This window comes from Sinohyriopsis cumingii, chromosome 10, assembly GCF_028554795.1.
Source record: "Sinohyriopsis cumingii isolate HCF-2022 chromosome 10, ASM2855479v2, whole genome shotgun sequence".
NCBI lineage: Eukaryota > Metazoa > Mollusca > Bivalvia > Unionida > Unionidae > Sinohyriopsis > Sinohyriopsis cumingii.
The window spans coordinates 47,942,094-48,014,182 of record NC_142970.1 but is presented as its reverse complement, the minus strand read 5'-3'; the positions used below and the strand labels follow the sequence as shown (position 1 = coordinate 48,014,182).

The window sequence follows — 72,089 nt, the reverse complement described above, 5'->3', positions numbered from 1 at the left end:
AGGAGTGGTCGAAGGTACATTGTCGCAGAGCGGTACATAACGTTTTATCTAGTTATGAATGATAAATATTGACTAAGGAGACCCTTAACTTAGCATTTACTGTTTGAATTATGCTATTGATTATGCATTTCCTTAAAAGTAAGTTATTTATATGGAAACCTAAATATTGAATACATTTTTCAGAATTAATTATGTGACCACTTCGTTTTTTCTTGAATTTTCAGGTCTATTTTATGTTTGCTTCGAGACAAATAGGGTACATTCTGTATTACCTGAATTGAATGCTAGTGTGTTTGGCAGTAAACTAATTGTTGCATGATTTTATATTTTTTCCTTTGATTTTTCGAAATTTACCAAAGATAATGATATGCAAACATGAAATCACTCTCACGTGCATATCATAAAGCTTTACAATCAGCGTCTTTGCTCGTTACAATATCATTCACAAAACCTATAACGAATAGGTCCTAAAATACTGCATTGATGTTCACCTCATAGTACTGTGGAAGGTCTGGATACTGTATTGTTAACACTGAGGAAATTTGTATTTTATCTTAGATACCGAGTATACGGAAAGCATGTAACTGTTTACATCAACCGCACTACCTTGTTTGTAAAGAGGTCTAACTCAAGCTAATTAGATTTCATTAGACACAAAATCACTTGATATAGACAAGTCAACAACAATGAAAGCGACTGGAATCGAGACAATACTAACACTATCTTTCATAAACACCCTTCAGTCAAATATTGGGTGAACTGTTTTCACTGGACAACAAATTTTTACAAAAGTCATGTTACTGAAATAAAATTAGTCAATTCTTATCAATTTTTATGTGCTGAACACGAATATGACAGTCAAATTGCAAAATTGGCTCTAGTTTTTTTGTAATCTGCAAGAAATTAATGTTTACATAACGAAATGCATTCCAATAGTAAAAGGTCAACTGTAATAGCCTACCTATAAAAAATCAAGTCATTGACTACATCTTAGATTTCTTCGCCTGTCTCTTGTACAGCTGTTCGGGAGCATCTCTGAGGAGTGTCCAGCAGTAGTCAGCCAGCATTGTAGTGGACCATTTTCCCTGGTATCTTTGTTCCATTGTTGCGATATCTTGATGAAAACGTTCGCCGTGTTCATCACTAACAATACCACAGTTGCTAGGAAAGAAATCCAAATGGGAATGAAGGAAGTGAATCTTTAGAGACATATTGCAGCCAAGTTTCTTATACTTCATCAACATGTCTTCTACTAGTTCCTTATAGTTTTCTGCCCTAACATTTCCGAGGAAGTTTGTAGAAACTAGGCGAAAAGCATTCCATGCTTGTTTCGCGTCACCTTCCAGCAAGTTGTTGAACCGGTCATCTTTGAAAAGCTCTCGAATCTGAGGACCCACAAAAACTCCCTCTTTAATCTTTGCTTCGCTGAGTCGAGGGAATTTTTCATGCAGGTATCGGAATGCTGGCAAAGTCCGGTCAATGGCTTTCACGAAGTTCTTCATCAAACCTAGTTTGATGTGAAGGGGTGGTAGCAAGATTTTCTGAGCCTCAACCAGAGCTGGGTGTTGGATATTCTTCTCTCCAATGGCTACATTCTGCCTGTGAGTACATTCCTTCCTCATGTAGTGCATTTCCCTTGCTCGGCTATCCCACTCGCATAAGATACACATGTATTTTGTATATCCTTGCTGCAGTCCTATTAAAAGGGCAACTACCTTCAAATCACCACAGAGGTGCCAGCTGTACTTGTTATACTCAATGGAATTCAGTAGCTGCCTTAAGTTATCGTATGTCTCTTTCATGTGGACAGCATACGCTACTGGAATAGATGGAAGAATGTTTCCATTGTGCAAAAGCACAGCCTTGAGACTCAGTTTCGAAGAGTCCACAAATAGTCTCCATTCTTGTGGGTCATGAGTGATTTTTAAAGCATTCATGAGGCCCTCAATATCGGAACAGAATATCAGATTACTTTCCTTTCTGAAGAAAGGCTCCAATTGCTGGTGGCGCTTTCGATATGCAGTAATTGTGACATCTTCTTCTAGAAGATTCCATTGTTGGAGTCTTGATCCTAGCAATTCTGCCTTGTTCTTTGATAAGTCCAAATCACGAATCAGGTCATTTAGTTCTTCCTGTGTTATTCTGTGTGGGGTTGATGATGCACCACAGTGAAAATCTGGATCACTGCATGCTGATGGACCAGGAGAAGAACAGGTCGACTCACCTTTGTCTTCGTCAGATGAATCAAGAGAATATTCTGCTGGAGGTTCTGGAATAGGAAGTCCCTCACCATGTGGAACTGGTCTAAATGCAGACGGAATGTTTGGGTAGACTATTCTAGACTTCTTTCGCTTCGTTATTCCGCCGGAAAGAGGAGGAACCAAGCAGAAGTAACAGTCATTTAGGTGGTTGCTTGGCTCTCTCCACACCATTGGGACTGCAAACGGCATTGATGACCTTTTGCAATTCAACCACTGTGAAAGCTGTGTTGTACATGTAGCACAGCATATATGCGGAGCCCAAGGCTTGTCTTGGTCACCAACCTTGCATCCGAAGTAAAGATGATATGCCTTCTTCACTTGAGAATTGATACTTTTCTTCTGGTTGGCAAATGTCACTTCCCCACAAATATAGCAAAAATTGTCCGCGGTATTAACACACTTTCGAGGCATTACTGTTCTTTATTGTACGTAAATGGATAAAATAATAAGTTTTATGTAACAGTAGCTTGAACTGTCTCGCACAACGTCTAAAATATTTTAAATGCTGAACCTATCTGATTGGGCTTTATATAGTACACTGCTTACGTCAGCTTCAGCAGCCGCCTGGCATTAGTATAATAGGCCTACACATGTATAGTACACTGCTGACGTCAACTTACTTCAGCAGCCGCATGGCATTAGTATTGCATTGCATCAGAAAATGATGCAATCAACTGTGGATGATGTGAGCATGATGGTATTATGCAATGTTACATCATTATTCCGGATGTTGCTGCAGTCCTACTGGAGAAATTTACACAGTGAAACATAGAAAATGAGGTATATGAATATCTTCAAAACGAGAGCCAATACAAATTTTTCACGGTTATATTCGTGTTCGGCACACCAAAATACTACAGATTAGGGCCTTTTCAAGTCAGTAATGATTTCACTGTTGACCAGTGTTATCTTTATTCCTGTACAGTAATACCGTCTATGGAGTATACAACCATTTGATCTCTGTTAATCAAATGTATCGTCGACCCATGTAGCATAGAACCACAGTCAAATCAAGGGCGAAACAGGAAACGGCACGTAGCTTTTAGAGTGAATAATAACATCAAAGTCACACAAAACAAGTTTGACTTGTACGAGAGATAATTAAAGCACAACATGATTCATGTTGCATGATGAATTGTCTGAGTCTCATAAAGACAAATATTTAGGAAATATATGCAAATTAGTAACTTTAAACAAAACCTTAAAAGTGTGGACTCGAGAAAAATAGGTCACATAATTATTTTAAATGCAGCAGCAGCAAGTTTTTGTTTCAGATGCTCATACTATTCTCTCTCTCTCTCTCTCTCTCTCTCAAATTGTGATTTGCCCATGGCATAGAAATATAAAAATGTGGCTTCAGTTGCTGAAAAATTGCTTCTGTACTCTCAAGATCAAAGATACATTTCCGCTTATTAATTCTTAATAAAATAAAAACATACAGAGAACAAATGCAATAGTCCCCATTTTCAATGAATTAAACATGCTACACAAATGCACTGAAATCCCCTCTCTTTTCTTTTTTTCAAATTACGTGAAACGAGAACGAAGAAAGAAACTGAGCTGAATAAAAACCTGCAGCATGAGCTTACACCAACTACATCTGAAGAATCCCAGATATTATATTTGTACCTGTACACATTGCATGTGTTATTATTTACAGTGTTACACGATATCAAAAATAAAAGTTGCAGTAGCCTGTTCAAGCGAGTTTACCAAACGGGAACTTCATTGGCAAACACATAATGTAATCGATTTGATGCTTTACTCTTTTTAATTTGTTTTTCAACCAATAAGGTTCATGTTTAAAGGTTATAATCTCGGAAGGTTTATCTATCTCTATTTCAGTATGTGTTTGTTGCTTAGACAGCATGTCAGTTTTACCTCAAATGATCAAAATTACTCTCTCTCTCTCTCTCTCTCTCTCACACACACACACACACACGCACACACATTTATATTGCATTAAAACTAAACAAAAACATGTTAAGTACATGACGTAATATCTCATTGTTTTCTCATCAATGTTTGGCATAGCAATATGAACATAGTGTATGAATTATGAATGAAATGACAAGTATATAAGTAAGAAAAGTTCTTATATCAGGCATACAAGTCATATATAACTTTTCGCCTTTTATTAATACGGCTGCAACATAAGCAATGCTGCCATATTGGTTCCGACAATCACACATGTAGAACGTGGTAATCAGACTAAGTTAAACTACTGTGCAAACCGTTGTTTGGCTAAAAAAGAACCATATATATATATGCAGTTTTTAGAAACTAGCATTATTAAACTCGTAGTTTTAACTCTAGACAGAGACAGTTACATTGTCCTAGCAGGACCTTCTTATCTTCAGTTATCGGTGCAAACAGATGGTCATGTCTTACCATCACGATCAAGCTGCAATATACTCAGTTAGCTGCTCAAAAGGTTTAGTGTCACGTAAGTCTTCTCATTTAGGCGCCGCCTATTGGTTACCTCGAATTTTGCACCTGCATGATACACTCTTTCTCTTTCACTACACATTGCATACTTTTCAATATCTCTTGGTTGATACATTGACCCGGCTGTGTTGTCGATAGTAAAGGTTATGCTGCATTCACCTGTTACACCGGCGCATGTAGGGAAAGGCATGGCCTTTTTAGCCTCCACTGAGGACGAAACGAAGGATAGCCATGTAAATTTGACCCCTACCTGGTATTTTCCATATATTTTGCAGTCAGCAACATTTTTCGGTAGGTCTTGGCATTTTCTCGCTTCAGCTGTCCCCAGAAAACGAGAAGTGTCTGGTACATAGCCACATATGGACCCATTGCAAGATCAGCTGCTGATGGTTTGTAGTCAGACTCATGTTTTTTTCGTAGGGCTCTGTTCACATATGTATAAAGGTATGTTGATTTCTCCGTGTAAACTTTAATGATTGTCTCGTAAAAGTTCTGCCTGGTCGTACATTGCTTGAGTGGTGCGACCGATGCTTCAATGACAACGTAGAGTAAGTCGCACATTTTTTCGCGAACCTCTTTCCATCTATTTTCTGAGGTGTTCAAGTCGTTGAAAATATCTCCAAGTACCGATAAAATAGACTTCTGTGGGTCAATTTTTTGAGGATGAAATGTGTTTTCGTACGCAGCAAGAGTGATAGCTATCAGACCACGTCCCTTCTGTTCAATGCCTGTATGCCATGGTTCGAAAGTGTCAATTTCTTCGTTCACTTCTTTAAAATTAGAAATATACTCTGAGAGTACATCCTGCACTTGAGTATAGCCATATGCAACACCTATTTGATGCGCGGCCATACCACTCGTGGGATCTATTTCCGATGTACACTCTTTCGCCTTCAAGACAGGATCACGTGCATGAAACTGGAGAAGTTTCCGTACATTATGTGGATCTTTCCAGTAGACAGCCTTGTGCAAAACGGCCCATCTACGATTCTCTGGCATACAATTTATCAAGTATGCTTTATTAGGCTTCTCTGGAGTACCGATTATGCGCCAGACCTTATTCCACTTGCCGTATTTTGCTGATAGTAACAGGGTACTAATTTCCCCCATCTCTTCCTCGATTCTGTTTCCGAATGAACTCGCAGAATGGCACAAAAGTGTAGTAGATATTTAATGGGAAACACTTTCAAACTATATTAGCGGAAAACATATTGTTAAGCAAACAAGAGAATCACATCATATACTGTGTGCTGAATTGTAGGTTTTTATATTTGTGAATTCTGAAATCTGAGTGGTTGAATTCATTTAGATTGCTTTTGTCAACGTTAAAGTCGTAAAGACCAATCTGGAGTCAAAGAAGCAAATTAAGAAGAGAAAGAAGAAGAAAAAGAAGATGAAGAAATAATAATAATAATAATAATAATAATAATAATAACACTATAATTTGATCTGACTTCCTTGAATAATGTCTTGGGAAATGGTTCGAGTCCTGTGTGCTCATTTTGCAGTGTTATATTTTCAAGTTTTTAAGACTCTAAGGGTACCATAAACTATGCTCACAAAAGAAATACAACTGTAAAGCACTTTAAGGAATCTTATGAAACATTTGCAGGACAAAATCAACGCAAACTGCGCCACCTCGTGTGTGTGTGTGTGTGTTTCTAAAAGAATTAGTTGTGGCCTTTGTCCGGTAAATTTGCTATGGACATTCATTACGTCAAACATTTATTTTAAATGTAAAAACAAACATCAACATCAGTTTACATATTATTATACCTCCCGTACGTCCTTATTCATCCACAAATGGCATTTTTATATTATTCAGAAGTGAGCACCTTTTCCCAACAAACAAAAATAACTTAAAGAAGTCCATGTTTACCAAATTCTGTTTTTACATTTTAGCGTCCAAAAACCAAACAACAAGCAAAAACAAAACTCACCTTAAACAAGCAAGCAATACAAATAACCTTCTTGGTTGTGTTTGTCCCAAGCCAGGTTACCTCATTAAATTTTAAAACATAATCATTTATACAAGAGATTTTAATCCTTGCAGCACAAAATGAATGTGACTCTCGCATCATGAACGAAGCGAGAAAAGCATAACCACCACCTATTTTCCTTTTACTCAGATACTCTGAGGATTTTAATTGATAAGTTAATTAAGTAAAATACAATTTTCAGGTCTCAAGACCTGAAGCTATAGGCTATTTCATAAAAATGTTATGACATGTGGTTTTACCCTAAATACGGTTAGCAAAGTGAACCAAGTCTTCACCAGTCATTATTTCATTTACCACCCATTACGTTCTATTTTCAGATTTATATCATTTACAAAATAAAAATAAAAATATATAAAACTTTAGACAGATTAACAATGGATGCAAGATTTTAAAATTTTAATGATGATAATAAGCACTACATCTTACCTATGTCCAGCAACTCGGGGAAACGCATTACATTTTGCTAATACAGTTGTACCAAACGTTACTAAAACACAAATTCGACGAGATGGAGATACACTCCTTAGAAAATATCTATTTTAGACACAGAGACACAGACCATTTAACAGTTTGATCTTTACATAGTGTAATTTTGTAATCATCAACAATAAATCGCTGTGTCTAGCAAATATTAGTACAATGGTCTTTCGCTGATGCGTACATGAGGTTTAATGAATTTGTATTAATTTTGATCAATTTATTAACCATGATATGTGTAAATGGCATCACTAGAGTTGGTGACACCCAGTACGATAAATCATGGTCTCACCCCAGGGACCTCCTTCCTGCACAACATTCGAAACCTTTATAGACAGTCATGTGCGGTGACTCATGGTGTCACCCCCATGGACCTCATTCCTGAACACAAATTCCAAAATTTATAGACAGTCATTTTCGTCATTTCGCTCGAATGCACAGAAAATATTCCTGGATGCCAATCGTCAACGAGAAACTAACCAATAATAATACCTCAATATTGTTCTTCACGAAGAATGATCTCTCTATGCAAAGTCGCACTAATCATGATCATGGGTCGAGATCATTTATATCAGAAAGCATATGTGGCACGCATTCAACCGTAACCAGGACAATACCTAATGACACTTCACATAGAAATAACCAAAAGTCACTACAGGACAAAAGAGGAAAAGACAAATGAAACACAGACTATGGTTGAACATGTGGAAATGAATCTAGAGTGCTTGAAAGGGGAATCACCGAGAATTAGGAATGGTGCGGGAAAGAGACTTTACACTTTCTCTATTAAATATTCGTGGAACTTATGAATACCAGAATGCTCGAATTTTTCAGACTTTGGCCGCATAAAGTTTTTAATCACAGAAATACCGTTGTATATTTAGATAATTTGTAACTATTTTGACTGACATATACTTCAATATGAACATGCATTACTTGACCTATGAGTTTGTCTACATATTATTACTTTTGATATTGTCGATATTTCTTTCCCCTACGGGGTTCTTCCTCCACCAGTTATGTTAGCTGTCATGTACAGCCTACTTTGCGCTGAAAATGGGGTCAAACCACACAAAAACAGCAACAACAACCTTCCCCTACGGCGATATTATGTAAAATAACCTACTTTTGTCTGTTTCATTGATTTGCATCCGCGTCCGTATGTAATTTACTTTCTTACTAAATTTCTTTATATACTGTATGTTAAAGATAATGATATCTTGAGGTGTATTGCACTATCCGCCAATCAGTTCAATCAATTTATCAATTTGTCCTCAAAGTTCGTTTTTGGCTACTGGAATGAATAAAGACTCTCTCTCTCACATGAATGTATTTAGTTTATAGGAGATTGTTAACTGAATAGGTAATTTTTTCAATCATAAATTAATATAATATAATTACACTTGATACAATAAACAAACTAGTTTTGCATTTAAGCATATATTATTGTAAAATTCCTACCTATTCAAGGCTATCTGTACAGAAATCTGTGTATATACTGCATTGATCTTCGTTCATTACTTTCACTTCCATGTTTACCTGTGTGGTGTGCATACATTGTGGATTAGGTCATAGCGCCGTGCCGTATTTGTTTCCATATCCGTCTTAAAAATCTTTTATTTTGTAATTCTGTTAAATTTGAAAATATAAAATATTGTCGGTAGACATTGGGTCATCTTTGTATCTTGTCGTTTAATAGGGGCCCCGTGTGGCCGAGTTGTCTATGCCGCTTGCCTTTACAGATCAGTCATATCACACCTCTATCGACTTGAGTTCGAGTCTCGGGTTCGGCTAACGTGGGTATGTCAAAAAGTTTGCCGGTCGCTTCCCGTGGGTTGGTTGTTTCTCCAAAGTTTCTACCGGGTTTTTACAATACCAAACATACTGGCCACTATGTATAGCCTACCGTGTGTTGACAAACTGTCGTTTACATACTGCGCTGGACACTTTGGAAAGGCACGCCGTACGAGTTGAATTTTTTGTATTGGTTGTATAAAAATAAATAAATAAATTAGAGAGAGGAATGTGACTTGGCACGCAGCACTCTACAAGTGAGTGGTCCTGGCACAGCAGTTCTGACAGGTTGCCGATGCCGGCATGTCTAAATTGTACTAACGTTTAAATTGAAGAAAACGTGTGTAAGCCCGGCCATAATTATATATATTTGATACAAAATGAGTTGTAACCTCGCATCTCAACCATCTTCCTAAATAATTGCATAACTACTACTACAACTACTACTACTACTAATAATAATAATAATAATAATAGTATCCACATGACTTCTAAACAAGCATCGGGTATCATAATAATCTACACTTTGTACGACAACCTGCTCCTTAACGAATCTCTACCTATACCACACTAAGCAATTTCACGAAACGTATTAGTAATGTGGCCACAGTATTATCTACGAGTGAGAAGGTGTTACCCGAGCTCCCGCATGTACAGATTCTGAGGCATGTTTGTAGAAAAGGAAGGGACCGACGGGAAGTTTCTGGGATTTCCAGAAACACTCCAAGGCTAAACAAATACCGTACACACAAAAGTACAGTCACTTGATATTTGACCATTGTTGTATTCCTGTGGACGTTTTTGTGGTAATATGCACATTCTGAGTAAATAGACACCCAACCTTTTGCCTTGGTGACCTTTCGAGAAAAGTTTAGTCCCTTTTGAAATTTTATAACACCCCCTCCCTCCCCAACACCTGGCATGATCCGACCCTGAGCGGTTCAAGTTTATTTCGAGACCCCGAATATCCGAGTGGTCTAAAGCGCTCTCCGTTACTGATCACTCCCATCTCACCTCTGTCTGCGCCGGTTCGAGTCTCAGATGCAGCCAACGTGGGTATGTGAGAAAGCTTGCCAGTAGCTTCTCGTGGGTTGGTGGTTCTTTCTAGGGTTTTCCCGGGTTCTTCCTCCACCATTAATACTGGCCGCCATGTATAGCCTATCGTGTGCTGAAAAATGGCGTTAAACCCCACAACAACAACAACAAAAATCAAATTCATTTCTTGAAATATTATATTTGGAAAGGAATATTTTTTTGCATTAATATATCTTGGTAGCTGTCAGCACTGGGAGTGTGGTATCCCCTTGAGTATGAGGGTTATATATATATATATATATATATATATATATATATATATATATATATATATATATATATATATATATATATATATATTGTAATGCGTGGGTATTTGTGATATCATACCCTTGTATATAGTTATCATTGGCATTACAATTAGTACATGGAATACAGCCAGCACAAAGACTATATTTATGCAGCGTAAAATAATTTTTTATATTTAACAACAATTAACTTACCAGGAACCCAACTGTAAGGACTGCATTCCTTCTAAGACCGTCATTTCCAACAAAATGGGTTTTCTCGTGACAGAAGGTTATAGATTTACACGTGTACAGCTGCCTCGCAATTCTATTTAACGACATGGGATTTCCAGAAATATGTCAGAATTAGAGTTCACCGGATTGCCCGAATAAAGTTATTCAGAATACAATGATCATGCTATTCAATTCGTAATTCCGTGCCTCGCCACCATTAGGAACAGCCTCTGATATTTCTGTTTGCGGACATATCACTGCAACAAAAGACATCCTAATCTATTCAAACCATCTCATCCATTTCTAAGACTTGACTGACTATAGGGCTGAGTTAGAAGTCATTCGTAAATAACTAGTCCTATGCATTCATAACCTCATGGCCAATCTTTATTTCGGAAATAGCCGAGGTGGTTGGCATGCCAGCTATAGACAACCATTCGAGGTGTGATCCGTAGGATTGACTTTGAAGTTTCGAACGCCTGATAACATTCTAATTATACAACTGGATCCACAGGTTCGTTAGCTAAAATACTAAATTAACTGTGTCTTAACTGAAGTCCGAAAAGTATCGAATTATATATTTTAATCATCTCATCGGTTACTTTCACTTTCGTTATGTCAGTGCCTCAAACGTTAATGGCTGCCGGCTGTTTCAAAGAAAAACATGAGTACTTTCATTTTACATTAAAATATAAAAACACTTTAAAGTTATACACAGGATTAACCTACTGGTCTAACTTATCATATTAAAATTTTCAGTTATGCCACATATGTATATTCATAGCAACCGAACATAGGAGAATGACATGAACAAATCAAGTGAAAAATGTACTCGGATTGGTTTTGAAACCTGAAAGATGTGAAAGTCCTAAATCTGTATGAATGTATTATGCATACTGCAGCAGTGGTGGATCATGCAAAGGGGTAAAATGTCCAGTAGTGTGAAATTAATATGCTCCCTCTCCCAAACTGTAGCAGCAAAATTATTGAATGCCATAATTAGTTAAAATTAGGGACAGATATTTGCAAACATAACGAATAAAAAATATTTTCAGTTGATTCAATTTGTAAATATGCCCATTTTCTTAGCAGATTTACGATGTTTTGTCGCTATTTATACATTTTGAACAAAATATAAAATACACGAACTTGATGCAAAAATCAAATTCATGAAACGTTTCAACCGCCCAATCTCTAACTTATTTCCTTATTACTCCATGTACCTTTTTAGACGATGAGCGTAGTAGTTTGCATATTGTTGCTCTCTTGCACTCTGATATCCTGATAAAATATAGTGTAGGGAATTGAAACTTGTCAACGTACGTATATACGATTTCTTTTCGCTAAATATAAACAATAATGAAATTCTATATTCTATCGAGTTCCACCATACACAGCTATAAGGCGATCCTGAAAGTCCAGTACTGGTGCAGTGGCAGAGGTAAAATGGAGGTGTGATTGATCATTAACCCAGCCAGTCCAATAGGAGGTTGATTCCCCCATCTCCCCCAATCAAAGGAGACTGAGCCGCCAAGCTATGGTGGAAACATTAAAATACTGTCTTTCTTCAGCCACCAACACTCAAATTGCTGGTGATGTTCAGATTTCCAAATAAGAAAATTTAATTTGAAAAATTGGGTTTTGTTTAATTATTCTCTCTAATTCATTATTTGTAGGTCACCTCTCTTGACTATTACCACTCTTTCCCGCACGCTCGGCATGTACTTAACTGGGTCAAGAAAAGAAACGAGGAAGTTGAATATTTACTGACGATAATTAATTTATATAAATAAATTATTGAATTTCGGTTAATATTTAGAGAAGGAATAATACGGGGCAAAGGCAGGCATAGATACATTTTTTTTGTAAAATGCATACGAATTAAAAATGTTTGCTTTGTCTCGGTGCTTATCTTTCGTTTTAGAAAAATGTTTATTCACCTCAATTGCGGCCGTACAAGGACAGAAACGTTTTAACCCTAGAATACTGGAACATATTTAATGTTCATATAAAATGTACGATATACGGATGAGAAGTGTGAATGTCAGCACATGTTAACAACCTCAATTTCTGGTTTAGACACGTGCTACCTTCAACTTAGTTAACAATTAACATAGCGGTAGGACAATAATAGTTTCAGAATGTTGATTATACAGTATATAAATTAATTAATCTGGAATAACGATTATTTCCCTGTATTTCTATTGTAAAATATATGACCATTTGAAAGAAATGTACAAATATTTAAACAATGAAATAACCGTTGAAAAGAAAAAGATTTCATTCACATTAATAGTATTATCATCGTGGGCTGAGTATGTAATGGGTCGAGTTTGGATAGGCCTAGTATACAATGGGACGAGTCAGCAATAGGTATATTTGGGTAGGCCAACTATGTAATGGGCCGAGTTGGGTAGGCAGAGTAAGTAATGTGTCGAGTGCGTTATGGGCCGATTTAGGTAGGCCGAGTTCATTATGGGCCGAGAACGTTAACGGGCCTACTCTGATATGGGCCGTGTACTCCGGGAACCAATAGTGATCTTCTTGGCAATAAAGAATGTTTAAATTAGCTATTGCCCGTACTAAGAGATAAAGAAAGTTTGAAGATTTAAGAAAAAAAAAATTTTGAAGAAAATTTAAAAATGAAATAAAATGGAATCAGCGAGTTTAAAAGAAGGTTTGAACATACAAATGCAAAGAAAAAATAGTTTAAAACCCATGCTGCCGTGAGTTTCAAACTAGCGATCTCTTGTTTGGTAGCCATGACAAGCAGGAAGATAAATGTGGGTGTTTATTAATGAGATTAAAGTAAACTCTGTCCTGCAAATATAAAGGATAAATGTAGTTTGGTATGACGCGATAACAATTTACAATAATTACATATGTACATATATACCTTTCATGTTACTGACTGAATTAAGTTGCAATATTTGGCTGCATTATTTCAAATGAGACACGGCAGTTTCTGAGAAAGCAAGTGCCTTCCAAGTTAAGAGGGACTCTTCCATCTTTAATGTCATAACGTTCTCTGATAGCCTGATTATTACTTAGAAATAAGCGTTTTCCTAAGTTGTCGTAATCTATTATCAAAGACTGTGGCATGTTATAATCTCATACTTCATAAACTGTCTTTTAATGCAATTAGGAAACTAAAAATAATTGGGACACGTTGACATTCAAATTAGGTACTTCTCACAAAGAGAACTGTGAACTATGTAAACAGGAAAAAATATTTTCTCTTATGTAGGAGAGATAGGAGTTGATTTCTGACCATTCAACTAATATTCTTTAATTGATTCACTGATTAACTAATCAATTCTTTTCCGCCTTTTCGTCATTACATTCTGCGACATTGCTCAGTTGAGAACTTTTGAGATTTGTGCTTCAGTTAGAGTCAAATTATAAAGGCATCCAACTTTCCGTTTTCCACACATTCCCTCCCTTCTAGACTATACTGTCTTTTTTATTAAACATACTTATCTTAGCTGATTTATCCAATATATTTGTCATAAAGGTATACTTGTTTGTAGAGTGAGTTTGAATACAACTTTGATTTACCTGTCATAATTGTATATTATTTCCTACTCTTTGTCTGCTTGATTTGAACATACAATGGCATTCCTTTATAATGCACTGTAAGGTGGAACGAAATCTGATACTTTATTTATTTAATTATGTGTAATTTCTGAATCCTGCCAAAGAATGCTGATCTATTAATGTTTATTCTTGCTTATTACAGATCCCTTCTTGTTACTTAATCTCACTCTTACGTATAATATCTTATGACCTCATACAAATAATGCTATTATATATTATAATCTTATGCAAATAATGCACATTCCGGATTCATACGAAGGAAGTCAAGATATATAGGATTATTTAAAGAAAATCACAAATATGCACCAAAACAGAATATAAAATGCAGGCTAGGTGATAGGTGCCTTTTTACCCGCAGATGCGGCTTCGAATCTCCGTGAAGCACTTACTAAAATTTTCTAACTTGAATGATAGTGTTACTTGTGTTAAACATTAATTCTGACAACTATTAGCAGTCATTCTCCTGCAGAATGAAGGGATAGCACTTAGCAATTTCCATTCTATTAGGTGTATACTTGTAATTCTCTCTCTTTCTCCATCCACCTCTCTCTCTCGCTCTGTGTGTGTGTGTGTGTGTGTGTGTGACATGTAGTTCTGCTAGTCTAGATAATGTACTAAAATTTGGTGAGATATTTCGAACACAAACTGACTTACAAATTAGCTGAAGCTGTGATATGTATGATTTGGTTTTTAACGTAGCTTTAACAAATGTTCGGTCATGTCGATACTATGTATGAAGCGTGACAGTTTATAGTGGTTTTTTTTAAAGAACTTGCGCATCATGCCGCATACATGTAGCGTCATGTCCCACCCAGTCACATTATCCTGACACTAGGCCGACCAGTCCTAACACTAACCTCTTAATGCTGAGCGCCAAGCGAGGCAGATGCTAGTTATTGGGAAGTGCGACACAGCGGTTACGTCTTCTGAGGCCTATGAGATGTTGTCGGCAACAGTTTCTTTAAATTGTGGTTCTTTCTTCAATGAAATATATATCCTCAACCCACTGATAAATTTGAATAGTTCTTAGCGTACATCACTACAGAGATAATACAATACATTTTGAGCCACGATCCTGTAATCCTGCTTTCATAGATGCAATCCTTTTAATCATCCCGCTAAGATTTGTGTTCATGTTAGTTTGTGTTGGTTTGTTTTCTTTGTTCCGTTTTTTTTTTTTTTTTTTTGTTTTTTCTTGGCTTTTTTGGTTGGGGATGATTTGTTTCTGTTTTGTTTTGTTGTTTTTTTTTTGTTAATGTTGTTTGTTTTATTCTGTTTTTGGGGGTGTTGTTTTGTTTTATTTGCATATATTTCCTAAACCCCTATATGGAAGTTCTTCATATCTTTACATTTTAAATTAAATTCATTCCAGTGCTGCCCAATGGAGTAACAGTAGAAAAAATATAAGGAAATACTTTTCAAATATAAAATAACCATAACTTTTTCTTTTTCATTGCATATATTTTTCTGGAATGATTTTAAAATATTAATCATCATAATTTCGTATGTTGTTTATATGTTCAGAATATACAAAATCGTTTCGCTTACCCATACCATAGACTTTTCCTTGCTTGGAAGCCGTTATGTCGAGCACATTCAACAGTACATGTTCGAGCTTAAATACCTGTAGGATGATTTACAAATACCTGGACTCGGTGAATTATTTAATGTAGGGGTCACAGTTACTTTCATTTTTAACAAGAAAAATGATTTCTTAGTCACCACTCATACCTCAAGTTGTATTCGAAAATAATGCCATCTGTTCTAATATCGTTTGTTGACTGAATCACTTTACGCGACAGTGTGGAATACTTGGAATGTGTTTTGTATCGTCGGAGATGAAAGCATCTTCATATACATACCATAGACTATTCCTTTACAAACAAACCGATATCACTACTAAAGTTAGGCACCCTAGCCTCATTGCGAAAATTTATTACGGCACTCTATCCTCAAGACTTTTCAGATGTCCCTGGGCAACTCTAGACTCAAGGAGAATTGAACATGGGGAATATTTGGCCTATATAACGTCACAGGAAAGTAGGGTTATTGTATAGGGACAATAGGAATGGAACAAGTTAGGTGATATCACGGTACTGAACACTGATAACAATACAGCAAGGTGCTGACCTGAATACGCGCTATTCAAGGGAGAGACATATATAATATATCTTGGGGTTCGGACTGAGACAAGGAAATCCCAGTCAAGGGGCTACATTATTTGTCTCCCCGCGAGGCATATATAATATAATATATAATATATGTTAGGGTTTGGACTGAGACAAGGAAATCCCAGTCAAGGGGCTACATTATTTGTCTCCCCGCAAGGCTTGACTGGTGGGGAAACATATAATGTAACCCTGCTACTGGGATTTCCTTGTCTCGGTCCAAACCCCAACGTAGATTATTTTTCTCACCCAATAGTTTCCTTTAAAGTAAAAGGATTTCTTCGCTAGTGTAATATAGTTCACGTACAAATGTTTACATGCAGCTCATTAATACAAATATGTTAATGACGGCTGTGTGTGACCGTCGCATCCGAAGTACACAGTATATACGCTTGAGCGAAGAAAAATGTCATCATGTAATGATGTATTATCACATTTAATATATGGATGTTATATGAAATTGACAATAAATAATATTTAATACAAGGAACTGTTTCATTTTCTTCAGTTACAATTTAACAAAATTATATTGTAAATAATGAAACGATACTGAGTACTAAGCTCTAATGTAGCTATAAATTACTTAGTACAAGCTGTAACGAAGAGCAACATGTTGCATTTGATTATTCATGGGTAATTAGTTATCTGTGTCACTATCGTATATAGCTGTCCATTTCTTTGGAGAAGGTGAAACAATATGTGACGTACTCGTGTTGTCCTTAATATTAATTGTAGCATTACACCCGTGTATAAAAGAATCTCCAAATACGGACACTAGAGGATAACCATGGGTTAAACTTTCAAGTTCAAGGATTCTTTGAAAATTTGTTTTTCTGTTTCGAAATATGACAAGTGCTACAATGAAATTTGCGTATGGATTAATTCATTGACGGAAACATGATTCCTTCTGGCTGGAAAATGCATTATGTGTCATTAAATATTATATATATATATATATATATATATATATATATATATATATATATATATATATATATATATATTCAGCTGGGGCACAATGGCGATGCTTAACAAAATTAGAATAAAGCACGTTTAACATAATACCTTTCTGGTTGTTTCTAAGTTTTCCGTAGTTGTTAGAGAGTTTGGAGCTATGAAATGTAGGAGATCTATAGTCTATGTGTATGGATCAGTGTTTTCTGTCATAGCTCATTTCACACAGCATTGAGCATTTTATCCTATCTGTATCACAATCAATGTTCAGGTCAGCGTCATTCAATGTAGCTAACAGTATATAATTTGTTTCACATGAAGTGTTTAAGACTAGTTAGGTAGCTTTTGCTACATTTAATGACACTGACCTGAAATTGTAATGAGCTAGGCCTCAATATAGGGTACTTTGGAGTATCCGTCCATGAATCAAGGGGTGGGGGTTCCAACCAGTAACAATATTGTTACGGATACTCCAAATGATTTTTTTAGCGAACCCCTGTGGAACAAACTAGCATAATACCAAAACGCTCAACATAGCATGCGTGTGTGTCTTTGTCTCTCTCGAAATATTTTTGTATGGTGTGTTCTCAAAAATGGATTGACATTAAGTTAGAATGTTGTGGCTATATTTTTGTTATTGTTGCTGTTGTTGTCTGATTTTAGAACAACGTCAGGCACATCAGAGGACAACAAGGGTTTCTTTTTGTAAAAGTAGTTCTGAGTGCGTGGACATCTCGACTGAGGCTACGGGTCTGATATGACTAGACTGAGATAAGAAAAGTAAGGTTGGCAAAACAGCTATATTATCTGTTGCATGGGTACGAAAAGCACTGTAGAGATAAAGACATATAAATAGGTTGATGAAATTCAAGGAGCAATGGACTTTGAACATGGATGGGTCTGTTAAGGTACAATGGGGAAATTGTATAGAGCATGACTAGGGACAAGGATTGTAGAGGGCAAAACGCAACACAGAGAGAAACTGATATAGAGCAGCTCGAGAATTTTATATAAATCATTACCTCGACCTGAAATTGTTATTGGCGGTGTTCATAAATTTGCATAATTATAATGATGTTATAAATAGCTACAACCAAGGAAAAGACCAACGCCATAATGGGTGTGACTAGACGTAAGGCTAAAATGACGAAATTGTCCAACAATTCAAGAGAGACTAAACATATCCCCATATTCTATGAGGATAGTAGAGTCTGTGTTTGTATGCGTGTACGTACGTTTTTGTGAATAGTAGCGTGTGTGTGAATATTTGATATTGTTTTTTTATAGTAAATAGTAGAGTATTTCTTATTGTAGATATTGGTGTTTTTGTCCTTCTCTGTGTGATGTGTGTATTTGTTGTTTGTATGCGTTGGTGTACGTTTGTGTAGATAGTTGATATTAGTTTTTCCCTTCTTCACTTCTGTGTGGATAGTATAATTGATGTTTTTAATTCTTCTTCCGGTGTGTGGATAATAAGTTTGGAGTCTGTATGCGCGCGCATACGATTGTGTGGATAGTAGATATTAGGGTTTTTGATAGAACTATTATGGATTTTTGGATAGTAGATATTGGGATTTTACTCCTTCCCTGTGTGTGTGTGTGTGTGTGTGTGTGTGTGTGTGTGTGTGTGTTTATTTGTTGTTTGTATGCGCTCGCATACCTTAGTGTGGATAGTTGATATTGGGATTTTTATAGTAAATGTTGGGTTTTTCTTATTCCCTCTGTGGTGTATTTGTAGTTTGTATGCGTTCGAGTACGTTTGTGCGGATAGTTGATATTGGGTTTAACTCACTTCCCTTCTGTGCGGATAGTATTTTTGAGGTAGTGCGTCCGCTTATATGAAGAAAACTTTCGCAAAGCTCTGTTCAGAAGTTTGATCTGTGCGGGCTCTTCCATCGTTCTGGTCAGTTTGAGAGTGAAATGAATACTGGGAGGGAAGACGCTGACCATTTATAAAGGTAAGACACTAGTGTGACATGGGTTATAGACCCATAGCGTTTCAAATGTATTCATTTGACCTTTTGCAATCAAGATGAAACGATCGCATCATTTCGTGGAGAAAAAAAAAAGTAAGAGGCAAAAATTTGATATTTTGCCTCACGCACTAGCTGGCTCCTTGGCTCAAATTCATGCCAGCAATTTTGAAGTTGACATGAATGAGCCCGTATCCAGACCTAGAGAGTCTACACCCAACCAAACAAACCAAACAATCACGAGAAACGTACTACCATATTATAGAGACGGAAAAGCGTTCCTCTACAAAATTTAAAACTACGGATTACAGGTACACGGTGAAGTTTAAAGATTTCAAGTCCGAAGTACCATTGGAGAAAGAAGAAGTGTTTATCAACGATGTTTGAGATTCTTTGTTAACCAGACTGAAACGGCAATGTGAAGCCAAAGAAGACGATCGCTTGAGACTTTCCATTCATCACGACAGTTTGCAGTCGCCCGTTTGGATCGAGATTAGCAGCCCGGCAGAATTTACACGTTCCAAAATCATCGACAAGTTTCAAGACGTGTGACAATAAGTTTCACTCCACCAATGGAAAAAACGACACTGTTCATTACCCATGAGTTCTCTTTTCCAAGGGATCGATGGCAAAAAAGGTGTTACTGATGGACGACCTTCGCAGCACCAAAACAAACCCTCTCCGAATTAACAACCCTCAAGACCAAATGTGTTCTTCCCGTGCGATCATGGTGGAACGAACGAATGCCGACAAGAACGACACGGCAGAATGGAAAAGAGGCAGGAAAACATTTCGACAATCGGACCGAGCCAAACAACGAAGTGAGGCAGATCGTCTGTTCCAGCAAACGGAGATATCTAAAGACACACTCTGTGGCATTCCAGAAATGCACAGATTGCAACATGTATTGGCTCCACGCTACACGATGAATGTGCACCCTCAAGAAGTGCGTGAACCTTTGTTGTTTCGAGGCAAAGATTTCAAAGACGGAAAATACATTGAAGTATATCATCACGATGAACACTTCGATGCCATCACCAGTATCGCCTCATTCCTGGGATATATATATATATATATATATATATATATATATATATATATATATATATATATATATATATATATATATATATATATATATATATATTATTGTGAGAAATGTGCCTATGCCTATAACAATCGAGAGCAACACAAGCATTGTGGATTGAAATGCTCAGGATGTTTATCCCCTCAATCCTGTCTTGACGAATGACAACCACGAGTGCATAGATCTGGTTGTCAGCACACTTTTGTTACCAGCAACATCTAAAGACGCAAGGTTAAAAGCAGAAAAGTGATTGTCAGCTCCTAAGAGTGTGCCCTACTTGTGGACAAGGCATATGTATCAACAATGCCAAGGCACACGTGAGTCGAGGAAAGGAACAATGTCACGTTTGTGACCAAATCGTTTACCAGGAACACGAATACAACATTCATAAATACCATACCAAACATTAAAAGGAGGATGATGACCACCAGAAGAAAGGAAATTTCATCTTTTGTATTTCAAATGCATGCAAGAGACTGGTATTCTCATTCATAATTTCTGCGTGGCTCAGCAAGTGCGCGAGAAGTACATCCAAGAGCATACACTGAGTCATTGCCATAACTTCAGCAAGATTCCTGAAGGACATGAAAAATATTTCGGGGACTTAACACGCTGTCCGATTTCGCCCGATGGATCTTAGACCCCAATCGAAGAGACGTGAAGCCCAGAGGACATCGAGATTATCATCGCCATGCCAAGGTGATGGCTCACAATTTCTCGGGATCCAATGGACAGTTTCGTCTCCAATACCTTAAGGAACAAAGAAATGAACGTCCGAAAGTGACTTGGATCGGAGTCGAAATTATTTATATGCTTACTGGGACAAGAGCATTTTAAAGATTCGATGAGTTACCTGCCATAGCCTTGAGTCGAATGCCTTAAAGTTTGGAATGACAGAAATGGCAAAATGCTATTTTCAATACCGAAGCCAATCAATACACCGTTCTGGTCCATTTGCCTGAGACTCACTACTACGACAACGACAGCATGCGCACCGAACAACGAGACGCTTTATACGCTTGGTACCAGACTCACGCCTTTGGACATTCATGAAGAAATGTTAAGGTATTGTCGTTCCCACGTGGACCTTTTACGGCGTTGCTATTGAAAATTTCGAGATCTGTTCATGGAGAAAAAGGACAAAAAATAAGAGCTGGTCTACACCAAGACATATTCAACATTGGAAGGAAAATATACAAAAGAAAAGAAATAAGAAAGGCTTCAGAAAACATAATTAAAAAAATAAACACTATTGAAGGTGAAACAGAGGACAAAAACAAAATTCTAAAACACATTAAAAACGTTTATACGGAATTATACAAATCACAAAAAATAGACAATAATACGATAAAAAATATACTGATGAAATTAAATTCCCCAACATTGACAGAATTGAAAGAGAAATATGTGAAAAAGAAATTAAGGATTATGAAATAGAAAAGGCCATAAAAAACATGGGAAATGATAAATCGCCCAGACTGGACGGAATAAGGCCGAATTAAATCAAACATTCAGCGAACTTCTAAACCACTTTTAAAATCATTAGAAAATGGCTGCTATGATGGAAAACAGATGACAAACACCATGAAAATAGGTCTAATAACATTAATATATAAAAAATAAAGGAGATCAAACAGATCTAAAAAAACTGGAGACCTATTTCGTTACTAAACTTAGATTACAAAATACTAAGTACCATACTAGCAAACAGACTAAAACTAACCCTGGGAAATATAATAAATAAAAATCAAACTTGCGGAGAAAAAGGAAGGAACATCAAAAACAACATACTATCAATAAAGACATAATAGAATATATGGAAACTAAAACTTGAATGGCCCATTATTCCAACTCGACCAGGAAAAGGCTTTTGACAGAGAATTGAACATAATTTCATATTAAACATTGTTAATAAATTTGGTTTTGGACCAATATTCACCAACTGGATTAAATTATTATATAAAGATATGAAATCTAAAGTACAAGTAAACGGTGCAAAAACCGAAGAATTCTCAATAGAAAGATCGGTAAGGCAAGTATGCCCGATCGCAACGCTACTGTTCATACTGGGTATCGAAACACTAAATCTAGCAATCCAACAAGATAATAAAATATCTAGTATCAAAATCCCCAATATTAAAACTGAGTACAAAACGTTCCAACACGCTGATGATTGCTCGAATTTTATTACTACATAGCAAGCATACCAATATTTACTAAACCAATACAAAGCCTTTTGGTCTGGCCTCAAGCTCCTAAATAAACGAAGAAAAACCGAAGTACTTTAATTGAAAATTGGGTTACAAAAAGCCCGGGTCTCCTGCTGGAATAAAACAAAAAAACAAGTAAAATTACTAGGAGTATTCCTAGGTCTAAATAGTAAAATGCTTAACTACAAACACATAGAGAAAAAAATACTTAAACATACACATAGTAGGAACGAAAGATATTTAAATCTAATGGAAAAAGCCCAGTTAGCAAAAACCTATCTATGCAACTCTATATGGCACGAGTTTGACATTATAGACTTTGAAATATACTACATAAAAAAATTAGAATAACTAATATTCAAAAATTTCATGTGGAACCAAGATACAAGAAAAATTTCCAATTTTACTTTACAAAAAGAAAAAGAAAAAGGAAGTCTAAACCTCCCTAATCTACTAAGTAAACAAAAAACTAACTATATAGAGAATAAATAGTCTTACAACAGAGCCAGATTATTTTTTGCAAGTCTTTGCATTTACTGGTTTGGGTTCTTAATCCCACAAAAAAGATATCTATAACAATAACAAATTATTATCAAAAATCATTAAACCTGCAGCTACTGTATACAGAATAACTGACACTCTAAAAATGTACAAAGACAAAAAAGAATTATGGAACCCTACAGAGAAAACAAAAATATATGAAATAATTAGAGACCTCAGACTACCAAAAACTAAATTAGGAATTCAAAAGCCCCTACTAAAAAAGGATGAACTTGGTGCAAATGGACAAAGATTAAGGACTTAAAGAAAAAATCCAGAATATACACCTATCTACATGATGCATGGAGGACAGTGGAAAAAGCTTTCCAGAAGAAAAGAATAAGAGAAAATCCAAAATGCTTTTAATGTAAACAAATGAATGATAGTAAAGAAAACATTATCTTATCATGTGAAAAACTAACAACAAAATGAGAAGAAATTATTAATGAAATCTCGCAAATAATATGGAATTTTAAAGAAGAAAACTTACTATATACAGATATGATTGCAGAAAAAAATCTCTACAATAAAATCATAAACTTCATCATAGACGCAATCGAATTAAACAGCATGGATAGCAGAATCATAACTTTGTTTTGGGAGAGCCGTCTGTTAGATGAGCTAGCTATAAAAGCCCCAAAACGAACATGTTTTCAATCCGCGTGATTGGAAATTTCGATCCCTTTTGTGTAAAGCATCTTATATGGTAGCTAAAAAGCAACAACCTAAGACAAACACACTGGTAAAGCTACAAAGTGAGCTATCCTGAAGGAAACCAAGGGAGAATGTATTATATTTATAACAAATATACACTTTGACCGCCTTTATGCAAAAAAACCATAGTTATGGAACTAATACAAAATGAAAAACAACATAAATACAGGAAGGGTTTTAAGCCTTCAAGGAACGCAAAGGAGAAAAACCCAGACCCCCTCCCCTGTAAATAATAACACAGAATAAGATAAGACACTACAAAACAAAATACACTCTAATAAAATGTACATGTACCATGATACTGTACAATACAAAACTAAAAGACAATTAAGGTCAATATGGAATACATAGTATAATTTCACAAATTTGGCATAATAACATGTACAAGAAATTACAAACTTTTTCCTCTCCTTTATAGCAACCCTCCGACGAGCAGATGAAACTATTCTAGTGAACAACCAACGATTTCCCTCCTGGGTCAAATGGACACCATCTTCACCAAGATATTAACGCCGAAATCCTTGAATACGGCAAAAAGCCACACAATCTGATGTCTCAGAAACTCGGACTAACTCCTGGTTGACTCAACGCGCCAGTCGGGAGTACTGGCTCACACTGAGCCCACGAGGTCTCAAACGGGGTAGCATAGATCCGACACAAACACGCTGAACCCCAGCATGTAGAAATAAATCACAAAGCATAATAATACGATTCACAATTTGATATGGAGTTACAAATCCAATGTCGTTTTCCCCAATCTTCAAAAACACGATATCTGGAACAGCTCCAAAAATAAGGAAATTCTGCAAAAGCGTATTCACAGTAGCTCCAGACTGTCCCTCAAACTGTATTTTCATATCCTCTGGTACACATAAGTGATGCAACCAATGCATCCTCCCAAGACGGGCAATCAAACTATGTCCAACAATCAATAACTGCATTATTCTCTTGATCTGGCTACAACTCAACTATTCAATCTAATAAAACATATTTCGCCAAAATTAACACACATATTTTCAGTCACATCCTCATGGTTGGAAATTTCAATACCTGTTTTTAAATGAAGTGTTAAGATGCTTCAAAAAGAAAATCTAAATTGTACATGAGGTGCCAAGGTACCTACTCACACAACCAACACACAAATGAATAATACATATTCATCTCAAATGCAAATATAAAATAAATACTCATTCCAAATGGAAATTAAAGAAAAAAAAACACTAAGAATATCCCAATTAGACCACACAAGAAGTGCTATGGCATCAAATGTAACAAAACTATATACGAAACATAATAAACAAACAACTTATGCTAAGGCATAAAATAGAAATAAGCAACACGCACTCACAAACAAAAAAAGAACACTGCAGTATAGACACTTTATTATTTTTATCTTTCGGCTTTAAAGGCATAGCCTCACTTTGAAAACGATAAGCTTTGAATAAGAAAGAAACCTGATATGAATTTGATCTAGATAATGCCGTCCATACCAAAAGAACGGGACAAATACAACATTAACACCACGAACAACACACACTGGACTTGACCGACTCTGGCAGAGTCACTAATATAATAAACAAATAAGCATAATAAAGGGAAGAAAACTACCTCAGAGTTTATATAACTCTAGAGGGAGCTAGTACTTCCCTAAGTTCATGTGAGGCAAAGGGAAGATAGTATAAATTCTCCAAACTTTAAAGGGATAATCAAGCCAATAATATTTGACGAACAAAACAAAGAGTAACCTGCAAAATTATCTTATCATTTATTATTATTGATGATGCAAACACTTAAAACACATTGGTGGGTGGACAGGGAAACCCATAACACATAACACAATCTGGAACAAACCAGGATACCATGTCGATGTCCTAACCAACCATATGTTGGGATGGGGCTAAGAGGTGTTAAAACTCTAAGGACTTGAACATCTTCAACTGTAGAGTTATGTGAGTTATTGATTTATTGTGTATAAGTTAGAACTATTGTACTACTACGTTTATTTGTGTATATTTTATATGTAGCTTTGGTTTTCGTAGTAGTATGCAGTTATATTCTATTCTTGTTTGTGACTTAGCAAGAGATTTATATTAGCAATATATAAAGTTGTATTTTTAAGAAACATTTAGTACCGTAGGATTCTTGTCGGGCAGGTTTAGGTTCACTTTTGAACTTGTGTATTGTTTTGTAATTATTGTGCCGATAATGTAAGTTGTTTAGCTTACCGTATATAACGTAATTATGTTTTATCGTATATGCGAGTGTCATGCAATGTACACGGTGTTAGATGTATTTTCAGCTGACCATAGTGATCGGAGTCGCAGCTAACCACATAATGTTTACCATAGCAGCTGTGAAGCTGAACCATAGAAGCCGTAGAGCTGAGTAAACAGTGTTGCTGGTCGAGTAGCAGATGATCGGGTGTTGCTGACCGAGATTGGTGGGCGCTGATTGCTTGATTGACCAACCTGAAATACTGAATGCTTGATGACCAGTATGACTAGTAGCCAATTGTGCTGTTGAGGGAGTGTGTAACTCCTCACATGTAATCTTTGAGCCGTGGGCAATTCTTTGGGGTTTGTAATACCCAGTGTGTTTTGGGGACTATAAAGATATTTTGTACATATGTCCCTTTGTTGTCATCATTTTCACTTTTGGTACATATGTCCCTTTGTTGTCATCATTTTCACTATTTGATTGAATACAATTTTACTATATGAATAAAATACCAGTTTTACTATTTGAGTAAAATACATCATTCTTTCGATGTGAAATCGCTGTGAATCATTCACTCTTTGTCAGTGTACTGTGGAAGGCCATTTATTTGTATTTTTATTATTTAGTTCGTGCGGATTATGTTAATTGATCTAATATTTGGATAGTATGCGCACGTATTAATCATAATTATTTTCTCATTTAAGTCATTCGTCATTAAAGATAGTATATGTCTGATCATCAAAAGTGTTCTGTTGTAAATCCGAAATCCCACCCGGTTATCTTGTTACAATTATATCCTAGTGCTCTTCGACATGATTTCAAATAACACTCACAAACGTTTCGGAGGTGACAGTAGAGGGATATGCAAAACTACGTACTTAAAACATTTTACTGTATGACACAAGTACCTCTGAATGGAATTGCGTTTCTTTGCGACTGCATTACAAGAGAGATAATTAACGGAACAACAGCCAATACAACTTCACGCTTGATTCTTCCCGACGTGGCTCTAACGTACTCTCATACTGTGTATAATCAAAGACACTGCACCAGACAAGTTAAACGTTGAGCAATTGCAACTAAATCTTTGTGACTGTCGAACCTGCCAATAAATGATTATTTTAGGAGTTGTCAACTGATAGTGTTCCACATAAGCATAAAATATCACCTGATGCGTAAAAAATGTAAATTAGTGACGTAGGTGTCAACGCTAGTTAAATTGATAAGCACTGCGTGTAACTTGATCTCGAGTTCAAACAAAAACATTGCAAAGTAACGGCCGTTACATAGCTAACATACAAAGGAATTAAAAAAGCACAACGTAAAATGTATATTCTCACATAAGGTACGTTTACTTTGTATCTGTCTTCCAAGTAAATATCCTAAATTAGTAGATTTGTATAATTTTGTTTTTAAATTCAGTGGTTGCTAGAACAGTCTAAATGGATAATTTGTGAAATTTTTATTGTAGTAAAACAGTTTCCATTAAATATGATATAGACTGAATAGGACCAATTACAATGATATAATTTGACTTACACAACTATTAAATTGACGATATAACGTTGGATTCAAAGATGAATCCATGGTAGTTTTTTAGATATGAGGTTTAATTACTAATCGATATTTATCAAGTTATAATAAATTTAACTGAACGATGATCGGGGCAGTCTCGACGCAAAATCGAAAATATATAATATGTCCAGCATTCAGTGGTAGAGACTTTGAAATATATATATATATATATATATATATATATATATATATATATATATATATATATATATATATATATATATATATACACGTTTTAGGTGCGTTGTGGGCAGTCATCCCGAAAGTGGGTTTACGGGAAGGACATGATATAGTTTACATTTCAAATCAAAATACATATATATAGGTTGTATTTCTTACATAGTAATTATGTATATGTTGAAAATAAGTATATACACTTATGTTATAGTCCTATTCATGTTTTCGGTTCGTGGGCAGATATATAAATTTCATGGGCAGTTTTGACCTTTAGGTTGAAGATGACAAAGTAACTGCCCAAAAATACGTTCACGAAGAACAAACATATAGCATTCTGCCCGCGAATACGGCCCCGGGAACAATATATAGCGTACTGACCACGAATACGTTCACAAGTAACAAATATATAGCATGACTTTCCGGTGTGCGCGCGCAAAATGGTTGTCAAGACACGACGATAAACATTAATCTATTAAAGCATCCTTTGCAATGGCCAGCGTACATATAGCGGACGTGAGGTTCGTTTTTCACAGCTTGTTTGAAATAAATGGATGATTATATATCCAGTGTAACAACTTGTCTTGACAGCTTATGGATGCTAATGTTTGACATTTATTGTGAAGATGATTGTTCACTGCTTGTTGATGAATTCGTAGCTTCTGTTAATCGATGCTATAGCTCAATTTAACTGTCATACACTGATATGTTTAAGTCTGCTTGCACAGTTAACTATGCAGAGTTATGGAAATATAACAAATTGGTTTTAATAACTTTCAGAGTTTGTTTTACTATTACTCAATATTTGTTTCAAGTACTATAAAGGCTGTGATAGGTTGGGTGGCTTAGATTACAAATCAGGCCCTTCTCACTTGGGGGGTGGGGGGTGGGTACTGCCCATTATGAATATTACTGGTCCTAGATGTCCAACCTGATATTTATGACATATAGGTTCAACATCTTACTGCCAGCAGAAATGGTGTTCTGTAGTATTTTTCCCAGTCAATAGTTTATGGATATATTATGTCATGTACTATGCTTGTTTAATTCTCTCATCTCAGTTCTGACGTTACCATTGAATGCTATAATGTTCCCAGACATCCGGTATTCTTGGTTATTAAAATTATATATATACACAGATAACTGAAGGTGAGTTCTCATTATTCCCTAACAATTGTAATTAGATGGGCTGTAGCAATTGATGGTCTGAGAATTCAAGTTAACTGGTTCAAAACTTGGGTAAACAACAAACTGTTTTCTTCCTTTGACAGGCATCATAAAGTTTTGCATCTTTGTCACTCTGATGACTGTGGTACACAAGTTACAGACTTCTGCCCTTAGAATGAGCCTGATTTTTGATACTTGTTACTGAATGGGGTGGGTAGGGAAGTAACAAAATTATTAAAGGTAGAATGTATGCAAACCATGCTGGAAATAGATATGTGCCAGCAACTGCAACATGTAAGCTTCAATCAATTTGGAAACTATAAGCTTTATCCTGTAAATATTAACAGTTCACACCCTGTATAAAAGATGATTTTGTGTTTGATTAACTGGAACTGTTAATTTATTATGTTAAGGAATTTATTGTTTTAACCCTAGTAAATGTAATATAATTAGGTCAAAAGTTCCAGTTTGTTTATTGTTTCCAGAGTTGATTATTGTAACTTGAAGAACCTGTTTCTAAGTGTTAAATGAAACGAAAGAGATATTGTTTACTCAAGTGATATAAAATAAAAGTTTAAAATGAACTGAAAGAAATATTGTTTATTCAAGTGATACAAAATAAATGTAAAAGTGTATATTCATTAAGAAGTGTATTGTCAATTGCAAATAAATGAAGATTTATCTTATTTTGTTCTTTACTTGTGTACAAAATTATACCTGGATTGGGCAATAATTACTTGGACTCCATTTGGAAAAGAAAAATCTATATGTTCTAAATACCTAATGTTCATATCATAATGCTCTTTTAATGGATGATTATGCTTTTCAGCTGACGTTACCATATTGCCAAGTGAACTAATAGTATGGCCTTCGGTGTGGCCCACTAATCACATTTGTAAATGAATTATGCATACAATAGAGAAATAGCTCTTAAAATATCTTAGGAGTTGAACAATGTGTGTACACAAATAAACATGAAGCAAATCTTTGAACTTGTATGCCACACATGCAAGTGAATTGGTGGTTTTCATATGTAACTTGTGTACTCTTATGGCTTTTGTCTATATTACTTTTAGCCATTTCTATTCACACACCAGAACACAACCTTTTTTGTCTGATTCAGGTACTAATGCAAAACTTATTTCAGCTGTAACTGAAGTATACAGAATTTTTCCTGATACTGAGGCCTACTGTGTAGACAGTATAGCTGTAAGTCATCAAATCAAATGGAAGACAACAGTGTGCAGTTGAAGAAAATGATATATACCCAGTACCATTTAGAGTTATCTTAAAGAAAAGTCACAATGCACACTGATACAAGTAGTTTTAGAAAATGCATTTGTTCCACATACATTTTAACTTAACCCAAAAGTTCAGTCTCTTGCCTAAAATTCAATCAGATGTATGCATTTATTCCATAAAACACAAAGATATAATGAACCAAATCATTTTCATTATTGAGTTAGGTAGTAGGCTATGTTAAAGAGTGCAATCACTTTATCGATTTTTTTTTCCATTACATTTTTATTTATTATAAAATGACATTTCTTAGTGGAGTGCTAGCAACTGTAACTTGAGGAATATTTTGTACATGCTGGCCTAAGTGTCATGAATATACTGTGCTACATTTTGCTTTATTAGGTATAATACTATCATGAGACTTGCTTGATTAAATCCTGAATTTGTCAGTTACACTTACAAGTCCACTGGTAGAATTTAAAATCTGTGACAGTTTGGGAACTTTTTTTGCAGTAACTGCAAATCACTTTGCCTTCACAGTCAATGAATTCAAGCCATTGATAATTGTCAAACCATTGTGACTGAAAATGTGATTGTCTCTTAGTTGTGTCCTATTTGATAATTTTGCTGCCACAGAGTCTGGATTGTGTCTCTGAAGAAATAGTTCATCTAGACTCTGTTGCAGTATTACATTTTATATGTTCAATTTAATGAATTTTTTTTTCTTTGAATCATTCTTATGTCATAACTTGCGAAAATAGTTTAGTTAACAATATTTATTCAAACAGAAAAGATAACCTCACTTGACAAATCATCCTACTAAAGTGATCATGGCATACACTTTTATCTTCGAAATTCAAATATTGCCCACTCATTAATTAACATAACTAATACTGCACATTGAAGGTGATCATATGTATCATCAGTTTTAAAAAAATAAAGACATAATACTATCATTTAATCACTGCATACAGGAAACAGACACTTGTGTCTGTAAAATGCCTTTCATTGGATTACTTTGGTTTATTAAAACCAAACAGCGATCCACTCAGGATTTTCTAGGGTAGATACAGAGAATATATTATGGTCATTCAGAACGCTATCAATACATCAGACCAGATTGTTTTTATTATTATTTAGGCAAAATAACTTAGTAAGTCAGATGGCAAACATGAGGATGGTGATAGGTTATGTGGAATTTGCACTGAATCATCTGATACCAGAAGATTTGATACAATGTCACTGGTTGTGGTAATCATCAAGTGCAGTTGCACGGCACCATAAGATTTATCAAGATACCATAAGCTAGAAAGATGAAGAAAAAGAAAAACGATGACCCAAAGACAAATCCTGCAAACTGTGTGCAAAAACGATTCTACAGATTATACATGAAAACTTTACTATATTTAGCTTCAAGATATTAATAAATTCGGATTACTTCCTCCAGTCTGCTACAGTAATTCATGCCCATTGCACTCATAAATTGATTATAGTCCTTGCAGTATTTTGTGTGGGCCACAATATTTTAATTGATGCAACTGATGCTCCATTCTTCAGTTCAGTGTTGATTCAAACATAGCAATGTTCCTTTGGGATGTGTGCATAAATAAAGAATGCATGTCCCTTTATTACCACACTTGTTGAATTTATCGTGTCTCTCTGAAAACTGTACCATGTGAGAAAGAATTTTATAAACAAACTGGACATAAGTATTGCTAGACATATACTCAGACCTGAGACTTCATAAAAGACTGCTTACTTGTGAGGCATTATTAGTGCTAGGGTTTGAGGTAATAACTTGCTATATGTTTGGTAAGGCAAAATAAGGGGCCTTATGACTTAAATTGAAACTGTGAAAAAACAAAAGGTTCAAATGCAATAAACTTTTGTTTTTCCTCATTTGTTATATTACAGTGCCATGAAAGGTCATTTCTTTTATCTTTTTAATCCCTTGCCAATTTTAAGTCATCATCACTAACCAAGTCTCTAAATCAATTCTTGGCATATTTAGCTAAAATGGTGTCTACTGTTCCATTATATCATTGATTGTTTAGCTTGCTTGTATGGAGCTTAACACCATTTTTCAGGACATCATAGACTTTACATGGCAGCCAACATATTTATTGGAAGAAATCAACACACATAACGCTACTGGCAAGCTTTCCCATATACACACATTGGTTGGACTAGAGAGAGTTGATTAGTGATGTGTATGCCTAGACCATTCTATAATCCAGGGCCCCATGATTGAATACAGCTTAAAGAAATTAACCCTAATTCAATTTCCTTGTTGCATTTAAATCATAACACCCACCATGCAAAGTGACACGTCTCAAGATTTTCAAATTTGTATATGTTTTGCAACTTTTAATTCTGAGTTGATGCATGTGGATGTGGAAATTCAGTTACTGAATACTTAGCTACTTATATAAGGAGCTCTCACACTGGTAAAAGCATGCAATTGGGATTTTATTTGCAAGAGGGCAATTAATTGTTCAAAATACTGTTTTAGCTAACTACATATGCGAAGGGTTGATGTATAAAAAAGAGGATCAAGAAATCCTAGCTGGTAAAGATAATTGTATCCAACTTGATAGAAAGTCAGAAGGCCTTTTAATTTTGTACAGCAGTTTCATTAAGGAACCAACTATAATACCATTAGAAGTTTATGAGCAGCAAAAACCACATTTAGGACCAACTAGACATCAAAACCATATGCATAGTTCCATTTACGGCCAACCAGACATCAAATAGGTCATCTAGTGAAAGCACAATGTCAAAATGACCAGCCATCTAGGAGAAGTAGCAAGGAAGGGGTTTTCCAGATGCCCATTAAAACAGCCATATTGGAGGTTAGATTGGCACTATTTTCATTTACGTCCAACTAGACATAAGAAGTCTTTCACTGATATGACGATTCATTCAGGAGAAGTAGTTATAACAAGATTTTCAGGATGGCCACATTGGTGGCCTTATAGGATGTCTGTACAGCACCATAATTCTCATTCAGGACCTGCTAGACATCAACATAAGTATTTTGTACACATGTTGACACGCTGACACAATTATCCATTCAGAAGTAGCGATAAAAAGTTTCTTAATATGGCTACTGTGGCAACCACATTGTATGTGTGAGTGGCACCATCTTGTTTTTTCTTCCAGATATTTTCACACAAATATCATATTTAAAGATAACATGAATTCATACAAGATCTTGTCGGTTTATTTCATAACAGATTTTTCCCTCATATTAATATAATCTTTTGAAAACATTTATACATTATAGTTCTAGAAATTTTTCATGCTCTCAGAAACTATTAAAATCACAGCAGAAAGTGTTATGTTATATCTTTATTCAGCACTGAAAAATATTTATGAACTCTTAAAGTTTTTTCCCCTATATTAACTTAATTTAATGAAGATTTTCAGACTATAACCTTTCCATTGGATTTATTTTTTCAAACATGGCGTAAAAAGTATGTTATAGTAACCAATTTTTACATTGCCTTCACCATCGCAGAAATCTCTATAATCAATTTCCTAGTAAAGAAAAGCCAAGAAAATAAATGGACAGTTAATATTCACTTCAGGATCACAGACCTGAGGCAAATATGTCATTGTTAAATCAAACATTTTTATTGTGTTTCCTTAGACCTAAATATATATATATATATATATACTTGCTGTTACTCTAAACGAAGGCTGGTGATCCAGTTGATAACCTTTTGGGGGTTTTAAGGATGTCTTTAAAATTAAGGCCTTAAAAATGTTGAGATCTTATATTAAAAATGACAATTTGAGCCTTGCAGATTCATGTCCACAGGTGCCCAAATAAAAAAAAGGGGGGGGGGTGCAAGGGGCAAGCTTGTTGGTGTGTTATAAAATAACTGACTTATCATCGGTGTGCTGACAGGTAATGTGTAATTAAATCACTGTTGTAATATTAATAATGAGTGAGTCTGCACAAAGGAATTTCATACAGCTAAACTAACTCAACAACTAGAGGCAATTAAGAAATATATCCACATTCGTGATTCTGTCAAATGGCAGATACAACAGCATCTGGAAGCTCAAGTGGCATTTACAGAAGGTAAAGAGCCGCTATACTTGTTATCTTTTTAGGGATGTGCTTGGATTTTGCCCTCAAGCTGGAGCAGTCATAGGATATATAATAAATCGCCATGGTCGGAATTTATCCCCAAGCTGGGGTAATCGATGGGTAAAGTCTTATCCACAGTCGGGGATTTATTCAAGCTTCAGGTGCAAGTTTTTGTGCATCTCCATGCCCTTGCATAAAACACAGTTACACGTTTTTTTATATAGATATTTTTCAGTTGTAGACAGGAATAATATGTATTTGCAAGTGTTTGAAATGAATGGGTTCATTATGAATTGAGTGGCACTACATTTCAAAAGCAAAATTGGATTGAAATGCAAGAACTGTAGTACGGAATTAGTGTTGGTTCTGGATCGTAGAATGGAATTGTGTGTGTGTAATTGGATTTTTAACGTAGCTTGAATAATTTTTCAGTCATATTGCTACGATGTCTGCAGTGTGGCAGTTTATAGTGATGTATAGTACTGGGGCATCATGCTGCAAACATGTAGTATGATGTTGCACCCAGTCACATTATCCTGACACCAGGCCGATCAGTCCTAACACTAGCCTCTTAATGCTGAGCGTCTAGCGAGGTAGCTGTTAATACCATTTTTGTAAGTCTTTGGTATGACTTGGCTGGGGTTTGAACCCATGACCTCCCGCTTCTGAGGCAGACGCTCTAACCACTAGGACACCGGAGTGGTCAGAATGGAATTGTAACAATTACAATGGAAGCAATTTGTATTATGCTTGTTGGGGCATTCCTCACTGATGGCTGTCAGTGACATCATCATGGGAATGTGTAACAGCCACATTTTGTAAGAACAAGGTGTAGTTGGTGAACAATACAGACACTTTTCTGCCATTTCCACTGGCATCATCTCATATGATGTTATTTAAAAAAACTTCCTACAACATACTCACAACATATAAAACCTATATGCAAATCTGATGAAAGCTGCTTGTGTTTCTGAAACACATATTCCATACTGGTGGCAAGAATGTCCAAATCTACATTACAAAAATGAAAACATTACCATCCACCTAGGAGTTGCAAATGTATGAAATCCTCTTGTTGGGTAGTTTTACTAACAGGCTTTACAGCAGGGCCTTCCATTAGATTTAAATGTGGCAGGTAAGTTGACAAAGTAGGGTGGGGGGTTGGAGGGACCTACCCCAATGGGGATAATTCATTTTTTTTTTAAAGTAGCATGGTGTAAAGTAAAAGTAGATGGGCTGATAAGGAATCCACTGAATTTACAGACTAAAGGTTCAGACATTTGTTTTTAAGAGAAAAATGAAAGAAGGAAACAATACAACAGATATTTTAATATGACTTTAATGTTTATTTTCTAGATTTAATTAAGATTATGAATCAGAATCAGTCTCCAACTCCACTGTAAAGTTTATCTATTACTTCTTCTGCTCAGGCACCTGCAAATTAAAACAAAATTGTAATGCTTAAATAAAGTCATATCATCTCAGCACTAGTTACATATGCAGAAGTCATGTTAATCAGCATTATAAAAATGTATGAAATTTTCTTCACTGCACTTGTGCTTCCCTTACTATCGTTAAGCCATGATACAAGATAACTTTGCACTTACTTATCATTTCTGGCAAGTGGATGGTGCAATCAATTTGCACAAAGATGAATTTATTTCATCCAAATATTTCATGTGAATAAAAATTCCAAATGGAGGCACTTGTCCGATCAGACAAGATATATGCATATTGTAGTTAGCTGGACTCTAGCTTTGATAGTCCTGGGCAATAGGATAAGCTGATATTGTTATCAGTTTAGAAATGCATCCGCTTTGCAAATACTATGCTTTAAAAGACGAAACTGAATCCAATATTGATGAAATAAGAGTCATTTGGATTATCTTGTTTTTTATCATTCTGCGTTGGTTGGGTGCATATTTGAGGGTCTCTGATATGGTCTCTTCCATTCCATTTGCCTTTGCTTTGCCATTAGTTTTCAAGCAGGCTTCTGCAAGAGTAATAGAATGTTTTAAAAAAGTTTCACAACAAAGGATGCATTGCATTTTTCTAAATGCCAGCAATAATCAATGGAATATTTTTAAAACATGTACTTTGAAATGTGGTCTCAAGTTACTTTATCAATTCATTTAAAAATCTCTGGCAAGTCACATGAAAAACACAATTTAAATCAAGCCATACTTACTTATCAAAACCTGACATATCACAAGCTCTTGAAATGCTTTTTTCCCTTTACGTCCCTTTGGACTATACTCTGGCCAGTCTTTTTGTTTTAAGCTTTTTCATCATCCTGCAGACACTATCCCCAATTGTAAACCTGCCAAGGGAGCTCAAGTAGCATATCTGAAAATAATAATAATAATAATATTACTATTTTTTGATTTTGATATTATTATTAGTAGTAGTATTTCATGATCGATGTGACAAAATATGCTTGTATATAGTTATTTTTTGCCATGGTTTTGCAAGCAAATTTAATTTCTCTAACTTGAAAAAAATTTGATAACATTAACTATGCAACACAATGTACTAATAGCAATTATAAACCAAATTAACCACCGTGAATCTATTAACTTCATAAATGACATTCACTCAAGGATTGAATTAAAGTAGCCACATAATATGTAATAGTGTATATGTAGTAAAATACCTGTTACATGTTCATCTCTAAACATGTTTTGGCCTACATCCGTAAGACAAAACAGCCGACCACTACATGTTCACCCCACCCCCAAAAATAATTATACAGGCACTGCAGAACTTGCATAATGCATATTGAGGTTCACAACAGCAAATAAAGGTTATAACAGTTTTTTTAAATAGAAAATAAAGCCCCAATTTACCATCTTCTTGGAGAGTTTGGGATTCTCCTCCAACCTCTGGCAAAGGCCCTCTAGTTCCTCCACTGAATCACATGGCATTGCAAGAATTTCTTCTCTATATTCTGTGTCTGGGCCTTGTGTATGAACTTGGAGGTCCAGCTGCTCCAACAAATTCTCAATATTTGTGTCCAGTTTCATAAGTACATTGAACTGGAAATCTGTAACAGATTTGTGATGAAATTAGTTTTGAAAGATCAAGATCATTATTATAAACTCCTTAAAAAGATCTGTACAGTGAACATGGGTTTAACAATGAAATATATTTATGGAATGAAATACATGGTTTTTGTACAGTTTATATGAAAACTTTTCCCATAATCCTTTATTTTTTTATTCCCTGGATATGTTGTTTCACTGCTGGTGTCTGTAAAGTCTGCATTCAATGTAGATGGTTTAGGCGTCTGACTTACACAAGACAATGGTATACATCAGAAAGAAAAATAAAAAAAACCAATGGAATGATGAACAGTCGACACATCAATGAAAAACAATTCATTGTTTATTTGCACAAATAAGTCTTGAACAGTATGTTTTATGACCTATAATTTAATTAATTAACATCTCACAATGTTCTGAAATAACAGTATCTAAGCTACAAGAGCTTGTGCTTTCATGTCATAATCTTCCATTTTGCAAACAAATTTTGATGTTGAATCAATGTATATGACCTTAGCATTGAACACTAACATTCAAAATGTCTACAAGATGACAAGACTATTATCAACTGAAGTGACAACAAACCAATGAGTTTTATGTGCATTGAACATAAGCATTTTTAAATGCTACAAAATGTGTTTTTAGTGTATGGCCACAAATTACCCAACATTTTGTCAAACATAAAACAGTTCTACTACCTTAGATGAGAATTAAATTCATAAATACAGTGTATAATTGACCTACTCGTATTTAGAGAGCTGTAAATGAAATAAGAGATTATATAAAAGTCAACACCTGTAGTATTTGTTTCTTTATTCTATAATGTACATTTTTTTTCCATCCTCAATACTTACTACTTGCAGAGGAACTGGCAGAGAGAAATCTTTATATTCTCCACTCCAGAGTGGATGGGGATGGTGATGGTGTTGTCCTTCTGGATGCAGCTAAGAGTATAAAGATTATCACTACTCCTTAATTGCAGTAAAAAAGAAACAAAGAAATCAGACTGGATTTTTTGGCATGTAAACAAAATGCATACTGGTTGCAATGACCACTGTATATAAAGCAGTGATACAATATATCACAAAATGCATTCTTTTTTAACAAAACATCTAATCTCATATATACAGCATCATGAGTAAGTAAGTACTCTTAAACACATCTTATTAAACAGACAGAAAAATGATGAAATTTATACATACTTTTGATAAAGAATTTCCAATTGTGGCATGGTATAAAAGCAATTGATAAAAAATAAAAAGAGACCAGATAAACTAAATAGAACATACCAGCAGGATAAGAGGAAATCTTGGAGTCTGCAAAATACTCTCCATTTCAGGAGGTTTTGGATGAGATGGCTGACCAGAAAGGTTTCCACTTGAGATTTTCATCTTTTTTCAGTTCTTCATTTTCATCTGAAATGTCAATGAGAACTTGTAAATACTGTATGAGTCCTTGAATACACTGACTCCTTGTGACATACAGGGTTTGCAGAACAATCACTAGCAATATTCACCACTTTTAAATCCAGCTGGTGAATTTTCACCATGAAATGCATCCGAATGCAGTGAATAATCCTGGATTAAAGACAAAATAGTGTACAGAAATGTGCAATAAATTAGTCAAGCTCCAGACAAAACAAAGATATGATTTATCTCTGATTCATAATGACTTTTCTTGTGCTACACATTTTACCAATGCAAATTACATTGAATTTTGTAAATTAAATGGTACAATTAAGATATGTATGTCAAAAGATTACTAATCTTCAGCTTTCCAATTAATGCTAAACACAAGTATCAAGTCATGTATTTAGTCTCTCACCACCAATAAATGCATTTTTAAGTAATCATCCTAGAGTGCACCAAAGTCATGTGAACTTGATCCAATTCCAACATTACTGCTGCTTGAGTGCTTAGATCCAGTATTGCCTTCACTAACTGATGTTATTAATACCTCTCTCTCATCAGCATAATTTCCATCATTTTTCAAAACTCCCATTGTAAAACCTCTGCTGAAGAAACTAACACTACACCATAAGGATTTAAAGAACTACTGCCCGGTTTCTAATCTCCAATTCATATAAAAAATCTTACAAAAGGTTGTTCAATCCCAGCTTGCATCTTGTCTGAATTCAAACAGTCTTTTTAGCAATGTACAATCTGCATATCGCCCTTGCCACTGGACACAAATTGTGTCTGCAAATAGATTACACTCCAGCCCAGTTGATCTATGTTGTGGTGTTGCACAGGGGTCTGTTTTTGGACCTGTTCTCTACACTCTATACACTCAGCTGCTCTCAAGTGTCATAGATCATCATCCAGTGTCTCACCAATTGTACACTGATGACACCCAAATATACAAATCTAGCCACCCAACTGAAGTTGATGCTACCATCCAAGGTGTAGAGATGTGCATTTCTGATGTGAAATCATGGATGACTTGTAACAAGCTGCAGATGAATGATGATAAAACTGAGGCCATTCTGATTACAACACAAAGACTTTCTCATTCACATCCTTTACCTCACACAATAAATATCAGCAACACCAACATTAAATTCACACAATCAGTACAAAACCTAGGTGTTACTCTGGACAGTACTCTCACATTGCACCAACATGTCATGAACATATGCAAGGCTGCATATCTTGAGCTGAGACGCATCAGCTCCATTCTCAGATATCTTTCAGTTGATGCCACTAAAACACTTGTGTGTTCATTACTACTTTCAAGACTGGACTATGGTAACTCAATTATGTCTGGTTCATCTTAATATCTACTGCAGAGACTTCAAAAAGTTCAAAACATAGCTGCTTGGATCATACTTAGCGTACCACAATCAGAGCACACCTCCCCGCTGCTCTGTACCCAACACTGGCTATCCATTCGATCCAGAATCAAACACAACATTAGTTCTCTGTGCTACGTTTCACTGACAGACTCTAGTCCAACATACCTATCCGACCTCACCTATGTGTACACACAAGCAAGATACTTACACTCCTCTTCCGGCAATCATATACTCATTATTCTCACTATGAAAACAGAGTCACATGGACAGCATTCTTTTGCATACCAGGGCCCAGCAACATGGAATGAATTACCCACTGAACTTAGACACAAAGACGCAGTGATCCCATTCAAGAGTGCTCTCAAAACTACTTATTCTGACTGCAAAAACAAACTTAATGACTTAATAATGTTAACTACCTTAAATATTCTCAGCATGTTTTTTATGTTTTCTAATTTCATGGTGTTTGTTTTTGTAATCATATCATTGTGTATGTTTTTATGTTGTCTAATGTTGCAAAGCGCTTAGAGCTTCTAAAGATTAGGCGCTATACAAAGTCCTCATTATTATTATTATTATATTTAGCTTGGATGAATATTTTTTAAATCAGTGGCCATAACTAAAACAATGGGATTTTGTTTTATGATCATAAAAGTATGTTGGACACCATCCATGATGTACAATGCTGTCTGACATTTCTATGCACCTAAGGTTTCCATCTCAAATATTAAAGCAAAATGCATACCAAATTTGACAGATTGACGAAAATAAAAAAAAGGAATGCTTACCATTTGAAAAGAGGCAACTGTCACTAGAATATTCTATTCAAAATGATATTAATTTTGGACACAGGGGATACCACCCCCATGTTTTCCTGACTCGTGATATGTCGGCCTATTCTGTGCACAGCTTTAAAAGATGTAATGTTTATCCATCGAGCTATAGAAATGAAATACATTTACTGTAGACTGTTTCTGTCAGCAGTTAAGTTGAGTAATTAGGTCAGGTTTATAGCTAGTTTACAAAATTCAATGTAGAATGCCAATAAATGACAAGATATATTTTTGCAAACTAAAGTGATCTTGAAAAAAGATTAGTAAAGTTTAACATTTTATAAAAAATAAGCTATTATGTGGAAAAGAAACAACAATGAAATAGGATGCAATGTGTTTACGTCTAGTTTTGGAAGGTACCGTCTCTAAGGTACCGTCATAATTGTACCGTAGTTTAATGGGTGGAAAGGCCATTGAAAGGTAAGGGCAGTGCGGAGACCATCAAGTATGTTCCAGAATAGCTGAATCTTTGTAGATACATAGATCCATTCGTAACTTCAGTCCGCAAGCGAAAGACTGTACTTCGTATCCCAATCCTGACTCAGGTCCGAAGTAGACAAATCCTGTTCTAGCTAAAACATACGAAGAAGGTAATCCTTCCCTATCCGTAGGCCATTTTTGAAACATGTCCAATCGACGGGCACAATCACAATAGTCAGGTAAGAAGACTGGAAAATGGTACGGTTTGAACTTGGAGTTCTCGCTGGATTTCTCACTCGATTCTTGCTGTGGCGAAGTCATCCTTCTGGTGGGTGGCTATCCTCTTACAACCAATGTTTTATACCGACATGTCCATACGGCAAAGTAAAGTGGGTGGGAAGCCGCACTCGCTTCTGCTACACGATTTGATAGACTTTTTCCAAGGGTCGACTGACGATGTGGTGTGTGGGTAAACGTACAATCTTGTTGGGTTGATAGGTGGTCACTTTCTCTAGACTGCAAGGCTTCTTTCAATACGCCAAAGTTGACCACTCGACTGGTACGATAATTCAGAGTAAGTCCTTTCACTTTACACTTCGTGTGCACTTCTTGTTTGTCCCAGTATTCGTAGCCGTAATTTTTGGGACCACCACTGACGAAACTTAGAATCTTGTCATCGGGGTGCTCGTCTGTCCAGGCTCCTAAACGGTCTCCTTCGATGTCAGGGTGCTGTTGACTCGGGTGATCGATATAAATGCAACTGTCCACGTCAAAGTACAAGACACGTTCCCCTAACAGTTCTAAAGCTTCGTACAATTTTAAGCGAGCATGAGCTGTCATGTAAGCTGCAATGATGACATTTCCAAAGGGGTCATCTTCTACAAAGTTCAGATCTTCTTCGTAATTCACCAAGATCAAATCCTCACGAACGACGTCCACGTGTTTCATGAATTTGGCTTTGTTGTGAATCATCTGAAAGTAGCAGGAAGGTTCCTTCAAATACTCCGTCTTGGGTAAACACGGTCATTGTGCCATTTTACCCAACAAGCAATTTAACATCACTTTGGCAAACGATCGCCTGCTTTCGTTTTTCTCAATGTGATCTAAAGTAATGCCTTCTTGTGCCCAGAATTTCTCTCTGAATGTCTTTTGGTCTTCGGGAGTGTGACACCAGGACAGATAGCCACTGGCTTCTTGCTTCAGTTTCAAAAAGGCATCCACGTAGTCTGCGAAAATGCCTTTCTGCGTGGGGTCACCCTTGTGGAATTATTGTGTCTTGGGAAAGTGGCAAATTTCGTACACTTCTAACAGTTGGTATCCCATGTTCAGAGCTTTGAACAATTCTACGCTGACCCATGTCCCCGTCAAGGCCCGTTCTTCCTGGGTGTGATGACAAGGTTGATCTTGGTTGCACGTTTCAGCACAAGTACGGCACAAAGGAAACATAAGTTTGCCTTGGCAATGGCGAGATAAGACGGGATGGTATAGGTTCGTGGGAGGCAAAACTTTGCACTTGATCAAGCCTTCGTAGTGTCGAATGTTTTTCAGGTCGATGTGTTCGGTGAACAATTGTGGGTGCCCTGCAGGAAAGCAACAATATTTGCACACGTAGGGATACAGTGAACACACGTCCAAGTATTTGATTTCTTCTCCTTTCTCTTCATCAGCTTGGTACAGCAAACAGGTGGCATTGGTCCTTCCTCCGTACAAACTATCCCTCGGGTTCAGGGGGTCCATGAACTGGTAACTTTCCATGAGGCGTTTAAACTCGGGATCGGTGTTCAAACGGTGATCGTATTTGTGTTCCCACATTTCCACCACTTGGTATCCTTCCTGTTCTAACTTTAGGCGTCACTGACAAATGGCCTGGTACAAGTCTTCCATGGTTCGTTGTAAGAACTGATTTTTAGTGCCGCGGTCAGGGTAACAGACGGGACATCCGTGAAATAAGCAACCGTTAAACTCGTACATGATCTTGGGGTTTTCTAAGTCCCAGCCATCGACCGAATGCATTCCGATGATCTTTTCGCCCTGTCCGTTGCGGGCATGCTGAATCCATTTGTCTTCCTTGTCGCACAAGTAATGCAACCAGCATGGGGCTTTGACCGAGTATTGACGTTTGACATAGTTGGTCGTTTGAGGACTGATGACAGCCACAGTGTTTTCAAGCATGAATCGTTGTCGGTAGACTAAGGAACACGCTTTGGCAATGGTGCAAGCTTCTTTCAAAGGATCAACCCCTCCGTGTTCCATGAACAGTTCTCGAAATTTTCCACAGCATCGCCGTAAAATGTCCACGTCGGAATGACGATACTTTAGCATTTCTTCCTGAAAGTCGAAAGGGTCGGAGGCGTGAGCCTGGTACCAAGCGTAGAAAGTTTCTCGTTCGGTACGCATGTTGTCAGGGTCGTAATAGTGAGCCTGAGGCAAATGGGGTAGAACGGCGTGTTGATTGGCTTCTGTATTGAAAAAGTGTGGAAAGTACCCTTTAGCCATTTCTGTCATTCCAAACATTTTAGGCATTCGACTCAAAGGCATGGCTAAGTAGCTCATCGAATCTTTAAACTGCACTTGTCCCACTTGCAAGAAAATGATTTTGGCTCCGTTCAAAGTGACTTTAGGACGCTCGGTGCCACGTTCCGTATAGCATCTCAAAAGAAACTGTCCATCGTATCCGGAGAAATTATGAGCCATCACCGTGGCATGGTGATGACATTCTCCATAATAATGTTCGATGTCCTCTTGGCTCCACGTCTTGTCGATGGGGTCTAAGACCCATTGTGTGAAATCGGCTAGTGTGTTCGGTCCTTGAAAGATTTTTTCACGCCCTCCAGGAATCTTACTGCAGTGAGGGCAATAACTCAAGATAGGTTCTTGAATCACTTCTCGCACGCTCGATGAGCCACGCAGAAATTAGGAATGTGAATACCGGTCTCTTGCATGCATTCGAAATCGAAAAAGATGAAATTGCCTTTCTTCTTCTTGTGACCATCCTCTTTCTCTGGTTGGGATTGGTATTTTTGCATGTAGCATTGGTGTTCCAAGTCCACAATGCAGTGACAAATGTGACATTTTTTCTTTCCTGAACATACGTGTGCCTTGGTACTGTTGATACATAGACCTTGTCCACACATTGGGCACAATCTCAGGAGTTGACAAGCACATTTCTTCTGTGAACCTTGCATCTTCAGATGTTGTTGGTAACAGGCAGGGCTGACAAATGTGCGCAGACAAGCAGGACAATGCACTGGTTCTTGCCCTTCGCTCAGACAGGGTTGAGAGGCCAAACATCCTGAGCATTTCGATCCACAATGTTTGTGTTGCTCTCGATTATTATAACCATCATAAGTCACATTTCTCACAGTAATATTTGTATCCCAGGAATCCAGTGATAGTGGTAATGGTATCGAAATGGTCATCGTGATGATAGAGGTGAATGTATTTTCCATCCTTAAAGTCTTTCCCTCAAAACGACAGAGACCCGCGCACTTCTTGAGGGTGCACTTTCAAGGTGTATCGTGGAGCTAGGGCATCTTGCAATTTTTGCATCTCAGGAATGCCACAGGATGTGTCTTTGGACAGGCATGCTTGTTGTAACAGAAGTTCTGCTTCATTTCGTTGTTTGGCTCGGTTCGATTTTCGAATGTTCTCCCAGGCTCTTTTCCATTCTACCGTGTCGTTCTTGTCGGCATAGGTTCATCCCACCACGATGGCTCGGGCTAAACACATGTGGTCTTGAAAATTGTTAATTTGGACAAGACTTGTTTTGGTAATGCGAAGGTTGTTGACCAATAAGGTCTTTCTGCATTGTCCGGTCCCTTGAGGAGGAGAGACGTGGGTCATGTCCAGTGTGGCTTTTCCATCGGTGATGTCAAACTGGTCATTAGATTGTTGCACGTGTTGAATCTTGTCCATGACTTTGGAAGTGGTCAATTCTGCAGGGCTGCTAAACTCGATCCAAACAGGGGATTTCAAGCCGTCATGTTGTATGGAAAGTCTCAAGCAATCATCTTTTTTGGGTTGACATTGTCGCTTGAGTGTGGTGAGCAAAGAATCCCACATGTCGGTGATGAACCCTTCTGCTTTCTCTAACAGTACTTCAGACTTGAAATCTTTAAACTTCACTGTGTATTTGTAAGCCGTAGTTCTAAATTTTCTAGAGGGACGCTCTTCCGTCTCTCGAATGTCATAGTACTATTCAGGGTTGACTAAGGGTGGTAAACTTTGTTTAGAGGGTTTGGATTCTGGTTCACTCATGTCCTCTTCAAAATCACTGGCATGAATTTGTGCCAAGACTTCAGCCCTGGTACGAGGCGATAGATTACGTTTCTGCCTCTTACTTTCTTCTTCTTTCTTCTCAAATGAATTGGATCATTTCATCTCGATAGCATAAAGTCAAATGACTAAAGTTTAAACACCATGGACTAATTTATAGTCATAGCAGACCAGCGTATATAAAGGGTATGTGTCTTGTCCTTTCACTATTCATTTCACTCTCAAACTGAGCACAACGATGGAAGAGACTACCAAGATCGAACGTTTCATCAGAGCTTTGCGAGGGGTCATTAGAAAATTCTCTTCAGACCAGCCGAGGGACTACTCTCCTTCCTTTCAAGATAAAAGTCAAGATACTTGCTATATCTGTCAGAAGAAAGGGCATTGGTCTTCAGAGTGTCCAGACCGTCAAAAAAGAAAAAAAAGGGGTTAGAAGAGACAAAAGTCAAGATACCTGTTATTATTGTCAAGAAAAAGGACATTGGTCACCAGACTGCCCAAAAAAGAAACAAGAGGAGTCAGAAGAAGAGAGGGATTCTTCAGAGGAAGAGGAAGAGGAAGAAAACAGACAGGTGAAGAAAAAGAAACAGAAGAAGAAAAGAAGGGAAGAAAGTGAGGAGGAAGAGGAGGAAAAGACTATGACGGTGAAGAAATTAAAAAAACAGAGAGTGAACAATGAGACAGAATAAGTCTATGAACTTTTTAAAGTGCTCTGTTGTGAATTGTGAATTGTAAATATTTATAAAAGAATAAATTAATTATAGAAGGTAAGTGTCTTTGGGTTTTGATTTTAAAATAAGAACCTACACTCACGCACACTCATACACAGACAGGTACTATTGGGTAAAATGATTTTTTTTAGTTTTAGTCTATCTCTTTTCGAGAGACGTGGATGGCCCTGAAAAGGGCCTTTTTTGGTGTAAGGGGTGAGTTTAAACAATCAACTTTAACTGTCTTAAGCCTTTGCCACGGCCAAGGCCTAATTCTGGACTGCGTACTGTTGATGATGATTTCGTTGAAATCACTAAGGGTGGTGCGGTAGGCGTTGTCACAGGGTTGGAGTGTTTAGCTTGGGAAGGTCGTATTCTCTTCAGCCGTAATAAAGAAGTCTGATACATTTGTTTCAGACTTCTTAACTCCGCTAAAATGTCTAACAGTACCGTGACCGTTTGATTTTGACACCCTTGTTTCTTTGCTGCTGCTTCTTCTTCTTGTTGTTTTTTTTCTTACCTCTTCTTCTTGCTGCTGTTGCTGTAGGAGAAAAGCTTGTTCCGCTTCCTTTTGCTGTTGTATAAATTTCTCCAATTCTTCTTTCTGTCTCTGTCTAAAATTTTCCATGTGCGGTAATGAAGGAGAAGGTGACGAAGGTTCAGGAACAAATTCTTGCAAGGTAAAAAAATCCACAAAATCCCAATTCACCTCTTCTGAAAGTAAGTCTGGGTTCCCTTGGGTAGTCTCCACCATCAGTGCACCCCAATTGATCGTTTTCTGAGTTTCCGTCATGTTGAAAAACTGTCGCTTAGATTGACTGCGCACAGGCGCTAGCGAATCTATATAGACTATGTGACGTCACAGACTGCTCTCTTCGGATTGGACGTGGGCTGACTGAATTTTGTAACGCGTGTTTGGATTGGTCAACAAACTCAATCCGTTTCAATCCTTCCTCTCCCTATAAATAAGTACAGTTCACTGCATTCCTTCACCTGTTACTCAGCACCCCAACATGTGGACCGACGTACAATCTTCAACGCTTGTGTCTTCGATGATGTTCCGGACGGACATACCAATGTATGTCCGATCCAACTGGACAGTTATCCACAGGACAGACACCAGCCTGTGGATGCGAAGAATCTTATGTGGAGCATCAAGGATGCCTCAAAAGAGTCTTAATCTATGGTCCTGCAGTCAGGCGCAGCCTAAGGTCAAGAAGAAGATGTCACAGATGCCCTTTATGTTAAGGGTATATTAACATAAAACCAAAGGCCCTTTTCAGGGCCATTCCTATCTCTCGAAAAGATCTTGACTTTCAATTGCCTACCCCTTTTTTTATTTTTTTGTTTAAAAAAATAATAAAAAAATAGAGACCCCTCCCTGTTTCAATTTTCGCCTGTTCCATTTTCATAGACCCATCAGGTCGGGACCTTATTAAAATAGGGTCCCGACCCTGTTCCATTTCCCCTAGTCCCAAGACAGTCCCACGATTTATTCCCCATGTTCAATTTCCCTTGTCCCTAGAGTGAATAGATTTTTTTCTTTCTCCCATGTTAAATTCCCCTTGTCCCTAGAATGGATATTTTTTTTTCTCCCATGTTAAATTACATAGTCCCCAGAGTGGATATACCCTTTTTAACATGGAAGTTCCCTAGTCCCTAGACCGTCCCTATTCACTGCTACCATTGTCATTACCAGCCTGAAACCCAATTTAATGCCATTTGTATAAATTCATTTCAAATAAATAATTGAAGTGTGAAGTCAAGCAAGTATTCTGTTTGCAGATTTTACATTTTAGATATTATAGTAAAGTCATATTTTCTCTTGTTTAGTAAACTTTATTGCAACTGGTTCCAAAATAGTAAATCTTATTTAATGTTCATTCACCAGAATAGGTATTAATACAATCCCGAATTAACTGTATGGTACTAAAATATACCCTGATCTTGTGTGAGATTGTAATATACAGAACTATACCTCAAGACAACAATAATATATTGAATTTATATTATATCAAGACTGTCATGGTTATGAACTCCAACTTTATTCAGGTTTTTTCATAATAAATGATCATTTTGTGCTATGGTTGAAAAGAAATCAAAGTTCAGTTTAACTCCATTCTCTCCACATTTGTCAGTTGTTAAGAGGCATACTCATCCTCAGTGTTATAGTAAAATGTAATCTTATTTGGATCAATCTTGGTGGTGTAATATATGAATGGAGAAAGAATATTATCATCCAGATTAAAATATGTTTTATTCAGACTCTACTAAAATTTTTAGTTGGATATGGGTTACGGAGCCTGATGTGTACGAACAAAGCAATGTGTACCATGACCTTTCTAATTTAACATTTTAAACTCCTGCAGAAGAAAGAGATTTTTTAGATCCATTAAACTGTATTAACAAAAACATTTCTTCAGTATGATTTTCCTTTACTTAGTATTGACAAAACTCATATTTTAAAGTTGTTGTTTTTTTGTGTTTGGTTTGGCCTTTTATGGTAAACCAACACAAGTAAGTTATTTAGTGCCAAGGCACTTTAAGTATAGTGCCTTGCCCAAGGACACACCATGGTAGCTAACCCAGGTTGGTCTGATGGTAGAATTTGAACCTACCTTATTTCACAGGTCCAGAAAGCCAACCACTGAGCCACTACAGCTTCCCATCTTATAGTGGAATGCTGGTATACTTTATGATCAAGAAGGATGGGTTGGGGTATGCATGTTGCATCTGAAAAAAGTGATGGAATTTTTGTTTACATAATATTTTAGTCATACAATATGAATCATTTTCTATAGATTTAAGATGTATCAGATCAAGTTAAGAAAAATCATATATTCTGTTTCCTGGGAATGTACTAAAATTCACTGTTATTGTTTGATTTTTTGGTAGTAAGCTTACTTGGTATTTTTTTTCTTTTTAACTTGAATACCTAATTTGTTAACATCCTATTCTAAATCTTCATAGTTCTGTCTATTAAGTGACAACTGTTGATACATGTAGGGAAGTTTCTGTTTATATCTTTTGATTTTTGTGATTCTGGAAGTTGCAGTATTTGTTGTTGTACTATTAACCATTTCAGTAATTTAATGAATGCAGAGTATACTGCTCTATAAATGAAATTTAAGGGAAAATAATGTAAAAGTATGTTTCACTGCAAATATAAATTGTTTAAAATAATATATCATTTATCATATGACTATTCAATTGTGGTAACTAGTATTCCATCCAATATATATATATATTAAAATATGTCTTTTCATACAGCTGGTGATCATTTAGATACAAGTCCAATTGAACATAATCAAATTATCAATGCAGGTGTTTTTATTAGTAGTAGTATTGCAAGTATAAGTGTTAGTATTAAGATTTCATATACAGGTATGATAAGTGTATCATAATGTTTAAATGATGCTCCTTGTTACAACATAAAATATGTTCATTGAAACAAATGGTTCACTGGTAAATTGGCAGCAAAGGTCTTCACTGAATTATGTTGCATAAACTATTTTACAATAAAACATATATGATGCATCTCAATTATGATGAATGTGAGGAGGAGGATTGATAATAATGCAATTTAAGTTATCTTCATAACAAAAGTTCTAGCAGATGTGTAATTTTTATGTGGTTCATCATCAGTTTGAAACTGGTCTATGATTTCTGGATCTGGACATATCTGGTCCCCTGCTGTTGTGCTGCTATGGTCTTTACAGTTCATTAGGATATCAGTTACACTTGGTTTACATTTAGAACCCCATGGGATAGAATGCCCAGTTTGAAACTGAGAGAATGGTTAATTATCCATAATATAACTCCTGCAGTTATTATTAGGTTTGATATCAAGGTCTTTCTTTAAAAGCTTTTCAACTCAGGTTCTGTTCTACCATACAGATAAATAAAGTCAAATTCAAGGCTTTCAGATTTGTCCAGTTTGTTTCATGTGTTGCAGCAGACAGACTGTATATTGCCACTGTACCATATAAATATCAGTGCTTAGTCTGCTCTCAGTTGCTGTGGTTTGATTAGTTACAAGTGTCATCACATGTGACTAATTATTGACCAATGTAATGAAACTTGTATAATTAGAAGGCTGGACATAGTACACAATTAATTTTACTATATGTTCTCTACATTTGTTTCTCAGTACTGACCTTTCCACTGTGTGACAATCAATGCAAATCATATGTTAATCTAAAATACCTTCAAAGATGACTTCACGGTGAAGTTCTTGTCAAAGGTTGACGTGCTCTTTTTTTAGATCATTGACTGTCAACATAACAGCATGTAACCAGAACACGTATTTCACTTCCGGATCATCACCAAGGCCTTATTACTCACTGTGCACTGTCGCCAAAATACATACAGACAACAACACCCTGAGCTCATATTATCAAGAATAAACAGTTACCTTTAAATCCCTACCAAAAATGCATAAATAAAACTCTTCTATCACCACCAAAATGAGAGAGGAAAAAATGTTCTAAAAATAGACTAGAACTACATTCGTGGGTACTGAACTGGAAGTATTAATTGTGATGTAATTCCTGACAGGCTCCATGTTTTACGCCAATTTTAGTCAAACTTTTATATTTGCATGCTATACCTATTTCAACTTTATACATGAAGTCTTTTTGAATTTCCTTGCAAGGAAAACATGTGACACCTGTCAGAAAGTATGTAGTGCTGGTGTTCCACAGGGTGCAAGTTCTGGTCCAAGTGCTCTTGAGAAACCAAAACTAAATTTGCTATATCTTCCTTAATTATAGGAATTTTTCAATGCAGTAAAAACCTAATTGTGATACAAGACAAGCCCTGTCTGAAAATATGTTTGAAAGTTACAAATGTTGATAAATTCAGTTTTAATGGCAAATTAAATAAACATTTAAATTTTAAAAACTAAATTTTATTGAAAACTTAAATTTTCATACAAGTTTTAAAACACAGTTTGACAAATTTTAGAGAGAAAAGTTGACTAATGAATGATATTTAAAACAAATGGTAGTTTGGGTCTGTATAACTGATAACATTTTCCCCAGGGGTAGTGAAGCATCATAGCTCATAGTGATTTTGGCAGCAAACCGCAATATGCCTGTCCAGATGCATATAGGTGTACACACTAAAGAAACACTGACAGGTGCTATGTTCCACATTTATTGTGTCAGGTACTTAGGCAGTTGTTTCCATAACTAATAGCACATTCAGATTTAAAGTTCTAATGGGACCACTACCATGTTTTATAGCAAAAATGCATTCCATTTCAATGTCGATAACAACAAAAGGTGGCAATGGGATAGGAAAATAGTTTCTAGGGAGGTTCTACCTTACTGAAAAATGGTGCTGATCTCTCTCATGAAAACCTAAGCCATGTCTTTGAGGTGCCATATATCAGTGTGGTGATATGAACTAATCTTGGTCACTTATGGCAGTACACTGCACATGCCCTTATGAAACCATGCTATTACCACCAGACTACTCAGGAGAGCTTCCAAGCTGATCCAACTCTAACACTTTGTTCCAGATACCAGGCTAGACCTGAAAAGATACAATATGTTTCACTTAATTCTAGAAAACAGTAAGATCTATGTAAATGAAGTTAAAATGTGTTAGATATGGTGATTTCAAATTAACATTAAGGTTGCAAGCATGGGGGAAAATATTAAACTTGACAGAGTGACACTCAGAAATGTGAAGCAATGGCCATGTATTAAAGTGTTAAATTCATCCTAAAAGTATATGAGGTTTCTAGAAGCACATTTAGCCATTTACAAGTTAAATAACTAATCAGGTAGACTATGTATCATAAAGTTTAAGGCAATGTTGGGGTGGTGAGGTTTGATCATTGGTGTAAACATTATTACATACCAGTATACAGGAAAGTCAAGTGACAATGTACTAAATTAGAATGTGTTACTATAAGCATTCTTATTCATGAGGGAAATAACAATTTTGGATATTGCAAGTGAATACAGCCAAATGTGGTCATACAAATCAACTATAAGCACCAATAAATCCTATATCATCAGCTAAATGTGAAATTCTCATCCCCAAAACTTGTAAACAAGGATGGAAATTTGCATATGTGGGACATATACAATGTACTTGTTAAGATCAAATGTGCAAACATAATTCAAATGATCTATTTGAACATTTATATGGTATTTTGAAGAGTGTTGGTTACCAGTTATTAAGCTCATTGATTGAGTGGAATCAGATATCAGCTGATGTTTCAATACTGCACTCTGTCAAAGTACTAAATTGAAATATGTTACCATACATAGGCATATTCATGATGAAAATAACATTTTGGGATATTTTCAGTGCACATAGCCATAAATGTGCTTTACAGGTTCACTATAGGTACAATGTCAGCCTATATGATGTACTGAATGTGAACTTTTGATCCCAAACATTCTAAAATGGATGGATATTTGTACATGTGGGATATGTAACCATGTACAAAGTTAAATTCAAATAATTTGTTTGAATGCTTCTTATGTAATCTTTAGAGTGTCAGTTAACAAATAGTATTAGTAATTAATAATGCATAAAGCAAGATGGATCATTAGAATTCCCATAACATCATATAGGCCACAATGCCGCACTACACCAATAATATCTTAACCTAACTGAACAATGAAATGGAATGCATTTTGTATTCAACTTACATCATTTTGCTTTTTTCTTACATCCAAGGGTAAATATACCTGGGGGAAGCATATTTTATCCCTTTGACCTGTATTTCATTCTCAGACAGCTTAAAATGATTTAGTACAGAACTTGAGTAGGTTCTAGTATAAAGTTTTCATCGCTGTCCTCTCACTAAATACCTTATAACTATGTTTATAAAGAATTACTGAAGGCTATACAAGCAGATGTTTGTTACTCAGGCAGTGACCCCATCGTAAACACATAAATTAACTGATTGGACCCCTAATAAATAGTCTGAATGGCCAATACAAATTATAATTTTGTCTTCATGTATTTTTAATGAAGGTCTCATTTTGACTACAAAGATATTTTCTCTGACAAAATGTGACAAAAATCCAACATTGGAGCTTTTATATGGTGTAGGAATACATACATGCTGATAACATTTAATATGATTCCCAAAAATATTATATATGTGCATTATAGGGGATTTTTAATTATTTTTTTTATTTTTTTTTTAAATTTTATTAAAATTTTTAAAATAAAAATTAATTTTTTACTTTTAATTTCATTTTTATATTTTAAAAGTCAATATACATGACATATTAAAATTTCATGTGTCTATCGTTAATAATAAAGATTTTATACCAATTTAAACTTTGCTCCAATACTGCCCTGACAGGACATAGTACACAATTAATTTTACTATATGTTCTCTACATTTGTTTCTCAGTACTGACCTTTCCACTGTGTGACAATCAATGCAAATCATATGTTAATCTAAAATACCTTCAAAGATGACTTCACGGTGAAGTTCTTGTCAAAGGTTGACGTGCTCTTTTTTTAGATCATTGACTGTCAACATAACAGCATGTAACCAGAACACGTATTTCACTTCCGGATCATCACCAAGGCCTTATTACTCACTGTGCACTGTCGCCAAAATACATACAGACAACAACACCCTGAGCTCATATTATCAAGAATAAACAGTTACCTTTAAATCCCTACCAAAAATGCATAAATAAAACTCTTCTATCACCACCAAAATGAGAGAGGAAAAAATGTTCTAAAAATAGACTAGAACTACATTCGTGGGTACTGAACTGGAAGTATTAATTGTGATGTAATTCCTGGCTGTATTTAAAAACTCTAAAGATCTTAAATGTGTGCTAGAGGGTAGGGTTAGCAGTTATACTCCCAATTATGTTTGTGATGAGCAAAAGCAGCTGCACAAATTTGAGCTTTTAGTTTGGTTCTGGTAGGGTCAAAGGATGCAGGTACATTTTACATTCATTTTTTACTAGAAATAGCTATTTTCAATATTTTTCTGTGACAAGGCAACTAAAAGAATCAGTATGTGCCTTATGCATGAATAAAGTTCACTAGTACTATAACAAATTAGCATACTTTTCATCACCCCTCTACCATCAAGATTTTTTTATATTTACCTCTGTAGCAGACACAAATAAAAGTCGGCAGCTCATTTGCAGACTAAGTTACGCATATGATCTCCAATGCTCATCTAACTGTGACAGGCAGTCACCAACAAGCCAACCTATTTCCATGCCTAACTCAAAGTAAATCTGAACCACATTATAGATTTAGCTTATGTGTAAATTTATAAATGCTAGGCTTGTGATAATTAGGTTCATGCCTTCTACCTTAAAAATTAGAGGGATGTCAAAATACAAAACTATCCAGTGAGACCTATGATGTTAATTTTAATCCCTATGGGATTTGTGACATAAAAAACCCAAATGCTTTATGTATTAAAAGGTAACTAATGGGGGCAGGATCTGCAGTGAATCAATGGTTAGTATGCTAGACTCCTGATAAAAATGTTTGTGTTAAAATCCTGTTATCAAGTCAACCAGGTTACCTACTGCAATGTACCCTTGCCTTACTCCAATTCCCTCAGTACTCAGTAAACAACTAGTGTTGCTGTACATAACAAAACCAGTCCACATTGATTTTACATATTTTACTAAATCCTGACAAAAATAATTCTCTAAATAAAGAATGATTAATATGTGATGGTCTCGCATGTAATCAAACTCTTCCAAGCTTTTAATGATATGAACCGATTTATCAATGTTTATCAAATTTGCATGAAAAACTATTTCTTATTTGTCATCAAATATGTTCAATGTTTTGATCATATAAGCATTTCTGCTACATTAGATCAAAATAATCTTTTTGTCAGAAATAGAGCCCTTATAGTATTTGCAAGGTCAACCAATCAGATGCAGAATTTGAGTTTAATATGAATGAATATTTTTTTTACAAAATTGCTCTTTTGCTATATCTTGATGAGATAAATCTATTCACCAAGTCTGATAAAATTAATGAGAAATAGTTTTAAGAGCAGTAGCAAGAATGGCTAGTGAGATGTAGAACCACCACATTATATGCATAGATTTTGCTTATAGCCTCAGACATACAAGCAAATAATTAAACAAGTCAGATCTAAATTGGATCATAAACACTGTTGTGCAAATCATAAGAAACTGCCAATCAGATGCAAGGTCACTTCACTACCATACCTTTATCACACTCATAATAAGCATCATTGTGAAACTTGACTATATAAGCCCAATGGCCAAGCATGATCAAACTTGAATCAGCAGTAGTGGTTATAACCTCATGTATTTGTATGCATCTTCACTTCTTCAATCTAGATCTCATTTATATAAGCATGTATTCTAAGTTTAGTAAAAACTGCACTACATGTATAAATATTGCATGCGGTGGTAACATACTCAGATGAAAGATCACCTTATTATTATTAATGGTTAACACTCATCAAACTTCAAGGACAACTTAATGATTTTAGCCTATATTGTGGAAGTATGGCTTTTAGGCTGGTTAAAAAACTCAACTAATCTTATACATGATCACATGTATATACTTGGATTTTGCTCATTATTAGATTTATCCAAGATGTTGATTTAAGCCCAAAACCAAGTTTTATATAAACAAATTGATCAGAACTATGGACTCCAAAGTAGCTAATTTCTTACTGTTGAAAGACAGAAGGGGATGTGAAATAAATAACACACTCTGGACCATTACATAAACCCACTTAGCCTTTTGACCAGTTGAGATAAAATATCAACAATATGTTAAATAAGATTGATAAATTATGTTTTCTCACATTACCTCTAGCCCTTTTCAACATGGATGGTATTTTTCTTCCACATATGTCAGCTCTTAATTAGTGGCCCTTTCCCATCATGAATGTTGTAGGTGAAACTCTCAGAATTAGGCTTTTTAATTTATATCTGTAGAAGAAAAAAAACTATTGGTCTGCATATATCAATGTCACCATTTCTGTATTAGATTAAAATACCATATGCGTGTGTGTGTGTGTGTGTGTTAATTTTAGAATTTAAGCAAACTTGTCTCCATGTGTTTATTTTAAAACTGATGATGATAACACATAACAGGTTCAATGGATAAAATGTTATTTCTTACTTCTTACAACTGCTCATTATATCTGAATTTACATTCAATGTTTGTTTTAATTAACATATTTGGGATAATGGGCAAATTATTTATTTTGTAGTTTATCATTATATCATTTACCAGTCTTTTATCATTCAAATATGTAAAATATAGTACCATTATACTGACTTCATATTCTATATGATATCCCAGCAATACATATTAAGCAGATAAGTGCAAATAAAAATGTTCAGAATGTAAAATTTACTCCAAGCTCAAAGAAGATCAGCAAAAGATAATATCCAACAAATTACCAAACAAAAAGCGAAGTTAACGCAGTTACCTTTATTATGATGTCTCCAACACCAACGGTACTGTACAGCTACGTCTTCTGAGTTTTACCGTCATCTTGTCTTTCAAACCAGAATTAATTTCTTGAGCTCTTACAAAATGAAGAAACTTTTAAAAACTATAATTTAAGCAGCTTCTTTACATGCCATCAGATAAATTATGGCACAGTGTTATGTCTGTCAGCAAAACGCAACTTCACATTTGGACGGCGCGCTGTGTGAGCATCGCCGACACAGCAACTGACATGAATTCTCTATTAGCAGACAATGATTCGGAATAAATCCTTCGCAAATCTAACATTCTCGATTTTTCATAGTTCCACTTTTCATTGTTGCATCTGTTTGATTGTACAATTGCTAATGATGTTCAATGAATCAACTTCAATTCATCTGCTGTCTGAAATCCCGGTTCAGTTGGTATTTTCTTCCGCGCATGATGCCGTGTAAATAAAAGATACGGTCGACATTCAAAGTGGTTTAGGTTAATTTATTATTTTTCTTTATTACGGTCATTTGCAGAAAGTGTTTCGCTAGGGTGAGAAAAAAAATATAACAAAAAGAAAACTTTCTTTTCCAACGCTAATACTGTATATATTTCAATTTGTGATTGATGCTATAAATAAAAAAAAATGATAATAAAGCATTTTAGCCCGTGGCTTCGGCACGGCACTCGTTTTTGTGGGTTTTTTAAAATGTTGTTAGTGTTGTTTTGGGGTTGTTTTTTGTGTGTACCACACTAAAAAACATACCAGGTATTAGGCCTAACGTAGGAAAAGAAATTATCCTCTATTTATTACTATTCTTACTGTCAAATGACGCAAAAGTGATCAAATTGCTATTAAGATTTTGTTTTGTATAACACTTACCGCTCGTTTTCCTCGAGATAAAGCAGCCACTTCAAAATGATTATAAAATCTGTGACAGATGAAAAACGTGGTTTAAATAATTCGTAATCGCCTGCCTTAAAATACTGTAGGAATTTGCTAATGTATTTCATGGCCCTCGTTTGAATAGATACCAACGATCATGTATATCGACCAAAATTTGTATATTCCTGCCCACAATCATGTATTTTGTATTAAACCGTATATTACACGAGCGCTCTGTGGCAAACTCGGGGGGGGGGGGGGGGTCTCTATTATACCCAGAGGCGTAGCTATGATATTTTGCGCCCGGGGACGAACTATAAAATTGGCGCCCCAGCCCCCTCCCCGTTTAATCACATTTTTGAATATTACCCTTGTTTACCTATTATAATGTAACGTTGTAAGCCTCATTTTGGCGCCCCTGTACCTTGGCGCCCGGGGACATATGTACTCCCCTTCCCCCCCCCCCCAGCTACGCCTCTGATTATACCTGCTGTATCAGTTGAGAAATATATTGAACAGATCAGGCCCCAATACTCTCGCTCTGAAAAACATTAAAATAATTATATGCAGAATATCGGTAGGTCTCCCTCTTGCCGAAAATGTCAGCACCGTATATATTTTGCAAGTAATGTAATGGGTATAATAACACACACACACACACACACACACACACACACTTTTTTGGGAGTGGGGTGGGGGCAACGGACAGATGCCCCCATTTCCAAAAAAAAATAAAAAGTATTTTATATTTGTGTATTTCCACCTCATATGTGTTCTACGTTTTATTAAAACAAAATTTTATATAAAAAATTTAGTTTTTAGAATTTTTGTTGGGGTATTTATGTTTCCATAGTGTTATCTAAAGGGTTGTTCGTCCGAGTCTGGTTTTCCTCACCTTGCTCGAAGTTCCTTCCCTTGAAATGTTTTGTAACCTTTGCTATATGTCGCCTAGGTCTCAGTGTTTGCTATATGTAATGGTGTTATATTGTGTGTATGCTATATTTTCTTTATGTTTGAGACAGCAAGTATAGATCAAATATCTTTCCCAGTTGTATTTCTTCCTTTATGATGTTATATTGTATCTTTTAATTTGTTTTATGGTTTTCACATTTTGACGATGGAATGGTGTACTATTTAGATTTTGTTTAAAAAAAATAATTTCCTATTTTATTATTCGAGTGATAATATGTGTCGTTCCTCATAATAGTCTTTAAAGATGTTGTTAGGTAGGTTACGCTCGATCCAAGGTTCACGCTTCTTTATTCTCTATGTGTTTTTCCTGGGTCGCGTTAGGCCTCCTTTATTTAGTTTATCTGATTATGCTTTATTGAAAGATCCAAACGTATTTATGAGACCACATTATTCTATAGTGGTCAACCATGCAGTGCGGGAGAAGTTAGTAGGGTTTTAAACTAAGTGTTATACAGTATGTATTTGTGTCTTTATTTTGTCTGTTTATGTTCTACATTGGGTGTTTTCAAAGACTCATGATGGGCCTGTGCACTTCACTGAGCCCTGTGACTTAGCCCCATGATGTCATCGCCATTTACTTCCCCCTTATATTTTCCCTGTATCCCTTCCTATATATGTCTTTAGAATTTTCTTTCAGAGAAAGAAGAAAAAAAATTAAATTACAAAATTCTTTTATTTTTTTCTTTCTTCCTTTCTTCCCTTTTCTCTTTTAAAAAAAAAAGTTATATGGGTTTCTTTGAAATATTTGAAATAGAATTTGAAATTTTCTTTGAAATATGGCTGTTGTGGGGTGCGAGGAGGGGGTATGGGTATGGCATCAGCTCGCAATTGCGCTACGCGACCCTTCGGTCTGTAATACCTATTCCTCCCTCCCCCTCTCTCCCCCAATTCCAACATCAATTGCGTTATATCAACCTGACGGTAAGTATCTATTCGTCGTAAGACGTATTGAGTTCTTGTTGTGGTTAATATTCTTATTTTTACCACGTATCTTATTTAAAAATCTTTATCACCTGTCCACAGGATATCATCGTAGTTGCTATATAGTCTATACATTTTAGAACGATTTTGTTTTCGTAGTCTAAATCTATGAATAAAATGTTATTTTTGTTATACTTATATTTTTTGCAAATTTTCATTATTAACTTTATCCTATTATGTTTAGTTTTATCACATTGGACAATCGTATGTAGTTTGGTGAAGTTCGCTGTTTTACATAAAGGGCATTTCGGCATTATCCTCAGCATACGATGTTTGATTGTTTCTTCGCCTGTTAGCCAGGTGTTGTGCAGGTATTTAAAAATTATACTTTGTGTTTTGACAGATCTTATTTTCCCCCAATTTTTCCAATTTTTTGTCCAATTTACCCCCTCAGTTGTCCTGCTCTACTCTACATTTTATATTTTTGGTTACCTCCTCCCTAATCCAAGCGTGACTTTTACTTATTAAATTTTGCATAAATCTGTTTTGTCTCTATATTTTAAAATTAGTTCTCATATGTTTGCGTGGCACTTCGATTTTTTTATATTAATTTGTTATTTTTGTATATCTCTGGTCGGTTTCTCAAGGTGAAGCCGAACCAGTAGATGTACGGTGCTTCTCACGCTGTAGCCGGGTCTGAGTGCATTTTTTTTTTAATCTATTGATTATGTTAGTTAATTATAGTAGTAGAGGGCTCGGCAACCCCAAGCCCCCTCTACTTTTGGCCCTATATAATGTCTCTTTTTTTACATGATGCATTTTATGATTCCATAGATAATCTATTATTTCGTTGTCTGTTTTGTTTAAAATTGTATTATCCATATCTATGGATTTAATTATGTAGTTAATATTTGAGTATAAATAAGTCTTGGCCACTTGGGCCCGCTCCATGATAGGTAATGGCGCCATGGCCAGATTTTCACATTTTCTCTTATTTTATTGATAATATGTTCATAATTTTCTACAGTTTCTTTTTTTTATTACCAAAGTAAACCCCTAGAGCCTTTTCAGTGTCTCTCAGTAAGTGTGTGTGTGTGTGTGGGGGGGGGGCGATAATCCAGGGTGGTTGCCGCTCCAGTTAACTATTTTTAAGATTTCGTGCTTGTTGTGGTTTATTTTGGAACCCGACGCTTATAGCATTTCCCCTCTCTTATAAAGATGTTGCAATCATATGCATGTTAGAGCATTTTTTAATTCTTTTTTAGGTTTGGTATTTGTATGCCTTGTATAATCAGGGGCGGATTAAGGCTCACTGGTGCCCTAAGCACTGACAAATCTTGGTGCCCCCCTCTTTTCCACGTACACCTGAGAAGATAACCCTAGGGTGTACCATGATCAAGAAACAGAACATCATGATCAATTTGCACTAGTTGTATCAGTTTTTTTTACAAATCTTCATTCTTTTTTCTTTCTTTCTTTTCACCCTTTTCTCAACTTTGTGGTGCCCCCTTTGGCCCTGGTGTCCTATGCACGTGCTTAGTCTGCTTAATGGTTAATACGCCCCTGCCTGTATATCTGGGTTGTTTCTTATCGTGTGACGTAGGATTTATATTGCCATTACGTATTCTAGCATTGATAGTGGACATCCTTGTATCACTGATCGTTGTATTTCAAATTCTTTCGTGCATTTCCCGTTTAATTATCCCAGTGTGTAGGATTTTGGTCCATTTTGGAAATTGGGTCCGAAACAAATTTTTTAAAAACATTCTTTATACAGTTTTGTTCAAATCAGTCGAAAGCTTTCTCCTGGTCGAAGAGTACCATAGCACTCATCATACCAGTTTCATTTATGTAGTTAATTGTAGTTTTAATGTTTAAAATATTGTTTTGTATATCCCTCCCCCACAAGTTTGATTTACATTAATTATCTTGTTTATCCTACCCTTTACTGTATTTGTTAATATCATACTTAAAATCTTATAGTCCGTGTTTAAAAGTGATATAGGCCTCCAGTTTTTAATCTCGTCTCTATTCCCTTTCCCTTTGTATATAATTGTGATAACTCCCTCCCTCATAGATTTAGTCATTTTATTTTTACTTAAAACTATATTATTATACAAAGCGTTTAAGATCGGCGTCAGTTCACCGTGGAACTTTTGGTAGAATTCCACGATGAGTCCATCTTTCCCTGGTGACTTTTGTGAGTGTTGATATACTTTTTGTGATTTCTTCATCTGAGATGACATCATCACATTGGTCTCTATGTACTGCTGATGTCATCTCACAGTCGACATTTTTTAAGTAGCTGTCGATTGTGCTGAAGTATATGTTCTGTGTGGTGTGTGGTGTATAGTTCTTTATAATATTTGGAAATATTATTTAGGATATCTTCTTTTACAGCATGGGTTACATTGTTTATTTTGATATTGTTTAAAATTGTATCACCCCCTTTTCTAAATTCTTCTCGCTTATATACGTTTTTTGCCTCGTTGTAGATCTCTGTAAATTTTCCCGCCCTTATTATTCTCCCCTGATTTTCGTCTTCTTCAACGATTTTAATTTTGTCTGTCAATCGTTTTTTTTTTTCTTTCTCCATCGTCGTTTGTTGTTTTGCTTAGTTCTAATTTGAGTTCGTGTTTGTCTTTTTTTTCTGGGGTTTTTCCGCCCTCTATTTGAGTACTGAATATTTATTCCTTTTATTTTGTTTTTTAAAACATCCCAATCAATTATTATATTAATATTTTCTTCATTTTTGACGGTTTCAATTTCTTTTTTTAATTATTATTTCGACATATTCTTTGTCATTTAAAATCTTATTATTTAGTTTCCATAGTCCTGGCCCACATTTTTCTATTTTTTTCATTTTTAGGTCAATAGTGAGCATGAAATGGTCTGATAGCTTTTGGTTGGTTATTGCAGTATTAATATATATTAATGGATCATAAAAATTTCCGTAAAATTTATCAATCCTGCTAGACTGGTTTAATTTATAGTTACCCAGTTGAAATCTCCCCCATGATTAGATTTTCCATCGAATATTGTTGTAGGTAGGTATATAAGTTTTCTTTAAAATTAGTTTCTTATTTCTATTAGCTGGCATGTACACATTTATAATATGCCAATTAAACATTTTAACATGTAGCAACCGTCCCTTAAAAAATTCCCCCCTCCTCAAACCTTTCCCAGCTTTTTAAAAATATTATTGTTGCAACCAACTCTAATATCATTATTTGCAAAATTGTTGCATATCTTTATTGCGTTAAGTTTGTCTTCTACTAAAATTTTGAACTCTGGCTTAATTCTATAGTGTGTTTCTTGTATCATTATTACATCAAAGTTTGTTTCTTTGGCTACTTTGTCTGCTTTCGCTTTGTCTATCCCATTGCTGTTGATAGTAGCGATCCGGAAATTTGTTTCTTCCATTTTTGCTTTACTCCCAGGTGCCGCATCACTTTTATATTGAATTTAATTGTATATATTTCAGTTAAAGTTATTATATTCCATTTTTTTTTGTACACACACACCAGCACGCTCGACAAAGAGCGCTTGAGTAATATACAGTTTGATACATCCTACATGGTAGTGGGCAGGAATACATATATAGGTCGTTATCCTTCTCGACCGAAGTAGTAACATTGTTCCAATGCTAACACTCGACGTCCTCGATTTGTGCTTCATCGTATTTGCAGTCTATACACTTAAAGTTACAATGGAAAAGTGTACATGAACATATTTATACCATAGACAGAGCCTTGAAGTACTACTTTTTTTGGTCTAAAACTGTCCAGAAAAAAAAGAAAAAAAACCAGCATGTAATAGTTCATTTCGATACAGTTGCACAGAGCATTTGACGTTCATTTATATCAATATATATTGATATCGACTAAGTGCGATTTGTTTTCAAAGCTGCTTTATTGCTGGTAGTGCTTCTGTTTTCAAGTTCGATATATAATATACCCATGGAGCAGTAGTAATACAGAAATCAGAACAACAACCATCATCATCATCATCGGGAGTATTATTATCGTATATGTTGGTCACATCGATGATCATTAATAAAAAGCGGTTGAAATATGAACAATATTCCATCTCTTCAAATAGCAAATAACCAAGCAAAGTGTGTGTGTGTGTGTGTGTGTGTGTAATTTTTAACGTAGCTTTAAAAAAAAATGCAATCATATCGCTACCATGTCTGCACTGTGACAGTTTATAATGATGTCTAGCAATGTGGCATCATGCCACAAACATACATCATTTTGTCCCACCCAATCACATTATCCTCACACCAATATCTTAATGATGGGCGCCAAAAGAGGCAGCTGCTAGTACCATTTTTATGTCTTTAGTATGATTCGGCAGGGGTTTGAATCCGCGACCTCTCGCATCCAAGGCGGACGCTCTGTACAGACACTGCACCACCTGAGCGATCGCTTAGCAAAGAATGTACGATACTGTTTCCTGTTGTTCATAACAACTCGACCTGGAGACCTACCTGACGGAAAATGAAAGCGCATTATAACGTTATAATATACGAATCCGGAATTTTTTTGATTATTATAATTTTCAAGAAAGTTAGTGCCTTTTAGCATTTGACAAAGTGTGCTTGCAGTTGCATACTAAGGGGAGGGGGAGTTTACAACATACTTCGATGCTGACTACTGATTTGAAGCATAAAATTAAAACTAAACAACAGCATAACATGTTTATATATCTTATTAAATACGTCTTCATTTGTCTTTCCGTGCGCCAAAATGCCTTCCTACACGAACATGTTCCATATAGGTAAATAAGTTGTACCAATCGTAAACAACCACCGATTTCGACATATATGATATCAATTTATAGGTTTCTCATCAGTTTAAATCGATCTGTGCAACAAAAAAATAAAATAATAATAATTTTAAAAAAATGTGTGAAAATGAATAATAAAAAAGTTGCTATTTGTGACTCATTGTCGCTTGCGACTTTACCGATCTTCGTATCCTTGATGCTTCCATCCTTCCCGTTTAGGGATGGTAGCACCTACTTGGATGCTAATACTATAGATTTGAAGCATATAATTAAAGCTGTACAACAGTAAATAATATGTTTATGTATCTTCTTATTAAGTACGTCTTCATAATGTATGTTCGTGCGCCCAATGCCTTCCTCTACGAACGGTTTCGATATACACGAATAAGTCATACCAATAGTAAATAAACACCGATTTTGACAAATTTCATATTAATATATAGGTTTCTCATCTGTCTAACTCGATCTGTGCCAACAGACATGTGTGAACATGCAGAATACAAAAAAGTGTACTTTTTACTGAATATTGGGTTCGACTTTACTGATCTTCATATCCTTGCTACGTTCATATACCGTTCCCGTTCTGCGATGGTAGCACATACTTCCATGCTAATACTATAGATCTGAAGCATAGAATTAAAGCTGTACATAATTATAAAATATGTGTATGTATCTTATTAAGCACGTCTTTATCTGTCTTTCCGTGTGCCTACATCTGACCTATACGACAGTTTTCCATATGGGCGAATAAGTCATACCAATCGCAAAGAACGATTTTGACACGTTTGATATCAGTTGATAAATTTTTATCAGTCTAAATAGATCTGTGCCAATATAAATGGGTGAAAATGCAAAATAGAAAAGTTGGTATTTTTCACTCAGTATCGCTTGCAACGTTACCGATCATCGTATCCTTGCTACGTCCATCTGCCATTCCCGTTTTGCGATCGTATCACATTTTTTCGATGCTAATTCTATAAACCTGACACATATAATAAAAGCTGTTCAACGGTAAATAATGTGTATGCGTCTTATGAAGTACGTCTTCATTTGTACGTCCTTGCGTTTAGTGCCTTCCTAACCGAATATTTTCCATATAGGCGAATAAGTCATACCAATCGCAAACAACCAACGATGTTGACAAGTTTGATATCAATTGATACGTTTCTCATGATTCTAAGTCGATCTCTGCCAATAGATGTGTGAAAATGCAAAATAAAAAAGATTGTTCTTTTTACTGAATATCGGGTGCGACATTACCGATCTTCATATCCTTGGTACGTGAAACTACCATTGCCGTTTTGCGATTGTACCACATATTTCGATGCTAATACTATAAATTTGAAGAATATTATTAAAGCTGTACAACAGTAAATAATATGTGTGTGTATCTTATTAAGTACGTCTTCATTTGTCTGTCTTTTCTCCTAATGTCTTCTATACGATCGTTTAACAAACAGGTGAATAAGTCATTACAATAGTAATAAACACCGACTTAGCAAAATTTGATATCAATTGTTAGGTTTCTCGTCAGTCTAAATCGATCTGTGCCAACAGAAATGTGTGAAAATGAAAATAAAATAGTTTGTATTTTTGACTCGATATCGGTTGCGACTTTAACGATCTTCATATCCTTGATACGTGCCTCTACCATTGCAGTTTGCCACGGTACCACATATTTCAATTTTAATATTATAGATCTCAAACATATAAGGAAAGCTATACAACAATATATAATATGTGTATGCATCTTATAAAGTACATCTTTGTGTGTCTGTATGTCCCCTCAATGTCTTCCTCAATGAGCGTTTTCCATATAGGCAAATAAGTTATAACATTAGTAATTTTTTAAAAACGCGATTTAGACGAATTTGATATCAATTGATAGGTTTCTCATCAGTCTAAATTGATCTGTGAAATATATAAATGTGTGAAAATGCAAGTAAAAAAGTTAATATTTTTTACTTGGTGTCGCTTGCGATATTACGGATCATCAACGGATCATCATATTCTATATTCTACCTATGTGCCTCTACCCTTGCCGCTTTGAATGGTACCATATAATTCGATGATAATCATTTGAATGTTAGTGCTTCTAGATCTTTACAACACGAACGTTTATCTTAGAGTCGAATAAGTCATACCAATCGTAAGCACACACAGATTTTGACAAATCTGGTATTATTTGGTAGGTTTCTCATCAGTCTAAATTGATCTATGCCTACAGAAATGTGTGAAAATGCAACCTAGAAAAGTTTATATATTTTACCCAGTATCCTTTGCGACTTTACCATTACCAATCTTCATATCCTTGTTACGTGCCTCTAGTATTGCTGTTTTGCGATGGTATCACATACCTCGATGCTGATACTAGTGATATGAAGCATATACTTAAGCAATAAAACAGTAAAAATTATGTGTATGTATCTTATTAAGTACATCTTCATTTCTCTGTCAGTGCGCCTATATCCTTGCAACATGATCGTTTTCTATAAGGCTAAATATGTCATGTTAATCGTAAAAAAAGCTACAAAGATTTGGACCTATTTGATATCCAGTTATTGGTTTCTCATTAGTCTAAAACGACCCGTGTCAATATAAATGTGTGAAAATGCTACCTTGAAAGTTGCCTTTTTTGTCTCGGTATTGCTTGCGACTTACCGATCTTCATATCTTTGATACCCGCTTCTACCCTTGCCGTTTTTTGATGGTTTGTATATAACCAAATAAGTCATGCCAATTGTAAAGAACCACCGATGTTAACACATTTGATATCAGTTTATAGGTTTCTCATCGTCCAAATCTTTCTGTTTTTAAGAAACGTTTTTCTAATTCAACTAACGGGTCATCACGCTAAAATTACGCTACTGACAAATGTCACCTTAATATCCTACATACTAAACTTAGACAAGCAGGTAGTCTCCTGAAATCCGACCTTTACATGGTGAATTTAGTTAACTCTTTCACGTGTGCATGTGCTTATGATAATGAAGAAGTTGAACACTTTGTCTATTGCCCCTTACCTAATGCCAAAGATCCCAGCTCTTTCGCTCTACCTTTCAATACACTTCTTGGTTAAGTCTAGATTTATCATTGAAAAGTGACGTGACTACTCACCTACAATAAGATGTCTTTCTGCTTGTGTGATGACACGTTAGTTAAATTAGAGAAACGTTTCTTAAAAATAGAAAGATTTGGAGGATTTCGGATATCATCAGGCAGAGAGTTCTAAAGACGAATCGTATATGGTAAAAGGTCGTGTGAAAATATAAAGTTTGGTTGAGATTGGTGTGATACTTTGAGAGTAACGTAGACGATAATTAGATGCCTCATATCTCCTTTGTGGAAGAAGTTCGTTTAAATAGTTAGGTACTTGAGTATTTATAATCGAATACATAATGCATAATCTCTTCCTTTTCCTTCGTTGTGCAAACCAAGCAGTTTCCGCATAAAGAGACTATCTAGAAGAATTAATGGGTATAGATCTGGAACGATCCGTGCATCTTCCATCTGATTTCCCCCCCCCCCCCCTTTATTCTGATCTTTCCGAATCTTCAATAGAACAATTATCCCAGACTCCAGAAGTATATTCTAAGGTTGGACTTATGAATAGTGTATATAATTTAGCTGAAGTCAACAATTAGTCTGCATTTAGACGGTAGTGTTTTATCTCCTTTCTTATACATCGGTATGTCATACGCTAGCTTGCACTGTGTTAGGAACACGCTGGCTGGGAGTGATTTATTTAAATGTATTTGCAATGGAACATACATTTCTTCAACTATACTTGTACAAGTTTATTACTTATTGGATTGGTTCCAGCGGTTTTGTTTAGGTCAAGACTAGTTACTACATCTATAATTTCGTGTTTATATATAATGATGGCAGAAATAAAAGTTTCATTTCTAACTTCAAAATGCGGTAACTGTTTATCATAATTTTTTAAACGTGTAACATATCAAACTTCCGAGTTCAACAGGTCGCACTTCTCCTGATCACTTGTTGCAAATTTAGATGATCATTTCGTACGTTTCAGTGGAGGTAATAGGTTCCATGTCTTTGTAGAATGTACTTGTTATCTCATTATTTTCCAATAAGGTCGAGGATTTGATCCGATGGCAGGGGTTGAACCTGCATCCTTTCGGTCGCAGGTCTGAGACGCTAACCACTGAGCCAGTGTTGCTCCTCTTAAGATTAATATACCCATATGATATTTTCCAGTATCATACGTAACTATATGATACGTTTAATAACACCCAATAACTCAGCAAATGCCAGCATGACGACATATGAATTGAAGGTGTAATGACGAATGTAATTTAAAGTCAATTATGTAACCTATTTTTATGCTTTTTATTGAATATCATTTCTGTCATGTGATACACATAACATAATCTTACATTTAAGATTATTTAAAATGAAATTTATGAAATTCGTTAAATAGTTTCAATCTTTTGCGACTCTCGTGAAAAGATCCTTCATTGCTGTTCATGTAATTTTACATGTCATTATATTTCTTTATTGATTTGCACTTTGGTTACAAAAGAGACAACTTTTGCAATTTAAAACTTATTTCATCTATACTACACTAGTATAGCTCATGAAATGAAGGCAGTTTACTTGGCCTCTAATTCATCTATAGGGAATGATACCTGCGGGAGACTGCTCTATCTGACCAGTGTGTAACTATGGAAACGGTAATTTAGTGACCTCTTCTCCAGCCTCGAGCTTCAGGTTAAGACTGAAATTCGCTGTCTTATGTAATGTTCTGTATCTGTAGTTTAAAGCTGGGGGAATTATACAAAGAGAATAGCAAGTAAACCCTTCTGTAAATGGAGCAAACTCGCACTTTTACATTGTAAAACTAATTTATCTTACAATCATTTATGAATAATTAAAAATTACTGAGTAGTAACTAAGAATATATAAATTCTTTAGATGGAGACCCAAATTTCATTTTTTAAATTATCGTACTTTTTATGTTTACTTTTCAGATACATTTTTAAAAAAATTCTCAAGAAAATATGAAATCTAACAAAAGATGAACGAAAGTCTTATTATTTTGATTTTTTGTAAAGAGCAAAGAAAGAAAACTATTAATGACATACGCTTTCATCATGACATATACACACTAGCCTCCACAGAAGTACCTTTATGACAGTACGGTCAAAATAGAAATAAATATGCATATACAGTTGTAAACTTTCCCGATTTATGACTAAACATTTATACTGTGATAGGGTATTCTTAGTAAGTAAAATGTGTATTATACAATGAATGAATAGGAGGTATTCGATGAATGGACTGCACGCATTTCAGGTGCAGTGGCTACTCAAGATTATTTACTGATGCACAAACTAGTTATAGTTGTCATACTGGTTGTCATTCCAGGGATACTGACAGTCAGTGATTTCCACCTTGTAAAATCTTTCCTCTAGGGCGGACAATAATAATAGTTTCTGAAGCTGATTTTATTAGCAATGGTTTGCAAAATAACAACAAATATCCTTGTGTTTTATCAACTCATTATGGTTCCGCTGCTTTGGTAGAACAAAAAGGAATGTTCTTTATTGTTTTATGAATTTTATGCCCTGTGACAATGGCCAACATTTTGTAGGTCACGATCACTTTGGCATAAACTTATTTTATGCATGGCAGTTGGAAACTACGAAAATCTTCTTAGAGGCGAGCTGTATAATCGGCAGTTACATTGTTATTCTGAAAGAGTTCTGATGACTAAATAAATAAGTAAATAAATAAAAACACCATCTTTTATCATTAAAAGTTGCCAAGTGTTGTTTATACATTGTACGTGGCGTAATTCGTAAGTTTACTCGGTATATTTTCAACTCGGTAACGCCTGGTAACGGTCATACTTTTACCTAAATATGTGGGTCCTTTGAGAGCATCGTAAATGTATGGAGGAAAAGAAATAATTGTATTTTATGCTCATCTCAAAAGATTTGTTTGTATTTCTGCGAAATAGTCATGCCTAACCAGATAATAGCACAGCCCCCCCCCCCTTGTAACTACAAAGCCTTGAGCAAGTGCGAAGTTACCAGTTAATTTTATTGTTTGTTTCTATTTTTCAAGTTGTCTTCGTGTGTGCGCGCGTAAATTGAAAGCTTGTTATTACTAGTCAATATCGTCAATCATATTTGCTCCATTATTCCATGCAGATAAGAAAGGAACTAATTTTTTGTTGAATTTGTGCCCCCCATCCCACCCCGCCCCGGCACGGTACAATAAACAAACACTTGATTGAAAATAAAATAAAAGAAACTAACCTTGCATTGTTATAATGTATTCCTTCTTTTTTCATCATGCGAAATTTACAGAACAAAATATATCAACGAACTCCGTAAATGTAGCGGATGCCGGCATGCGTATGCATCCTTACTGTGTGTGTATCGCTAATGTCAGATAAAAAAAATATCGCAAAAGAGACGAAAATATCACCAGATTGCTTCAAGGCGCCTGCCATTCACGCATGATAAGTTTCAAGGTGCAAACGGACCAAGATTATATTGTATCCAGGTTAACTATACGACGATATCTCGCAAATAAAAAAAAATCATTATTTTAAAGAACATACAATGTGAGTGCAAATGATAATCTTTCGCTAGTATGAGTTACGAAAGTATCACGGGGGGGGGGGGAGCACCAGACAGATGACCCCCCCACAAAAAATAAAGTGTTTTCATGTACTCTTGTATACCCCAAGATGTGTGTGCTTGTTTAAAGTTTAAAAAAGGAATTTTGATCAAACTTTTAGTTTATAATTAGTCCTAGTGTTTTCTAAAGGGTAGTAGTCTGAAACATGGGTCTTGTTCCCATTTTCAGATTTCATATCCTTGATTTTTAGTGACCTTTGTCAAGAATTTTCTATGTTCCGTGTATGCTATGTGTATCAATGCTATGGTGTGTGTATGCTATATAGTCTGTGTGTAGGGACAGCAATACTATGTCAAATTTGTCTCTGTTGTCTTAATATATATTTTTCTATGGACTTTTCAAATTTATTTGTTTGTCCTGGTATACATTTAGTTGCTTTTGAATTAATTTGCAATTTAGAATTCCGGCGAGATGAACGGTATACTACTATTTGAAATTAAAATAAAACCTTTTGTTTTATGTGATTGACTATGGTGTGGCGTTTCTCACATTAAAGTCTATTTTCAAAATGAGGTAGGCTGTATTCGAGTCAGGGTCCGCACTTTCTTTCTTTATTTATTTGTGTTTCTCCCGATTCGAGTTAGGCCTCCTCTCTAGTATTTAATTTATAATGTAAAAGAAGTAAATATCCAACCCAAAACCCCTTAGGAAGCTTTATACATTTACTGGTTTGGTTTTAGCATGAAAAACATAAGTGACATCTACAAAAATAATAAACTGGTAAAAAGACTAGAAACAACAAGGACCTTTAGAAGTATAAAGGAACTTTTATGTAAATATAGGGAAAATGAGGAACTTTGGGGAATTGAAACTAAGGAAACATATAATTGGATAAGGGAAAATTTAACCTCTAAAATTAAAAATAAAGTAGAGGAGGAAATATCTCGGTTAATTGGGACAGACCTTGGAGGTACTGGACCAACATCGGCTCCCCAAAAATACAAAGCTTGATATTCAAATATCTACACGACATATGCATACATGTAAAATATCTCATGTGCAAATGTGCGAACTTCACAAAATATCATGCGATGGCACAGTGCGAGTTTAGGAAACAAGACAGGATACAATTAATTATGGAGATATC

General features: G+C 35.6%; 1 long non-coding RNA gene across 8 annotated transcripts; it reads right to left on the bottom strand.

Moving 5' to 3' along the window:
• Positions 1-35,681: 35,681 nt before the first annotated feature.
• LOC149790008 (uncharacterized) lies at positions 35,682-57,435 on the bottom strand. 8 transcript variants are annotated; one of them, XR_016423787.1, is made up of 9 exons: positions 56,768-57,257; positions 56,140-56,261; positions 51,650-51,861; positions 48,942-49,056; positions 38,581-38,706; positions 38,146-38,262; positions 37,097-37,293; positions 36,439-36,596; positions 35,682-36,243 (listed from the first exon to the last, which is right to left on the bottom strand). It is a non-coding gene; the product is annotated as an uncharacterized LOC149790008 (long non-coding RNA). The 8 variants fall into 8 exon arrangements; XR_016423789.1 differs by having other exon boundaries at positions 38,146-38,235; positions 51,655-51,861; XR_016423786.1 differs by having other exon boundaries at positions 38,146-38,235; positions 56,768-57,256.
• Positions 57,436-72,089: the final 14,654 nt, after the last annotated feature.